The following is a 72,089-nucleotide window of genomic DNA, read 5'->3' on the forward strand; positions in this document are numbered from 1 at the left end:
ACTCTGCCCTGGAGTTTGTCTTTCCAAATTGTACCACCTCACACTTCTCCGGGTTGAACTCCATCTGCCACTTCTCAGCCCACTCTTGCATCCTATCAATGTCTCTCTGCAATCTTTGACAATCCTCTACACTATCTACAACACCACCAACCTTTATATCGTCTGCAAACTTGCCAACCCACCCTTCTACCCCCACATCCAGGTCGTTAATAAAAATCACGAAATGTAGAGGTCCCAGAACAGATCCCTGTGGGACACCACTAGTCACAATCGTCCAATCTGAATGTACTCCCTCCACCACCACCCGCTGCCTTCTGCAGGCAAGCCAATTCTGAATCCACCTGGCCAAACTTCCCAGGATCCCATGCCTTCTAACTTTCTGAATAAGCCTACCGTGTGGAACCTTGTCAAATGCCTTACTAAAATCCATATAGATCACATCCACTGCACTACCCTCATCTATATGCCTGGTCACCTCCTCAAAGAACTCTATCAGGCTTGTTAGACACAATCTGCCCTTCACAAAGCCATGCTGACTGTCCCTGATCAGACCATGATTCTCTAAATGCCTATAGATCCTATCTCTAAGAATCTTTTCCAACAGCTTTCTCACCACAGACATAAGGCTCACTGGTCTATAATTACCCGGACTATCCCTACTACTTCTTTTGAACAAGTGGACAACATTCGCCTCCCTCCAATCCTCCGGTACCATTCCCGTGGACAACGAGGACATAAAGGTCCTAGCCAGAGGCTCAGCAATCTCTTCCCTTGCCTCGTGGAGCAACCTGGGGAATATTCCATCAGGCCCCGGGGACTTATCTGTCCTGATGTATTTTAACAACTCCAGAGCCTCCTCTCCCTTAATATCAACATGCTTCAGAACATCAACCTCACTCATGTTGTCCTCACCATCATCAAGTTTCCTCTCATTGGTGAATACCGAAGAGAAATATTCATTGAGGACCTCGCTCACTTCCACAGCCTCCAGGCACATCTGCCCACCTTTATCTCTAATCGGTCCTACCTTCACTCCTGTCATCCTTTTGTTCTTCACATAATTGAAGAATGCCTTGGGGTTTTCCTTTACCCTACTCGCCAAGGCCTTCTCATGCCCCCTTCTTGCTGTTCTCAGCCCCTTCTTAAGCTCCTTTCTTGCTTCCCTATATTCCTCAATAGACCCAACTGATCCTTGCTTCCTAAACCTCATGTATGCTGCCTTCTTCCAGCTGACTAGATTTTCCACCTCACTTGTCACCCATGGTTCCTTCACCCTACCATTCTTTATCTTCCTCACCGGGACAAACTTATGTCTAGCATCCCGCAAGAGATCTCTAAACGTCGACCACATGTCCATAGTACATTTCCATGCAAAAACATCATCCCAATTCACACCCGCAAGTTCTAGCCTTATAGCTGCATAATTTGCCTTTCCCCAATTAAAAATTTTCCTGTCCTCTCTGATTCTATCCTTTTCCATGATAATGCTAAAGGCCAGGGAGCAGTGGTCACTGTCCCCCAGATGCTCATCCACTGAGAGATCTGTGACCTGACCCAGTTCATTACCTAGTACTAGATCTAGTATGGCATTCCCCCTGGTCGGACTGTCCACATACTGTGACAGGAATCCATCCTGGACACACTTAACAAACTCTGCCCCATCTAAACCCTTGGAACTAATCAGGTGCCAATCAATATTAGGGAAGTTAAAGTCACCCATGATAACAACCCTGTTATTTTTGCACCTTTCCAAAATCTGCCTCCCAATCTGCTCCTCTGTATCTCTGCTGCTACCAGGGGGCCTATAGAATACCCGCAATACAGTAACTGCTCCCTTCCTGTTCCTGACTTCCACCCATATTGACTCAAAAGAGGATCCTGCTGCATTACCCACCCTTTCTGTAGCTGTAATAGTATCCCTGACGAGTAATGCTGTAATAGTATCCCTGACCAGTAACCCTCCTCCCCTTTTTCCGCCCTCTCTATCCCTTTTAAAGCACTGAAATCCAGGAATATTGAGAATCCATTCCTGCCCTGGTGCCAGCCAAGTCTCTGTAATGGCCACTACATCATAATTCCATGTATGTATCCAAGCTCTCAGTTCATCACCTTTATTTCTGATGCTTCTTGCATTGAGGTCCACAGATTTCAGCCCTTCTACCTTACTATCTTTACACCGTTTATTCTGCTTCTCTTTCCTCAATGCCTCTCTGTATGTTAGATCCGGCTTTACTCCATGCACTTCTTTCACTGCTCTATTGCTCTGGGTCCCATACCCCTCGCAAATTAGTTTAAACCCTCCTGAACCATGCCAGCAAACCTACCTACAAGGATATTGCACCCCCTCGAGTTCAGGTGCAACCCATCCAATCTGTACAGGTCCCACCTTCCCCAGAAGAGATCCCAATGATCTAAAAATCTAAAACCCTGCTCCCTGCACCAACTCCTCAGCTACACATTCAACTGCCATCTCCTCCAATTCTTACCATCTCTGTCACGTAGCACTGGCAGCAATCCTGAGAACGCCACCCTTGAGGTCCTGTTCTTCAGCCTTCTGCCTAGCTCCTGAAACTCACACTTCAGGACCTTGTCCCTCTTCCTGCCTATGTCATTGGTCCCAACATGTATCACGACTTCTGGTTGCTTTGCCTCTCATACCAGGAGGTCAGAGACATCCCTCTGCACCACAGGGTCAGACTCAGTGCCGGAGGCCCTGCCACCGTGGCTCACACCTGGTCGGTCGTCCCCGCCAACAGTATCCATAGAAACCATAGAAACTACAGCACAGAAAACAGGCCCTTTGGCCCTTCTTGGCTGTGCCGAACCATTTTCTGCCTAGTCCCACTGACCTGCACACGGACCATATCCTTCCATACACCTCCCATCCATGTATCTGTCCAATTTATTCTTAAATGTTAAAAAAGAACCCGCATTTACCACCTCATCTGGTAGCTCATTCCATACTCCCACCACTCTCTGTGTGAAGAAGCCCCCCTAATGTTCCCTTTAAACTTTTCCCCCCTCACCCTTAACCCATGTCCTCTGGTTTTTTTCTCCCCTTGCCTCAGAGGAAAAAGCCTGCTTGCATTCACTCTATCTATACCCATCATAATTTTATATACCTCTATCAAATCTCCCCTCATTCTTCTATGCTCCAGGGAATAAAGTCCTAACCTATTCAACCTTTCTCTGTAACTGAGTTTCTCAAGTCCCGGCAACATCCTTGTAAACCTTCTCTGCACTCTTTTAACCTTATTTATATCCTTCCTGTAATTTGGTGACCAAAACTGAACACAATACTCCAAATTCGGCCTCACCAATGCCTTATACAACCTCATCATAACATTCCAGCTCTTCTACTCAATACTTTGATTAATAAAGGCCAATGTACCAAAAGCTCTCTTTACAACCCTATCTAACTGTGACGACACTTTCAGGGAATTTTGTATCTGTATTCCCAGATCCCTCTGTTCCACTGCACTTCTCAGTGCCTTACCATTAACCCTATATGTTCTACATTGGTTTGTCCTTCCAACGTGCAATACCTCACACTTGTCAGTATTAAACTCCATCTGCTATTTTTCAGCCCATTTTTCCAGCTGGTCCAAGTCCCTCTGCAGGCTCTGAAACCTTCCTCACTGTCTACTACACCTCCAATCTTTGTATCATCAGCAAACTTGCTGATCCAATTTACCACATTATCATCCAGATCATTGATATAGATGACGAATAACAATGGACCCAGCACTGATCTCTGTGGCACACCACTAGTCACAGGCCTCCACTCAGAGAAGCAATTCTCTACCACCACTCTTTGGCTTCTTCCATCGAGCCAATGTCTAATCCAATTTACCACCTCTCCATGTATACCTAGTGACTGAATTTTCTTAACTAACCTCCCATGCGGGACCTTGTCAAAGGCCTTACTGAAGTCCACGTAGACAATATCCACTGCCTTCCCTTCATCCACTTTCCTGGTAACCTCCTCGAAAAACTCCAACAGATTGGTCAAACATGACCTACCACGCACAAAGCCATGTTGACTCTCCCTAATAAGCCCCTGTCTATCCAAATGCCTGTAGATTCTGTCTCTTAGTACTCTCTCCAATAACTTACATACTACTGACGTTAAACTCACCGGCCTATAATTTCCCGGATTACTTTTCGATCCTTTTTTAAACAACGGAACAACATGAGCCACTCTCCAATCCTCTGGCACTTCACCCGTAGACAGCGACATTTTAAATATTTCTGCCAGGGCCCCCGCAATTTCAACACTAGTCTCCTTGAAGGTCCGAGGGAACACCCTGTCAGGTCCCGGGGATTTATCCACTTTAATTTTCCTCAAGACAGCAAGCAGCTCCTCCTTTTCAATCTGTACACTTTCCATGGTCTCACTACTTGATTCCCTCCAGGACGGTAAACTTATTATTTAATGAAACAAAATAGAGAAACCTCATGACAACACTAACAAGTTGGATCTGATCAAAATGCTAGTTTTGTGAATACACTGGGATGTTTTATAGCATTGTGTACATCACACTGCCATGTTTTCTAGATTTTACATTTCAGTTCGCACAATGTTTGCTATTCTGAAGAATGAAATTAATGGTTCTCTATGCACACCCATTTGTAAATACAGGAATTCATGTGTTGGATGATTTTGCCATCCAGTAGCTAGCACTGGAGTTGCTACATGCAGGACAGAACTAATGGGATAGAGAAGGTGAAATAATTGACACTGATACCACTGTAAAATGTTTTCACCTGCATGACGCAATTTTCGTGTTCACCTACTCTTGCACATTGAGAGAGTGGAATATCTCTTGGTTGATGAAAGTGGCAAAATTAGCATAAGATGAATGCCAAGTAAAATCTTCCTGAATTGGGGGAAAGCTGAACAACTCTGCAATCCCTTATGGTTGTCCCGCCTGTTTGGCCTCGGCTAAAGGGAATTAGATGAAAGTACAAACACAAGAGATTCTGCTGAACACACACAAAATGCTGGAGGAACTCAGAAGGTCAGGCAACATATATTGCAATATTTTGCTAATTATATTTGACCAGAAGCCTTGAAATTTCAGATGCTATTAAGATCTGCAAATGTCTTAATAGCCACAGGCAATGTAGTTCTTCCCCACATAACTGTTACAACAATGCACGCAGTATTTGGTGATTTTAGTTCTATCTTCTTCTGCAAAGCAATATCAGCTCAAGGTTTGATGAGATGATGAGACAACAAATATATCTCCTGCTGCGAATCCTCTCCCACTCCTCCTTTCCTTCTGCTTCATACTGCTTGCCCTCCTCTCCAACTCATCCATATATTCTTCAGTTACTTTCTTGTCTCAAAGGAGCTCTTAGCAGACCTCCTAATCGGGAAGCAATTTGCTCCTACATATTTCAAGTGGTAGACTCATTATAGATTATTCTATTTCTGCTTCGGTTATTCAAACATTTATAATTATATCAGCAACACCCCCCAGACAAAATAGCCAAGCAACTAACCAGTGAATGTTGGACAATTCTCTTACATAATATGGGTTCAAAGGTTCATCTTATTATCAAAGTACGTACACAGAATTTCTGCACATACTCATAGTAATGAAATGGGATTCCTTTGGGTTTCCTGGTTTCTACTCACATTACGGAGATGTTATGGTTGCCAGTGAATTGTTTATTTAAATTTCCCCTGGGTGGCAAAGAATCAGAGTAGAGAATAAGTTGGGGAATGGGGTCAGTGAGGTTGTTATGGGACTCAGTGCTACATTATAAGAGAATATGAGAATAAGTCAGTGTCAGGATTTTGCAGCATCCTTGCTCCACTCCCTGCTATCATCTGGTGTGCACGTCCCATTGGAAATAAGCTTCCCATTCTTTACCTGGTTCACAGTGCCCACAAACCGATGCCACACAACCTGGTGAAATCCCTCACCCCAAACAACAATCCACCTTCACCACCAACATAGTGTAGAATATCTCTTCTTTAGGTTTTCCTACAGCACTAGACTGCCTGACAGACCACCAGCTATCCATGTCTTGATTTTTTAAAGATACCGTCTCTATGTCTAGAAGCTGACTGACAAGCATTTGTCCAGAATCAAAGTGGTCAATGGAAGTAAAATTTTAAAAATCAAACTTCTTTGAAATATTGTGAATTAATAAATGAATGAGTCTATTAGAAAATTTGTTATTTAATAAATACTTCTAAATTATTACAAGCACTTTTTAAAGAGAATTGTGAGGAATACCTCTATTGATTCACTTCAATGAAAACATATTGAAAACTCAACATTACAGTACCAAGTGCATGAATATGCCAGGAAACTCATCAAATAGTTCACTAAATGTAATATATGACAACTATTAGGCTGCTAACTCATGCAGCTTATATTTTGTTTGGCCTAAGGCCCACAAAGGCCTTCAGAATGGATTATATTAATTTTACATTTGAGTGGCTATTATATTGCTGATTCTTGGAATTTTTATTTTGCAGGTTATTGTTATCTGTGCTCTGACATCTTCTCTCTTCATTTGCTCCATTATAAATAAACAACACCCTATTTAGTTCACGTAACGTCAAGCTGTGCTCTTTGACTTTTGTTTTAAAACTAGATGTTTTAAAAAATTATTACTTAACTTAATTATTTCTGTGATTAGTGTATTACTTGCTGTGGTTTTTCTAAAGAATTTATTTCTGTCAGATGGGCTTAAAGTACAAGACTTCTTCTGTCATCATTCTAGCCTCTGAGACAGAAGGTTAAGCCCCACTCCACAGGCTTGAATGCAAAATGTAGGTTGAGATTCCAGTCACTGCAGAGGGAATGTCAATGATGTCTCTCGGACAAAATGCAAAATCAATGACCCATCTGTCCTCTCACATGGATGTAGATGATCCCATGGCACAGTTCAAAGAAGACCAGTGGATTTCTCTTCTTTGCTGAAACAGATTTATCTCTCAAACTAATGAGCTGACCACTTATCTCATTGCTATTTCTGGGAGTTTGAATGTGTGTGAGTTGTGGGCTAGTTATCCCTATCAAAAAATGTTCAAAATTCAAAGTAAATTTATTATTAAAGTGCATATATGTCAGCATATATAACCCTGAGATTCACTTTCTTGCGGCATGATCAGTAAATCCATAATACAATAATAACCATAATGGAATCAATGAAAGACCGTACCAACTAGTGCGTTCAACCAGTCTGCAAAAGACAAGAAACGGTGCAAATACAAAAAGAAAATAATAATAAGAAGAAATAATAAATAAGCAATAAATATGAAGGGTCCTTGAAAGTGAGCCCATAGGCTGTGAGAACATTTCATTGATGGGGCAAGTGAAGCTATTTTCTTTGGATCAAGAGCCTAATGGTTGAGGGGTAGTAACTGTCCCTAAACCTGGCTGTGTGGGTTCTGAGGATCCTGCACCGTCTTCCTGATGGCGGCAGCAGGAAGAGAGCAAGACCTGGGTGATAGGGGTCTTGTTGATGGATGCTGGTTTCCTATGACAATGTTTCATGTAGATGTATTCAATGACAGTGCAGGCTTTACCCGTGATGACTGGGCCATATCCACTATTTTTTGCAGGATTTTCCATCCAAGAGCATTGGTGTTTCCATACCAGGCTGTGATGCAGCCAGTCGATATAATCTCTACCACACACCTATAGAAGCTTGTCGAAGTTTTAGATGTCATGCCAAATCTTTACAAACTCCTCTGAAAGGAAAGACGCTGCAGTGCTTTTATGTAATTGCACTCACGTGCTGGGCTCAGGATATGATAACACCGAGGAATTTAAAGTTGCTGACCCTCTCCACCTCTGGTCCTCTGATGAACTCTGGCTTACGGGCCTTAGGTTTCCTCCTCCTGAAGTCAATAATCAGCTCCGTTGTCTTGCTGACATTGAGTAAGAGGCTGGTGTCGTGGCACCACACAGCCAGATTTTGAACCTCCCTCCCATACGCTGATTCATCACCACCTTTGCTTCTCCATGGATTGTCACCTTGTCACAGTGGAGAAGTTTGTGTGGTCCTGAGATCCCGAGATCAATGCTGTCTGGAGCTACGCTCCTGGTAGGGTCACCCATGGCGGTATGATCGAGGGTGAGGTCCCTGACAAATAACAATCCAGCCAAGACCTCAACGGTGGAACAGACGGACGAAGTTACTTTGAAATCAACAGCTGTGAAGGCGGATGAAGGCTGCAACAAATCCATCAGCTCCCATTGTTGTGGTTTCCATGCCATTGGAATCAGTTGGTTGATTTGTAAAGTATCGTGTGCTTATTGGAGTGCAACATCAAGTGCACGTTAAACAAATACACGCACAGGCGTCTTCGCTCTGTGGGCCACTTCTTCAGAACGAAGACCATCATCCTTGACCTTGAGGGATAGCCACGACGACAACGGCGACCACCTTTGATATCTTAGAACCATATTAAAACATAGGACAGTACAGCAAATACAGGCCCTTTGGCCCAGGTTGTTATGCCGACCTTTTAACCTACTATCTAACCCTTCCCTCCCACACAGCCCACCATTTATCTGTCATCCATGCACCTCGCTAAGAGTCTCTTAAATACCCTAATATATCTGCCCCTACTGCCACCCATGACAATACATTCCAAACACTGAGCACTCCAATATCCTCCCTATAGTTTCCTCTAAACATCTTCCAGTTATTCCCTCCCCCCCCACCCCCACATTAGCCAGTACCACCCTGGGAAAAAAGACATAAAGAGATTATCTTTCCTTGGCACAGGAACATCAAAACAGTGAAATGCACTGTTTGCATCAATGACCAACACAGCCCAAGATGTGCCGGGGCAGCCAACAAGTGTCGCCACGCTTCCACTACCAACATAGCATGCCCACAGCTTACCGACCGTAACCAGTACTTCCTTTTAGAAAGTAGGAGTAAAGCAGAGGAAGGCCGCAGGGAGAATGTGAAATCTCCCCACATATAGCGGTAGGAATTGAACCTCAAGTTTCCAATCACTGGTACAGGGAAGTGTTTAACTAACCACTACGCCACCACTCAGCCAGGCACCGCCAGCATGCGTCACTGAAACTCTACCCCTTTTCATTCCCTACTGTCTCATTCACAACTTTTCTCAGCTGTCATAGACGTTAGCTCCATCTCTCTCCCTTCACTGTCACTACCTGGTCTGCTGACTGCTTCCAGCATTTGTTTTTGCCCATTGTTTTCCAGTTGTTCCCTCATGAGAAACCCCTTGGCCCTTGGAATTTTCAGCACTTGGTGAAATTTTCCCTTCACCTTCTCTGCTTCCAGGAGAGCATCTTTCTAGATACCTGCAGTTCCTGAAATGGTTTTATTAGATTCCTCTCAGAGTCCCTGAACTTCCCTAGAAGGAGCAAAGAGCTGGTCCCCGCCACCCTCTGACCAGACTCTGCTCTATAATACAGGAGTCTCACCTCTTGGTCCCCCAATCTCAGCCTCAGCACACAGATCTCAGGCTATGAGTTTAAGATCAAACCTTGACACCAGGTCTGCACTGTTGGAGGGCTGTGTTAGGGTGCTGGAGCGGGGACCTAATTGCAGAGCAAGAACTGAGCACACTGTGATATTTATAGAGTAACAAATCCAGAGGGGCAACAAAGTCAGTATTAAAGTTCAGGCGGAGATCAAAAAATCCAGAAAAATCCAAAACTCAGAATCAGGAAATAGGTAGAGTCAAAAACCAGAACAATCAAGATAAACAGGCGAAATCAGGTCAGCAAACAGGCAGGATTGATACTCAGAAGGACAGAGTGTAGATATGAATGCTGGAAAGGCTCAGGAAAACGCACTGGCACAATCTGGTAAAACACAGGTGAAAATACAGGACTGAAATACACTGAGCAATAAACAGGGGCAGATGATAGGTGGAGCAATACAGGTAATAATGGGAAACAGGTGAGGGGCGGAGTACTCAGTGATACAGGGGCTGGAGTAGACCAGAGGTGGGGACAGGAGCACATGGGGTATGAAAACAAACAAGAGAACATGGCAATACAAAACCACAGACTGATGACTGTGGGAAACACACAAAACGACAGAGTTCAGCTGGAGGTACTGCCAGGTTGATCCAAGGATAGGACATCAAACCGGTCACACCTGACCTCTCAAGACCACTTTTCTCTAGTCTCCCGGCCAGTGTCCCTCCCTTTCTCTATGTTTCCAGCAAAAGGAACTTGTTGGCAGACAATACTGAGCAGATTGGTCAGCATCTGTGCGGTAAGACGAGGTGATATTGAGTTGGATCAGCACCAGGGAAAGTCAGAGCAAAGCTCATTGCAGTGTAGAGGAATGGGGGTAGGCTGGAGTCAGTCATGGAAGAACAAACGGGCAGAAAGGGTGGAGGAGGTGACAATGAGGGAAAGGCAGTGGTTGTGTGGGAGAAAAATAAACTCAGTTTAGCAATGGCTGACTACATGGAGTTATTGAGCTAACACAGAAGCTCAGTACTGGGAACAGGAGGAGGCCATTCATCCTATTATTAATTCTGCTCCACCATTCTATGCAGCCGTTACGATCATCCAAAGTTCAGTTTTCTGCCCGAATCCCTTATTTCCTTTAGCCACTGATACCAAAATTGATTCCATTTAGACTACATACAATAATTCAACCTCAGCTGTCCTGAGGGATAATGTACTGGCTAACCTCTCTATTTGTGCCTGATCATCTTGTAGAGCTCTGTCATCTCCTTTCATAGCCCTTCACTCTAAACAGAAAAGTTCTACCTCATTCAATCTTTCCACATAAGACATTCTCTCATCTGGCAGCATCCTGCTAAATCTCCTCTGCACCCTCTCGAAAGCTTCCACATCCTTCCTATAATGAGGCAAAACACAATATTCCAAGCGTGGTCTAACCAGAAGTTTATAAAGCTGCAACATTACCTCATGGCTCTTGAATTCAATCCCCCGGCTAACAAAGACCAACACACTATATCCCTTCTTAATCATCCTGTCAACCTGCACAGTAACTTGAGGGATCTATGGACTTGGACTGCAGGTTCTCTTTGCTCCTCCACATTGCTAGGAATGCCATTAACTTTGTTTTCTGAAATCACATTCAAACTTCCAGATTGAACTCCATCTGCCACTTCTCCACCCAGCTCTGCATCTTGTCAATGTCCTGTTCTAACCTATGACAGTAGGTTGTCTAGAAGATGAGGTGTCTGCTGTCTTGAGTCAAATTAGGGTGGATAGCTCCCCAGGGCCTGACGAGGTTCATCCTCAAACCTTGTGGGAGACAAGTGCAGAAATTACAGGGGCCTTACCAGAGATATTTAAAATGCCCATAGCTTCGGGTGAGGTGCCAGAGGATTTGGAGCATAGTGAATTTAAATCCATTGCTTGAAAAGGGCTGTAACAATAAGTCTGGAAATTATAGGCCAGTGAACCTGACATCAGTATATAACCATATAAACATATAACAACTACAGCACAGAAACAGGCCATCTCAGCCCTTCTATTCCTTGCCGAACTCTTACTCTCACCTAGTCCCACCGACCTGCACTCAGCCCATAATCCTCCATTCCTTTCCTGTCCATATAGCCGTCCAATTTAACTTTAAATGACAACATCAAACCTGCCTTAACCACTTCTGCTGGAAGCTCATTCCACACAGCTACCGCTCTCTGAGTAAAGAAGTTTCCCCTCATGTTACCCCTAAAGTTTCACCTTTTAACTCTCAACTCATGTCCTCTTGTTTGAATCTCCCCCACTCTCAATGGAAAAAGCCTAACAACGTCAACTCTATCTATCCCCCTCATAATTTTAAATACCTCTATCAAGTCCCCCCTCAACCTTCTACGTTCCAAAGAATAAAGACCCAACTTGTTCAACCTTTCTCTGTGACTTAGGTGATGAAACCCAGGTAACGTTCCAGTAAATTTTCTCTGTACTCTCTCTATTTTGTTGACATCTTTCCTATAATTCGCTGACCAAAACTGTACACAATACTCCAAATTTGGCCTCGTCAATGCCTTGTACAATTTCAGCCTTACATCCCAATTCCTATACTCAATGCTCTTATTTATAAAGGCCAGCATACCAAAAGCTTTCTTCACCACCCTATCCACATGAGATTCCACCTTCAGGGAACTATGTACCATTATTCCTAGATCCCTCTGTTCTACTGCATTCTTCAATGCCCTACCATTTACCATGTATGTCCTATTTTGATCAGTCCTACCAAAATGTAGCACCTCACATTTATCAGCATTAAACTCCATCTGCCATCTTTCAGCCCACTCTTCTAACTGGCATAAATATCTCTGCAAGCTTTGAAAACATACTTCATTATCCACAACTCCACCTATCTTAGTATCATCTGCATACTTACTCATCCAATTTACCACCCCATCATCCAGATCATTAGTGTATATGACAAATAACATTGGACCCAGTACAGATCCCTGAGGCACACCACTAGTCAGCGGCCTCCAATCTGACAAACAGTTATCCACCACTACTCTCTGGCGTCTCCCATCCAGCCACTGCTGAATCCATTTTACTACTTCAATATTAATACCTAACAATTGAACCTTCCTAACCAACCTTCCGTGTGGGACCTTGACAAAGGCCTTACTGAAGTCCATATAGACAACATCCACTGCTTTACCCTGACGAAGGGTCTCGGCCTGAAATGTCGACTGCACCTCTTCCTAGAGATGCTGCCTGGCCTGCTGCATTCACCAGCAACTTTGATGTGTGTTGCTTGAATTTCCAGCATCTGCAGAATTCCTGTTGTTTTTGTTGTCTGCTTTACCCTTGTCAGTTTTCCTATAATTGCTAAGTTTACTCTTAGAACCCTTTTTAAACAATGGAACAACATGAGCAATATGCCAATCCTCCGGCACCATCCCCATTTCTAATGACATTTGAAATATTTCTGTCAGAGACCTTGCTATTTCCGCACTAACTTCCCTCAAGGTCCTAGGGAATATCCTGTCAGGACCCGGAAACTTATCCACTTTTATTTTCCTCTTCTTTAATCATCATAGTTTCCATAATTTCCCTATCTGTTTCCCTTATCTTACACAATTCAATATCTTTCTCCTTAGTGAATACCGAAGAAAAGAAGTTGTTCAGAATCTCCCCCATTTCTTTTGGCTCCACACATAGCTGTCCACTCTGATTCTCTAAGGGACCAATTTTATCCCTCACTATCCCTTTGCTATTAATATAAGGGTAGAAACCCTTTGGATTTATTTTCACCTTACTTGTCAAAGCAACCTCATATCTTCTTGTAGCTTTTCTAATTTCTTTCTTACGATTCTTTTTCCATTCTTTATATTCCTCGAGCACCTCATTTACTCCATGCTGCCTATATTTATTGTAGATATCTCTCTTTTTCCAAACCAAGTTTCCAATATCCCTTGAAAACCATGACTCTCTCAAACATTTAACCCTTCCTTTCAACCTAACAGGAACATAGTGATTCTGTACTCTCAAAATTTCACCTTTAAATGACCTCCATTTCTCTATTACATTCTTCCCATAAAACAAATTGTCCCAGTCCACTCCTTCTAAATCCTTTCATATTTCCTCAAAGTTAGCCTTTCTGCAATCAAAAATCTCAACCCTGGGTCCAGACCTATCCTTCTCCATAATTATATTGGAGCTAATAGCATCGTGATCACTGGACCCGAAGTGCTCCCCAAGACAAACTTCTGTCACCTGACCTATCTCATTCCCTAACAGGAGATCCAACACTGCCCCTTCTCTCATTGGTACCTCTATGTATTGCTACAAAAAACTATCCTGCACACATTTTAAAAACCCCAAACCATCCAGCCCTTTTACAGTATGGGCTTCCCAGTCTATGTGTGGAAAATTAAAATCTCCCACAATCACAACCTTGTGCTTACTACAAATATCTGCTATCTCCTTACAAATTTGCTCCTCCAATTCTTGCTCCCCATTTGTTGGTCTATAATACATCCCCATAAGAGTTACTACACCTTTCCCATTCCTCAATTCCACCCAAATAGCCTCCCTAGATGAACCCTCCAATTATCCTGCCAGAGCACAGCCATAATATTTTCTCTGACAAGCAATGCAACACCTTCCCCTCTTGTCCCTCCGATTCTATCACACCTGAAGCAATTAAATCCAGGAATATTTAGTTGCCCATCACACTCCACCTGTAACCATGTTTCACTAATAGTTACCACATCATACTTCCAGGTATCAATCCATGCTTTAAGCTCATCCACCTTTCTTATAACACTCATAGAATTAAAATAAATGCATTTGAGAAATTTTCCACCTCTTACTCTCTGTTTATCACTAACAGTGCAAACAACTGTACTATTTTCTTTTTCTTCCTTCTTCCCTACACCTGTTCCTACACTCTGGTTCCCCTCCCCCCTCGTATCTAGTTTAAATCCACCGGAGCCTCTCTAGCAAACCTACCTGCAAGAATATTTTTCCCCCTCCAGTTCAGATGTGGACCGTCCCGCCGGAACAGGTCCCACCTTCCCTGGAAAACTGCCCAATTATCTATAAATCTGAAGCCCTCCCTCCTGCACCATGTCTTCAGCCACATTTTGATCTGTGCTATCTTACTATTTCTAAACCCGCCTGCACGTGACACTGGTAGCAATCCTAAGATTGCTATCCTGGAGGTCCTGTCCTTTAACTTGCCACCTAAGTCCCTAAACTCACCCTTCAGGACCTCCACACTCTTCCTACCCACGTCACTGGTCCCTACATGGACCACAACATCCGGCTGCTCACCCTCCCTCTTGAGAATACCGAGAACTGGATCCGAGATATCGCGGACCTTGGCACTAGGGAGGCAACAGACCATCCGGGATTCTCGATCTCTTCCACAGAACCTCTTATCTGTCCCCCTAACTATCGAATCCCCTATCACTACTGCTCTCCTCTTTTCCCTCCTTCCCTTCTGAGTTGAGGGTCCCAGCTCGGTGCCAGGGACGCAACCACTGCAACTTGTCCCTGGTAGATCGTCCCCATCAACAGTATCCAGAACTATGTACTTGTTATTGGTGGGAACGGCCACAGGGGTGCTGTGCTCATTCTGTCCATTCCCCTTCCTGCTCTTGACGGTCACCCAGCTCCCTGTCTCCTGACTCTTAGGCATGACTATCTCCCTGTAACTCCTCTCTATTTCTGCCGCTGCCTCCCGAGTGATCCGAAGTTCGTCCAGCTCCAGCTCCGGTTCCCTAACTCGGTTTGTCAGGAGCTGCAGCTGGATGCACCTTTCGCAGGTGTAGTAATCAGGGATGATTGTGCTTGCCATGACTTCCCACATCCTGCAAACGGAGCACTCAACTGCCCTAACTGCTGCTTCCATTACCTACTCCTAAGGTAATTAGATTTATTAAAGGAACTTACCCGGCTTTACCTCACTTGGAGTGAAGCTCTTCCTCAGTCTCTGCTCGCCGAAGCCTCAGGAGCCAAAGCCTTCCTACTCTGTCTCCCTCTACTCCATCATCCGCTCCATTAATCTTCTCGCTTTTCAACACTCCCACTGCCTCACGGTCCGACTTACACGCGTTTGCGCAGTTGTGCCCTGTTCATCTGTCGAAGGTAATGGGCAAGATATTGGAAAGTATTCTAAGGGATCAGATATTTAAGTATTTTGATAGACAGGGATTGATTAGGCATAGTCTACATGGCTTTGTGCATGGTAGGTCATATCTAACCAATCATATAGAATTTTTTGAGGAAGTTACCATGAAAGTTGGTGAAGGAAAGGCCATGTATATTGTTTACGTGGACTTCAGCAAGGCCTTTGATAATGTCCCACATGGCAGCTTAGTCAAGAAGTTTCAGCCGTTTGCCGATCGGAATGAGGCAGTAAATAGGATTCAACATTGGCTTTGCAGAAGAAGATAGAGAGTGGTATCAGATGGTTGACTCTCTTTCTAGAGGCCTGTGACTGGTGGTATGCACTGGGATAGATGTTGGATCCATTGTTGTTTGTCATCTATATCAACGATCTGGATGTTAATGTGGAATGGCGGAGCTAATGCTGACTCCTTTGCTTACATCATTGGAAAGAGCTCTATTTCCATCTTTAATATCTCTATTTTTCCCTTTCAGGGTTCCTTTGAAGACCCTGACCTGGAGTAACATGCTGACTGCGGTTCTTTGCGTGAATGGGACCCGCTCTCAGGGTTCCATAGCTGGCCGTTGTTTGGCACACCAAAGGCTTGCCCTAAGAGTCCAACTCGAATTCAGAAGCCTAGGATCATGTGGCTCTGGAGACGGGTGGATCAAGGATTGGTGTCACGACAGGAGACCCGTGTGTCGACGGGAGAGTCGGGATATCCGCTGTGTGCCTGGAGACCCGGGATTTTTGTGATCTTCAGGCACAGAGCTCAAAAAAGCGACATAACAGACTTTTAACATCGTAAACCAGCGAGTTGTTTGTTATGTCTCCCCACTCACTGGGAAAATGGAGACACCTCTTTCTCCCTTTTCAGGGAGAGAGAGAACCTGTGGTATGTTGAATACCGGGTGAAACGCAAAGTCTTTGGGGTAACTGCAAGTCTGTGTCTTTGCTATTGCTTTGCTCACACTTGAGTGCTCAGTGGCGGTACCGATGCTCTTTTTGTCGGTGGGGGGAGGGAGGATTGGTGCTCGCTGTCGCTTACCTTTTGGGGGGGGAACTGGGGGGGACTTTGGCGTTCTAATGTTTAACTGTTGTTCATTCTTTGGGGCACTCCTTTGTTTTCATGGATGGTTGTGAAGAAAAAGCATTTCAGGATGTATAGTGTATACATTTCTCTGACATTAAATTGTACCTTTGAACCTACCTTTGGTAAACTAGATCAGCAAATTTGTGGTCAATACCAAGATTGGGATGTAGTGGACAGCAAGGAAGAGTGTCAAAGGTTGCAGAAGGATTGGACCAACTAGAAAAGTGGCCTGAAAAACATAAGATGGAATTTAAGCAGACAAGTATGAGGTGTTGCACTCTAGAAGGATAAACTAGCGTAGGACTTATACAATGAGTCAGACTGCACTGCAGCAGAACTGAAGAATCTGGGAATACAGATCCATAATTCCTTGAAAGTGGTGTCACAAGTTGACAATGTCATAAAAAGAGCTCTTAGCACATTGGACTCCATAATTCAAAGGAACAGAGTACAGGAGTTGTGTTGTTACATTGAAGTTGTATAAGGAGTATTGGAGTATTGTGCCCAGTTCTGCTCACCTACCTACAGGAAAGATTAATGATATTGAAAGAGTGCAGAGAAAAATTGCAATAACTTGAAGACCTGAGTTGTAGAGAATGGTTGAATAGGTTAGATATTTATTCCCTAGAGTGTAGGAGAATGGAGGAGGGGAGCAGGACTGGATAGAGATATACAAAATTATGAGGGGTATAAATAGGTCAAAAGCAAGCAGGCTTTTTCCACTGAAGTTGGATGAGACTAGATCTAGAGCTTATTGATTAAAGGTGAGAAGTGAAATGTTTAAGGGGAATATGAGGTGGAATTTCTTCGTTCAGAGGCTGGTGCCAGTGTGAAACAAGCTGCCAGCAGGAGTGATGGATGTGGGTTCAATTTCAATATTTAAGAGAAATTTGGATAAGTACATGACTGGGATCAGTATAGAGGGCTATGTTCTGGGTGCAGGTTGATGGCGCTTGGCACAGTAATAATTTGGCATGGTCTAGATGGGCCAAGGGGCCTGTTTCTGTGCTGTAGTGTTCTATGACTCTGATTTTATGACACTAACCACAATACCACCAACATTTGTGTCACCTGCAAACTTACTAACCCACCCTTCCACTTCCCATCCAAGTCATTTATAAAAATGACAAAGAGCAGGGCTTCTAGAACAGAGCCCTGTGGAACACCATTAGCCACCATCCTTCAGGCAGAATATGCTCCATCTACTATCATCCTCTATCTTCTGTGAGCAATTGAACTCTAAATCCATGTAGCCAGGTATCCATGGCTCCTGTGACTCATGACTTTCTGAATGAACCTACTATGGAGAACTATGTCAAATGCCTTAGTAAAACACATACATCCACTGCTCCAACTCCATCAACTTGTTTTATCACTTCCACCAAAATGTCAAACAACCTGCTCCTCACAAAGCCATGCTGACTATTCCCAATCAGGCTATGATTCTTCAAATTCTGATAACTCTTGTCTTTAAGAATCCTCTCCAGTAGTTTGCCCACCACTGTCTGTAATTCTCATATTTATCCCAATTACATTTCTGGGAGAAAAAAACTAATTGCAATCCTCCTTTTACGGGTGATAGGATAGCTGAAGGGGTGGGTACTGTTGATAAGCAGGTCATCTGCAGAAAGACTTGAACAATGTAGGAGAATGGGCAAAAAAGTGCCAGATGGAATATAATATATGTTTGCAAATGGTCAAGCACTTTGGTAGAAGGAATAAAGTTGCAGAAATTATATTCTAAACAAGGAACAATTTCAGGAATCAGGGAAGAAAAGGGACTTGAGAGTCCTCGTGCAGGATTCCCTAAAGGTTAACAAAGATTGAGCTGGTGGTAAGAAAGGCGAATGTAAAAGTTGGAGGTGACATCGGATGCACAGCAACTCTGGCAGGGTTTGCAAGATGCTTCACTACCAGATGAATCTCAACGCTTTCTGGGCCCACTTTGAAAGAGAGAACACAACTACCTGCTGCACCTGATAACCCTGTGATCTCTGTCTCAGAGGCCGATGTTAGGCTGTCTTTCAAGAGAGTGAACCCATGCAAGGCGGAAGGTCCCGATGGAGTACCTGGTAAGGCTCTGAAAACTTGTTCCAACCCACTAGCAGGAGTATTCAAGGACATTTTCAACCTCTCACTGCTATGGGCAGAAGCTCCCACTTGCTTCAAAAAGGCAACAATTATACCAGTGCCTAAGAAGAAATGCCTTAATGACTATTTCCTGGTAGCACTCACATCGACAGTGATGAAATGCTTTGAGAGGTTGGTCATGACTAGACTGAACTCCTGCCTTAGCAAGGACCTGGACCCATTGCAATTTGCCTATTGCCACAATAGGTCAACGGCAGACGCAATCTCAGTAGCTCCCACACAGCTTTAGACTACCTTGACAACACAAACACATGTCAGGATGCTGTTCATTGACTATAGTTCAGCATTTAATACCATCATTCCCACAATCCTGATTGTGAAGTTGCAGAACCTGGGCCTCTGTACCTCCCTCTGCAATTGGATCTTCGACTTCCTAACCGGAAGACCACAGTCTGTGTGGATTGGTGATAACATCTCCTCTTCGCTGATGATCAACACTGGCGCACCTCAGGGGTGTGTGCTTAGCCCACTGCTCTACTCTCTATATACACATGACTGTGTGGCTAGGCACAGCTCAAATACCATCTATAAATTTGCTGATGATACAACCATTGTTGGTAGAATCTCAGGTGGTGACAAGAGGGCGTACAGGAGTGAGATATGCCAACTAGTGGAACGGTGCCTCAGCAACAACCTGGCACTCAATGTCAGTAAGACGAAAGAGCTGTTTGTGGGCTTCAGGAAGAGTAAGACGAAGGAACACATACCAATCCTCATGGAGGGATCAGAGGTGGAGAGAGTGAGCAGCTTCAAGTTCCTGGGTGTCAAGATCTCTGAGGATCTAACCTGGTCCCAACATACTGATGTAGTTATAAAGAAGGCAAGACAGCGGCTGTACTTCATTAGGAGTCTGATGTGATTTGGCATGTCAACAAATACATTCATAAACTTCTATAGATGTACCGTGGAGAGCATTCTGAGACAGGCTGCATCACTGTCTGGTATTGGGCGGAAAGTGGGGTGGGGGGGGGGGTGGCTACTGCACAGGACCGAAAGAAGCTGCAGAGGGCTGTAAACCTAGTCCGCTCCATCTTGGGTACTAGCCTACAAAGTACCCAGGACACCTTCAGGGAGCGGTGTCTGAGAAAGGTAGCGTCCATTATTAAGGACCTCCAGCACCCAGGGCATGCCCTTTACTCGCTGCTACCATCAGGTAGGAGATACAGGAGCCTGAAGGCACACACTCAGCGATTCAGGAAAGGCTTCTTCCCCTCCGCCATCCGATTCCTAAATGGACGTTGAAGCTTTGGACACTACCTCACTTTTTAAAATATACAATATTTCTGTTTTTTGCATGTGTTTTAAATATATTCAATATAAGTATACTGTAATTGATTTATTTATTTTTTTATTTTATTTATTATTTTATTTTCTCTCCTATATTATGTATTGCATTGAACTGCTGCTGCTAAGTTAACGAATTTCATGTAATATGCTGATGATAATAAACTTGATTCTGATTCTGATTCTGATTCTCGGGATATTTCGAGTTCTCTGTAAACTCTAGACACTTTTGTGTGTGAAAATCCCTGGTGATCAGCAGTTTCTGAAATAGTCAAACTAACCCAACTGGCACTAACAGTCATTCCACAGGCAAAGTCACCGAGATCACATTTCTTTGCCATTCCAGTGTTTGGTCTGAACAACAACTGATTCTCTTGACCATTTCCTTTATGCACTGACTTGCTGTCACAGAATTGGGTGATATTTGCATTGAGAACAGGTGTACAGGTGTACCTAATAAACTGATGACTGAGTGTAAATGTATTCAATAGATTTAAAAAAGGAATATTTTCATTTATATGTCATTATTAATTTGCCTTTCAGAATGTTCCATAATGCTTTACATGCAATGTAGTAGTTGGAAATTATCATCACCTTTGTAATAGTAACTGCAGCAGACACATTTTGTACAGCAAATTCCAACAATTAGTAATGTGAGAAGAATGAACCAACTGGTCTTTTTATTAAGCAATACTGATTTTCAATTTTCTGATTTTGAAATGTGCCAACTCAGTGAAAAATTCAATCCTTGACAAATCCGGAGTTAGATTTGTCAACAAGTCCCCTCATTGCTATATTAATCCAGTCTCTACAACTCCTTCCCTGGCCTGTTTTACAAAGTTCTGCTGGGCAGCTGCTCCCTCCATCCTGCTTTACCCTTAACCTCAGCAGCAATTGCCGTGAGTCCACTTCTGTTATCACACTTCCTCCTTTGCTGATCACTCTGGAGTTCCCCCTCTGTTGCCCCAACCACCTCTCAGTTTCCAGTTTCCGGCTTTCTTTGCGCATGACAGCTTTGGTTTAACAAAACTCCTCAATAGCAAATCACAATGTGTTGCAAGAACCCTTCCAACCTGAAATCTCAACAATTCCTTTCCCTTCAGAGATGCTGCCTAACCTGCTGAGTTTAACCAGAGGATTGTTTATTGTCACTTAAGGCGGGAGGAGAGAGAGCAGCGCACCATACGCTCGCAGCCCTCCGGTGAAAAATGATATCGTATGCGTTAAATAGGGGCCGTGGACAATTCTGATTTGATGGAGACAGACATGAAAGCACAGAGGAACATCTGGAGAAATTTCTGGAATGCCAGTTTGCTGCTGTTGTTACTGCGTGTTCGGGAATCTTCCGGAGGGAAGGCCTCAAAATCCCCGGCTTTGTCTGCTGTTGGCAACCAAGATTGAGGTCGAATCGCTCGGACAGAGATGGCGCTCAGTACTCGGTGTCGGAGAGCTGATCGGAGGCTCGAAGTTTTCGGATGACTCAGAGTCGGATTGTGGTCGGCATGGCAGGGAGAGTTTTCCTTCCTTCTCCCATCTGCGTGAGATGTGGGACATTTGAGAGACCTTGAACTTTTTACTGTGCTCATGGACTTCTTCATCAAGTTATGGTATTGTTGCACTGTTGTAACTATATGTTATAATTATGTGGTTTTGTTAGTTTTTTCAGTCTTGGTCTGTCCTGTGTTTTGTGATATCACACTGGAGGAAATATTGTATCATTTCTTAATGACAATAAATGACAATAAAAGAGGACTGTGTGTCTTCATAATCTAAAAAAACTACTAGTGATTTGCATATTCAGGGAGCCATCCATCCACACTACAATGGAAGAGTGTGTTCTGAAAGTCTGGTGTTTTATAAACCAGCTGCCAGGATTTGAAAATTCAAAGAGATTCTGCTTGATGGGATGTTCTCCTATTCTAACCATGTAATTCTGCAAAAGTTGCCTTCAAAATATTAAGTTGCAGTATGTCAGATAATTATAGCCATTGAAACTGTAGTTAATTAAATATCAGTTCCTTATTATTTAAAAGGTGTAAGACATCACAGTACTGTTATGTGTTAGGAGAGAAGAAATAAATTCTTCAGAAGGCCCATTTTTGTTGAATAAAATTATTTTATAATTCTCAGTTTTGGACTCCAAGTGACTCAGTTCACAGTCACAACAGCTTCACTCCTCAAGTGAAGAGGGAACAATTTCAAAAGCATTTGCACTGATAAATAATAAAGAAATTATTTAGAAGCATAATCATTTCATTACGAAAGCAAACATCCTCACTGCAGCTTATCTGGAACAACCCTGGCATTGTGGGAGTGTCTTTACAAAAGGATTGTGTCAATTCAAGAGGGCAGCTCATCACCTTCTCAGGGGCAATTAAGGATGGGTGATTAATGCTGGCAAGCAAAACGCAGCTTCCAAAAAGTGAGTAATTAAAACACAATTCCATATAAGTAAAACGCAATAACAATTGTAATATTTTGCATAAGTAAGTATGTGCAGTTTAGAAAGAAATCTAATCCATTCAAAATATAAATGATCTGGTAATTGAGTCACTTAAAAGTTGTCTACAAACATAATAAGCAGAAACATAAACGTTTTGTGCTGTTCTGCTAGAACAGTTTCAGGGCTATTTCTCAGTCACTAGAGAACAATGCTAACCTCTGGTAAAGACTAACAAGCTCCTACATGGGAGTGAACAGATGGCTGCATGACTCCGCACTCCCAAGCACATGGCTACTAATCATTTTCTGAAGGACCTAATATACCTTCTGACACTTTTACAAAGTACTTTCTGGGATCGTTAACAACTTTAACTGGCTTATGGTGGGCTTTAACCATCCGCTTCAGACTGGCCTGAACTTTGGCACTTGAAGATTGATGGAAAAGAAAGCAAATCAAAAGCTTTTAATCTTTCCTTACTTACAATGGCAGGGGTATTAACCTAAACTACTCCAGCTCTCTCATTATAATTAGACCAAGAACTTGCAGTGGAATTCTTGTGTATCCATTTTACAAGGCTGCATTCATTTCAGTAGAGCAAGGACAATTCTGGGAATTTATATCAATTATCACAGAGTCTTAGTGGTTTGCACAATGCGTTACAGTACCAGTGACTCGGGTTAATTCCCCGCCACTGTCTGTAACGAGTTTGTACATTCTGCACATGGCCACGTGGGTTTACTCTCGGTGCTCCAGTTTCCTCCCAGAGTCCACAAGTGAACGGGTTAGAAGACTTACTGGTCATTGTAATTTGTCCAATGATTAGGCCAGGATTAAATCAGACATTGCTGGGTAGAGGGGCCTATTCCGTGCTGTATTTCAATAAAATAAAAAAGAAAATAAATCAGCGCGGATAAAAGCCTTTCAGCCCAACCAGTCCATGCTAAGCACTGTTCCTACCTAGCTAGTCCCAATTTCCTGCATCCAGCCCATCAGCAAAGCTCCAGCCCTTTATGTACCTATGAATGTAACTGCTTCTTGAATGATACAATTATACCTGCTTGAACCTCTACCACTGGCAGCTTGTTCCAAGTACACAAAATCCTCTACATTTAAATGCTCTCCCCCGGGTCCCTTTCAAAACTTCCCCCTCTCATCCTACATTATTCTCCCTAGTTTTGGATTCACCTACCCTGGGGAAAAGACCGTTACCACCTACGTTATCTATGCCTCTCATAATTTTAAACACTTCAATAAGGCCTCATTCTCCTATATGCCAAGGAATAAAGTCCTAGTCTGGCCAACCGCTAGTGCTGGCAACATCCTCATAAAGTATTTTCTGCCCTTTTTCCAGTTTAACGAAGTCTGAATATAACAGGGTAACCAAAACAGTTGCAGTACAACTTCACCATTGACTAATACAACTGCAACATGAAGTCCCAACTTCAATACACATTGCTCTGACTGATGTAGGGCAGCAGGCTAAATGTTTTTCTCACCGCCCTGACTACCTGTGATGCTGCTTTCAAGAGGTTATGCACTTGTACTTCTGGACCCTTCTGTTACATTATCTTCTCTCATCTGTTACCATTCAGAGTATTGCATGCCTGATGCTGTGTGACTTGCCAAAATGCATCTCTTCACACTTATTAGAAGCACAAGAGAGATTGCAGGTGCTGGGAATCTGGATCAACAAACACAAAATGCTGAAGGAACCCAGTGGGTGAAGCAGCAGCTACTGTGTGGAGAGAAATGGACAGTCAGTGTTTCAGGCCAAGACCCTGTATTAGGACTCATAAAACCATAAGACCATAAGATATAGGAGTAGAATTAAGCCATTTGTCCCATTGAGTCTCCTCTGTCATTTCATCACAGAACATAGTACATAGCACAGCACAGGAACCAGCCAAAAAGCAAATCAAAAATACCCAAACACTAAACCATCCTACCTATACCATGTCCATAGATTCTATCTTCCTTACATCCATGTGCCTATCCAATCGTCTCATAAAAGCCTCTAACGTATTTGCCTCTGCCAACATACCTGGAAGTGCATTCCAGGCATCCATGCCTCTCGCAGTAAAGAAGTTACCCCTCACATCCCATTTGAACCTAACCCATGTCACCTTCAATGTTTGCCCTCTGGTATTTGACATTTCTACCCTGGGTAACAGATACTCTCTGTCCACTCTATCTATGCCTTTTTATAATCTTGTAAACATCTATCAGATCTCCCTCAGCCTCCACCACTCCAGAGAAAACAACCCAAGTCTGTTCAGCCTCTCATGACAGCACATACCCTCTAAGGCAGGCAGCATCCTGGTAAACCTCTTCTGCACCCTCATCATCCTTCCTATAGTGGGATGACCAGACCGGCACGCAATACTCCAGATGTGGCCTAACCAGAGTGTTATAAAACTGCAACAAAACCTCTTGATTTTTGCACTCAGTGCCTCGACTAATAAAAGCAAACATTGTATAAGCCTTCTTAACCACCTTATCAACTTGTGCAGCCATTTTCAAGATCTTGGATCCCAAAATCTCTCTGCCCAGCAATGCTGACAAGGACCTTGCCCTTGACAGTGTACTCTCCCTTTACATTTGCCCTACTAAGAGGCAACACCTCACATTTATCTGGGTTGAGCTCCATCTTCCATTTCTCAGCCCATATCTGCAGCTGTTCTATATCGTGCTGTATACTTTGCCAGTCTTCTACACCATCCAGAACTCCACCAGTCTTGGTATCATCCGCAAATTTACTAACCAACCCATCTACACTTTGATCCAGGTCATTTATATATAAGGCCCCTGGACAGATCCCTGCAGAACTCCACTAATTACAGACCTCCAGCTCGATCAACCACTACCCTCTATCTTCTATGCACAAGTCAGTTTTGAAACCAAACAGCCAATTTGCCACGAACCCCATATATCTTAATCTTTTGGAAGAGTCTCCCATGAAGGACTTTGTCAAACACCTTAGTAAAATTCACGTGGACAACATCTGTTGCCCTACCCTCCTCTATCTCACTCATCACCTAATCAGAAAAAATCAAGCTGGTAAGGCACAACCTGTCGGGCATAAAGACATGCTAGCTCTCCCTAATTAGGCCATGGGCTTCCAAAAGCTCATATATCCTATCCCTAAAAATTTTCTTCAGCAGTTTTCCTACAACTGACATGAGACTCACTGACTGATGGTTCCCAGGATTTTCCCTTGTTCCCATCTTAAACAAAGGTACAACATTAGCCGCTTGCTAGTCCTCTGGGACCTCACCTGTGCCTAGGGAGGACAACAAAGGTTCCAGAAATCTCAACTCTTCCCTCCTTCAATAACCTGGGGTAAATCTCATCAGGCCTTGGGGACTTATTCACCTTAATAGTTAATAGGAGGGTCAACACTTCGTCCTCCTTGACCTACAAACACCCTAGACACTCAGCACTGATCTCCTGGTCCTCAATATCCTTTTCCTTGGTAAATACTGAAGCAAAGTACTCATTAAGTACCTCACTCACATACTCTACATGCAAGCATATACTCCCCCTTTATCTTTGAGTGGTTCCACCCTCTCCTGAGTTATCCTCGAACTCTTTATGTATGTATAGAATCCCTTGGGTTTCACCTTAATCCTACTTAGAAACATAGAAAATCTACAACACAATACAGGCCCTTTGGTCCACAATGCCGTGTTGAAGGTGCACTTGCTTAGAAATTACCTAAGGTTACCCATAACCTTCTATTTTTCTAAGCCCCATGTACCTATCCAGGAGTCTGTTAAAAGACCCTATCGTATCCACTTCCACTACCGTCGCCGGCAGCCCATTCCATGCACTCACCACTCTCTGTGTAAAAAAACTTACCCCTGACATCTCCTCTGTACCTACTTCCAAGCACCTTAAAACTGTGCCCTCTCATGCAAGTCATTTCAGCCCTGGGAAAAATCCTCTGACTATCCACATGATCAATGTGTCTCATCATCTTGTACACCTCTATCAGGTCACCTCATGTCCTCTGTCGCTCCAAGGAGAAAAGGCCGAGTTCACTCAACCTATTCTCATAAGGCATGCTCCCCAATCCAGGCAACATCCTTGTAAACCTCCTCTGCACCCTTTCTATAGTTTCCACATCCTTCCTATAGTGAAGCGACCAGAACTGAGCACAGTACTCTAAATGGGCCTGACAAGGGACCTATATAGCTGCAATATTACCCCTTGGCTCTTAAACTCAATCCCATGGTTTATGAAGGCCAATGCACCGTGTACCTTCTTAACCACACAGTCAACTTGCACAACAACTTTGAGTGTCCTATGGACTTGGACCCCAAGATCCCTCTGATTCACCACACTGCCCAGAGTCTTACCATTAATACCATATTCTGCCATCATATTTGACTTACCAAAATGAACCAGTTTGCACTTACCTGGATTGAACACCATCTGCCACTTCTCAGCCCAGTTTTGCATCCTATCAGTGTTCCGCTGTAACCTCTGACAGCCCTCCATACTATCCACAACACACCAACCTTTGTGTCATCAGCAAATTTACTAACCCATCCCTCCACTTCCTCATCCAGGTCATTTATAAAAATCACAAAGAGTAGGGGTCCCAGAACATATCCCTGAGGCACACCACTGATCACCAATTTCCATGCAGAATATGACCTGTCTACAACTATTCTTTGCCTTCTGTGAGCAAGCCAATTCTGGATCCACAAATCAAGATCTCCTTGGATCCCATACCTCCTTACTTTCTCAATAAGCCTCGCATAGGGTACCTTGTCAAATGCCTTGCTGAAATTCATATGCACTACATCTACTGCTCTACTTTCATCAATGTGTCTAGTCACATCCTCAAAAAATTCAATTTGGCTAGTAAGGCACGACCTGCCTTTGACAAAGCCATGCTGACTATTCCTAATCATATTATACCTCTCCAAATGTTCATAAATGCTGCCTCTCAGGATCTTCTCCATCAACTTACCAACCACTGAAGTAAGACTCACTGGCCTATAATTTCCTGGGTTATCTCTACTCCCTTTCATGAATAAGGTAACAACCTCTGTAACCCTCCAATCCTCTGGAACCTCTCCCATCCTCATTGATAATGCGAAGATCATTGCCAAAGGCTCAGCAATCTCCTCCCTCGCAGTAGCCCAGGGTACATCTCAACCATTCCCGGAGACTTATCCAACTTGATGCTTTCTAAAAGTTCCAGCACATCCTCTTCCTTAATGTCTATATGCTCAAGCTTTTCATTCTGCTGTAAGTCACCCCTACAATTGCCAAGGTCCTTTTCCGTAGTAAATATTGAAGCAAAGTATTCATTAAGCATCTCTTCTATCTCCTCCAGTTCCATACACACCTTTCCCTTGTCACACTGTATTGGTTCTATTCTCTCACGTCTTATCCTCTTGCTCTTCACGTACTTGAAGAATGCCTTGGGGTTTTCCTTAATCCTGCTCGCCAAGGCCTTCTCATGGCCCCTTCTGGCTCTCCCAATTTCATTCTAATACTCCTTCCTGCTAGACTTATAATCTTCCAGATCTCTATCATGACCTGTTTTTTTGAACCTTTCGTAAGCTTTTCTTTTCTTCTTGAATAGATTTTCAACAGCCTTTCTACACCACGGTTCCTGTACCCTACCATCCTTTCCCTGTCTCATTGGAACGTGCCTATGCAGAACACCACACAAATATCCCTTGAACATTTGCCACGTTTCTGCTGTACATTTCCCTGAGAACATCTGCTCCCAATTTATGCTTCCAAGTTCCTGCCTGATAGCCTCATGTTTCCCCTTACTCCAATTAAACGTTTTCCTAACTTGCCTGTTCGTATCCCTCTCCAATGCTATGGTAAATGAGACAGAATTGTGATCACTATCTCCAAAATGCTCTCCCACTGAAAGATCTGACACCTGACCAGGTTCATTTCCCAAAACCAGATCAAGTACAGCCTCTCCTCTTGTAGGCTTATCTACATATTGTGTCTGGAAATCTTCCTGAACACACCTAACAAATTCCACCTCATCTAAGCTCTTTGCTCTAGGGAGATGCTAATCAAAATTTGGGAAATTAAAATCTCCCATGACGACACCTTTCCAGAATCTGTCTCCCTATCTGTTCCTCTATGTGCCTGTTACTATTGGGTAGTCTATAAAAAATCACCCAGCAGAGATATTGACCCCCTTCCTGTTTCTGACCTCCACCCACAGAAACTCAGTGGACAATCCCTCCATGACTTCCTCCTTTTCTGCAGCCGTGACTGTATGTTTGATCAGCAGTGCCATACCCCCACCTCTTTTGCCTCCCTCCCTTGTCCTTCCTGAAACATCTATAGCCTGGCACTCTAAATAACCATTCCTGCCCCTGAACCATCCAACTCTCTGTAATAGCCACAACATCATAGTTCCAAGTACTGATCCACGCTCCAAGCTCATCCGCTTTGTTCATGACGCTACTTGCATTAAAATAGACATATCTCAAACCGTTGGTCTGAGCACGTCCCTTCTCTATCACCTGTCTATCCTCCCTCTTGCACTGGCTCCAAGCTTTCTCTTTTTATGAGCCAACCGCCTCTTCATCCATCTCTTCAGTTCAGTTCCCACCTCCCAGCAATCCTATTTGCCAAGGTCTTTCCATGAGCACTCTTGGCTTTCCTAATTCCAGTTTTCTAGTCATTTGTTGGGTTCTTTATACTCCTCATGTGCTTCATTTGATCCTAACTTCTGAAGCTTTACATATTTTTCCTTTTTCTTCTTGACTAAATTCATCACTTCTCTGGACATCCAAGGTTCTCTTATTTTTCCATCCCCGTCCTTCCTTCCACCGAGAACATACCATTCCTGTACTCTGTGCAATTGATATTTAAGCACCCTCCACGTCTGATGTGGACTTGCCAGAAAAAAGGTGCTTCCAATGAATGCTTCTTAGTTCCTGCCTAATGCCCTTGTAATTTGCCCTACACCAAATTAAAACTCATCCACAAGGACCATATGTATCCTTATCTATAGCTATCTGGAAACTTAAGGAGCTGTTCCCTCACTGTTCACCCGCTGAAAGGTCATGTCAGTTATTTGGCCAGGCTCATTCCCCAACACCAGATCGAGTACGGCCCCTCTTCTCATTGGACCATCCACATACTGAATTAAGAAGCCTTCCTGGATATATTTAACAAATTCTGCCCCATCTAAACCCCTTACACTAAGAAAGTCCCAGTTTATATTAGGGAAGTTGAAATCCCCATGACAACTACCCAATTATTATTTTACACATTTCCTTAATCTGATTACGTATCAGTTCCTCAACGTTCTGGTTCTATTAGTTAACCTGTAGTACAATCCTATCAGTGTGATTGCACTCTTCTTAGTCCTGAGTTCCCCCAAAATGGACTCCGTGTCTGACCCCTCCATTATGTCTCCCCTGAGTGCAGCTGTGATATTGTCCCTGATTAGTAGTGCAGCTTTTCCCACCTCTTTTACCTCATCCTCTATCTTTTCTAAAACTTCAAAAACCTGGTATATTAATCACCCATTCCTGCTCCTCTCTCAACCAAGTTTCTGTAATGGCTACAATATCATAGTTCCATGTACTGATCCATGCCCCAAGTTCATCACTCTTACCCATAATACTCCTAGCATTAAAATATACACACTTGAAACTATCCAACCCATCATATATGTTATTTAAATTTTGCCTTTCAGTATTTTCCCTGACAATTACCTTCAGGCCTGATCCTTCCCTTACTGACCTGGGACTCCACTTCTCAGCCCCCTGCAAAATTAGTTTAAACTCTCTGAGTAGCATCAGCAAACCACTCAGCCAGGATCTTTATTCCCCTCCAGTTCTGGTGCAATCTGTCCCTCCCCAGAAAAGGTTCTAATGATCGAAGAACTTGACACCATGTTCCCTGCACCATCTCCTCAGCCACTCATTCATCTCTGCTACCATTCCTACCTACACCAGCCCATGGCACAGGGAGTAATTCCAAGATTACAACCTTGGAGGTCCTTCTTTTCAGTCTCTTTCCTAACTCTATAGTATATATACACCACGTAGGACCTCTTTCTCTTTTCTGCCTATGTCATTGGTGCCAATATGCACTAGGACCTCTGGCTGTTCACCCTCCCCTTTGAGGATATCTTGCAGCTGCTCTGATACATTATGTACTATTGCACTCAGGAGCCAATACACCACCCTGGTGTCTCGGTTGCAGTCACAGGACTTCCTTTCTGTCCCCCTACTTATCAAGTACCTTATAACTACTGCAATGCCCAGCTTTACTCTTCCCTGTAAAGACTCGGATCAATTCTCAGTGCCAGCAGCCTGGCTGCTGCTGACATGATCTGATGGGTCATCCTCCCCCAACAGTATCCAAAGAGATATATTTGTTGCTGATCGATATTTCCTCTCAGCTCCAATCTCCTGTCTTCTCCTCACTGCCCTTCATGCCCTGACTAATCAAGAATCTATCAACCTTTGTCCCAATGACTTGGCCTCCATAGCTGTCTGTGGCAATGATTTAACACTCTCTAGCTAAAGAAGAACTTCAGCCAGAAATGTGAATGTTCACTTTCTTCCATAGCTGCTGCCTGACCGACTGAGTTCCTCCAACATTTTATGTGTGTTGAACTTTACACTAATCTGTATTGAAATCCATTTGCCATTCTCTGGTCTATTTAATGTAGACCATTAAGTAGGGAATTTTGTAGGGAATTTAGGGAATTCCTAAATTCTGTAAATTTAGGGTTTATGTAGGGAATTTTGATAATTTGCAATTCAGGTTATTCTTCTCCAGAACATTATTGGATATAATTTTCAGCTGTACTGAGGATATATCACATTGATTGCATCATATTTTCTGACCATAATAAAGTCAAAGCAATTTATTACATTTGAGTTATAGGTCTATGTAACAGGTGGGGCTGTATAAAAGATGAAGTTGGATCAGGTGCTGATAGGATCTGTGTCATACCTCGAACCGGCCACCAAAGGGAGGCAAAGGTGACAAGGCCGATCCATTCCTGCTCATCTGCCTGTTAGGCTAATTATTAGTTCTTTGCTATCACCTGTGTCTTGTTTGTAGCCCTGTATAAGTTACGTGACGCTGGTTTATTTGCTTTAATTTGGAATCAACTTTTGTAAGTGAATTTCTGTCTTGGTATCATCTTTTGTAAGTGAAGCTTGGTCTTGGTTTGTAAAAATACTTGGTTTCTGAAACTTTAGTTGAAGATTTTTGGATTTTGACTTTCCCTGTTAGTTCTTTGGACCCTCTGCCTGTACCTTATCTGCTAAAGAATCCAATAGAACTTTGTTGAATTTTTTCCTATAATTTTGAGTGATTTTTCTTTGTGTTGGGTTCACCACTATTCATTGTGAGGGAAGTTAAAACTGAACTTGCCTAGTAAGCTGTGTCAATCAGAGTGAGAAGGGGAATGTGTAGTTATCTGAGGGGATTGTTCAGCCATGCATCCCAGCAAGGTGTAGACAAACACAGGAATGTGATAGGCAGTGGAGAGGCTGTGTGTATGAACTGGGCTGATGGGCAGATGGAGTGTGACAGAGCACCACAGAAGCTGCTTTGCTTGGGTTGAAACTTGAGGTTACTTTCCTCAAGCACATCCAAAGGCAATTAAGTAACTAAATATGCTGTATCTATTTTATGAGACTCTGGCAAATATTGATTATAAAAGTTTTTTTTGCTTTGCTTGATAACCACCAGTGAGCTGCTCTTCTAGTTGACATGAATGTAAATTGATTTTCCATATCTCTAACTATTAAATTGATGGGAGAGTCAAAAGCCTGAAAGTGGGCATAGGATTGTGTTGTTATCATACTTACAATATCCATTGATTCCAATCCCTTGCTAATTGCCTATTTCCATTTCCTTTAACTTGATTCAGTTTAGTGGTATGGGAACTAAGTGCTTCAGAAAAGCTGAACAAAGATTTCCACCAGTTTAAACCACTGTAATAATTAAGGGTTACCTGGTATTGGGGAGGGATAGTGTTTTTGAACCCTGAAGTTGAAATAAAGGAGGAGCTGCATGGACCCATCGGTTAACGCTAAAACTCCATGGCATAAGAGGTTAGAGCCCCTGAAATAAAGGGGGGAAATGTATCAGAGCTTCTAGGAATTTGCAGCATACCAATCTGAGCAAGGAGTCAGCCCTAAAGTCAGAATCCCCTCCACACCAGTAACACAGCCTCGCCTGTCATGTCAAGCTAGAAGCTGCAGGAGAGGGGGAAGGTGATTTAGTAAAAGAACCATGGCCTTCTCATCAATGATATAAAGGTTTGCAGCCAAGGTGGATCAGGAGGGATAGGAGTAGAATAACCATGAGTCACCATAGGAAAAGCCTGGAGGGAAGTGCTTCCTACTATTTTATCCTGCTTAGCCAAGCAATGCAGAAATATCTTTCAAGGAGGCATAAGAGGTAAAGTACTTGCTACTAAAAACCATCATAGCAAACCACTTCAGTAACTGCATCAGAGATTCAGTCCTTGATTCATTATAGTTACTGCAGGTGGGTGAGCAAAGAAACATGTCAAAGAGGTCTTTGATTGGAGTACTGCACAAAGGAGTGTTCCCATGCAGGTCCGATGAAGAGTTTAAAAACGCAGTCTCTCTAAAAGAGGTACTGCCTAGCAGAGTGGTCATCGTCAGAGTAGTAAGGCTTTGGCGAGAACAGGCAGAGACAAGGTAAGTAGGTAGGTTTATTTCTTATTTCTTTTTTTTTTCTTTCTCTTGAGAGAATAGGGGATATGTTTACAGAGCTAGTGTTCTGTTCTGGGTGTCAGACATGGGATTTCCAGTTTCCCCGATGGCTACATCAAGATGCAGCTCCTTAAAGACTATTAGGGAACTGGAGCTGCAGTTCAATGACCCTCAGCTTGTTGGAGAAAGTGAAGCAGTGATAGACAGGAGCTACAGAGAGGTAGTCACCCCAAGGCTAGAAGAGACAGATAAATGGATGACTGTGAAGAGAGGGAAGGGAGAACGTCAGAGAGTGGAGGGCGCCCATAACCATCCTCCTCAACAATAAGTACTCCATTTAGAGTATTGTTGGTAGGGGCAACCTACCTGGGGGAAGCAACAGTGGCTGTGTTTCTGACACTGAGCCTGACCCTGTGGCTCAGAAGGGTAGGGGACTGAAGAGGATGGTAGCAATAATAGGGGACTCGAAAGTTAGGGGGACAGATTGGTGATTCTGTGGGTGCAAAAAGGAAACCTAGATGGTAGTTTGCCTCCCAAGTGCCAGGGTCCATGAAGTTTCTGAACATGTCCACAATATCTTGAAAAGGGAGGGTGAGCTCCAGAAATTGTGGTACATATTGGTACCAATGACATGGGTAGAAAATGTGAGGAGGTCTATTTGTTCTATAAATAGACAAAGATATGAAGAATAAACTTGCCTACTTACCTTGCCTCCACCTGTTCTTGCCAAAGCCCTGTTGAGCCAAAGCCTTACTACTCTGATCACTCTGCTAGATGGTACCTCTCTTTTATAGAGACTGAGTTTATAAAGCTCTTCACTAGACCTGTGTGGGAACACTTCTGTTGTGTCTGTGCAGTACTCAAATCGAAGACTGCTTTGATATCTATCTTTGCTAGCCCACCTGCACCACTATGATTAAAGTTATCAAAGTGCCCAATTGTTTTACATTTAACCTGACTTGAAATTCAATCAGTGAGTGCTGTATGCAGTAATAGCTGGCTAACATTAAACTCTCTCACTGGTTGGCTGTGAAGCCACAATCATCCATTACTTAAGTCCTCATGCTTAAACACCCTATTATTTCTAGGGTCTTCAGATCTGCAGACATAAGTATCGTGATAAAGATCAGTGGTTAGCATGACGCTATTATAGCTCGGAGTCAGAGTTCAAAGTTCAGTTCCTGCATCTTCTATAAAAAGTTTGTACCTTCTTCCCATGTGTGCATGGGTTTCCTCTTGGTGTCTGGTTTCCTCCTACAGTTCAAGGATTTACTGGTCAGTAGGATAATTACTTATCATAAATTATCCTGTGATTAGACTGGAGTTAAATAGTGGGTTGCAGGGTGATATAGCTCAGTGGGAAGGAGAAGCCTGCTTCACACTATTTCTAAAGAAATAAACTTCCGATTCTCTGGCATAATTATGGGTACTATGCCTCTTTCTATATGGAGAGAAGGAAGGTCATGTACTGACAATTAAAGTAATGCTACACATTGAGAACGTTTTTTGGTGAGGAATGCTGGTGAATAAAGAGGCAGCTGAATGTGACTGAACATGTGGAGATGTGTGGGAGAGCAAAAACTGCAGTGAATGCCTTGCCTTTAAGGTGACTTGAAAAATGGTTGGAGTCATACCCTATGCAAAAAATGGTGAATATTCGTACTGGAAATTGAGCATCTCAGCCCCAAGATTTGCTGCAAGAGTTCTGGTGTTCCAACCATCTTCAGTTGCTTCACCAATAGCTTATCTCTTATTGGTGAATAAACAAAATAAAAGAATCTTCATTTCCATTTGTTCCTCAGGAAAGGAAGCAGTCATGGTTTTACACAGCAAGCCCTCGTGAATGTTCAGGCACAGGTGATTCACATGATGTAAATGCCGGCAATAACCATTTCCCAATGAGTGAGAACGAACAACCTCTCCTTCATGGATTGGCATTCTTGTCCTTGACTAGAAATTCAGTCAGCCTTGCAAGAGCAAGCAAGAGGCCGAGTACCCTGTGGTGAATCACTCGTCACCTGACTCCACCCAGAATATTTGTAGAATCAAAGATTTGTGGATTTGTAGAAACTTAAGTCTCAAGTCAGAAGCAAGAAAAATTCGCTCCAATCTTTGAATGAGTGTAACTAAAGCAGTACACAAGAATCTCAACACCCAAACTAAGCTTATAGTATGGCATTAGTCATTCTAAGCTCAATTCACTCCCCTAATAACCCATCACTGCTGCTGGGTGCACAGTCCACAAAACACATAGCAGCCATGTCCCAAGGCATTTGAACCAGCTCCTCCCAAACCCATGGTCTGGAGGGTCAAGGGTAATAAATGAAAGTTTCCTTTGAGGTAACACATGAATCTGACTTGGAAATATTTGAGTTCTTTCATCGTCACTGGGGGGGGGGACATAAAATTTACATTCCATCAACACTTCCTACTACTGTTTAAGCAGGTTTCTCATCTTTATCATCTCAAGGACAAGGTAGAAATGCTGGCCTAGCTAAAAGGTAAAGAAGTTAATAGTTTAAACAAACAAGTTAAAATCACGGGCTCTTGTCTTGTGTTGTACCTTGTCAAAGGCCACCTGAAAATCCAGGTAAACAACATCCACTGACACACATTTTGTCTATTCTGCCTGTTATTTTCTCAAAGAATTCCAGCAGATTTGTCAGACAATATTTTCCCCTTGAGAAAACCATGTTGACTTTTATCACATGCCTCCAAGTACCCCAAAACCTCATCTTTAGTAATGGACTCCACCACTTTCCCAACCACTGGTGTTATGCTAACTGACCTATAATTTCCTTTTTTTTTTTGCCTCCCTCCCTTGTTAAAATAGTGGAGTGACAGGTGCAGTTTTCCAGTCCTCCAGAACTATTCCAGAATCTAGTCATTCTTGAATTATCACAATAATTCATTCACATCTCTTCATCTACCTTCTTCAGAATCCTGGGGAGCAGTCCATGTGGTCCACGTGACTTATCTACCTTCTGACCTCTCAGCTTCCCAAACACCATGGAGATGGAGGTGGAGTTAAGATGGCTCTAAACAGTGATTCCTTTGCTTGTATCTTCAGAAACAGCTCTATTTCCATCTTTAATATCTTTATTTTTCCCTTTCAGGGTTCTTTTGAACACCCTGACCTGAGTTGCATGCTGACTTCAGTTCTTTGCGGGAATGGGACCCGTTCTTGGGGTTTCAGGACCGGCTGTTATTCGGCATGCCAAGGGGTCAGCCTGAGAGGGGGCCTACTGTTTGGAAGCCTAAGATCTTGGGGCTCTGGAGACGGGCAGATCGAGGGTTGGTGTCACGGCAGGAAACTCGCGTGTCGTCAGGGAGGCCGGAAAATTTTTTGCTATGGGCCCCAAGACCCAAGATCTTTGCGATCTTCGGGCACAGAGCTCATAAAAAGCGACAAAACGGACTTTTTAAACATCACAAACCAGCGAATTGTATGTCTCCTGCTCGCTGTGAAAATGGGGGACATCTCCCTTATTAGAGAGAGAGAGAACCTGTGGGTTGCTGAATGCTGGATGAATTGCAATAGTCTTTGGGGTAACTGCAAGGTCTTTGTCTTTGGTATTGCTTAGCCCACACTGCTCAGTAGCAGGTGTGCTTTTTGTTTTGCTGGTAGGACATTTCTCTGTTTTCGTGGATGTTTGTGAAGAAAAAGCATTTCAGGATGTATACTGTATACATTTCTCTGACATTAAATTGTACCTTTGAACCCTTCTTAGTAATAGCAACAACACTCACTTCTACCCTGTGACACTCAAATTTGTGGCATACAGCTAGTATCTTCCTTAGTGAAGAGTGATGCAAAATACTTATTGAATTTGTCTGCCATTTCTTTGTTTCCCCTATTACTGTCTCTTAAGCATTGTTTTCCAGTGGTCCGATATGCACTCTCATCCATTTTGTTCTTTATATATGGTATTGTGCAAAAGTCTTGGGCATTCTAGCTAACTATGTGCCTAAGACTTTTGCACAGTACTGTAGCTGAAAATGCTTTTACTATCTTTTTTGCTTAGCTAGTGTAGTCCCCTGGTAAGCCTCAGGCTCACTCAGCTCGCTTTCGTCTAGGGGGAGCAGCCTCTGGCCCCGCCAAACTGGGTAATTAGTTTGTATGGGTGCTGTGTGATGTACCCCACCCCGCCAAATAACAGACAATACACCATATGCGATTAAATGATTACACTTTATAGATCATACTGGAACTATGTAATTAATAGAAATAAAATATAAAAGGAAAGTAAAAAGCGCCAAACTTATCAAAGTTCAACAACTTCAGTTGAACAGTTGGAGCTCAATTAACGGAGTCTTCTTTCCACCATTTGATCCTCTCCGACCCCCTCGACCCGCTGCCTGGGACCAACCACTGTGGTCGACCAGACGCTCCACACGAGTCTGTCTTCATCTCCTCTCTTCGCCGAAGACCCTGGGCCTTGAACACCTGCTCAGGGTCGGTCCCACCACCCAGGGTCACAGCATCACGTCTCCTCTCCCTGTCCCCATCGCGCCTTCTGCCTCTCAGCCCATGAAAAAAACAATAGCTTACAGACACACAAGAAAGGATAACATCTATCCCAATTGGTTCGTTCTCTCTCATATCAATAATATAACCCAAACAAGCAGAAAGAGAGAGAACTCCTTACATCGTACTTATTATTTACAGAAAAGCCATTTTAATTGTAACATAATAAAGAAGCCATTTTGTTAGCCTTCATAGTAACATAAAAGAAGAAACCCCTTACACTCTCCCCCCCACCAAATAAAGTCATGTCCTCATGACTGCTAAATAACTCACCAACCATTCCTGCGGACTCAAAAACCCAATCCAGGTACAAACAGTTACATGGCTCCCCAAACAGTAGACCTTACACCCTGTTCCACGGGCACTACCTTGGCCAACCTATCTGGGAGTTTCTGAAACCTCCGTATCCCCTTACCTAAACCCTTCAGGCTCAGGCACTACTGGGGATACCTCGGGTCTACTTGCCAACTCCTCTCTCAGTCTCTCACTCATGACCCCACTGCAACTCAGAGCCCCCTGTCCCATGCCCGGGGCCCCACTTCTTTTCCTTCCAGGTCCTGCAGTGACCCAGGCTGCCCACAGTTAGCCCTCCCCACTACACCTGACTCAGTGGGAGTGGGGCCTCAATCAAGGGGAAGTTAGCGAAGGCAGCATGTACCACACATCCAGCACATCATCCTTCGAATCCATATTCTTTCACATTCCCTCAATCGGTAGCTACTGTTTGACTTTCTCCAAACTGAAGCACTTAGCCTGGACTGCCTCTGCAGCCTCTTTAGCCTCCTGCAATCGAGACATCAGCTTCTTCTCCGACTCCTCCAACTCTCGCCCAGTCTCAGCAGTTCTGACTCACGCTTCCTGTCTATCTCCATCTGGGACACAATTACACCACCAGCTTCTTCCAATCTGTTCTGGATCGATTTCTTGAGTTTCTGCTGATCTTTTCGAAGGCTGGTCATTGTTTCGTCTCTCTGGATTAATTCATCAGTAAATGACCGCAGTTTTGGCTCGGAATTCCGTTTCCCCATCTCCACTTTGACAAGCGTGAACTCCGATTCTTCAATGTTTGTCCCGGGCTCTGGCACTCGCCTCACATCATCGTCCCCCAAGGCAAATCCAAACCCTAGGCGATCATCCACATACGCCAAAACTCCAAACACCTCCACATCCCCCATGGTCTTCTCCATGCCCCGTGGGAAGGTTGCAGGGCCTTCGGATATGCCCTGTGGCAACTTTTCGGACCAGAAGAATCCTAGGGGGCCTATAACGGCCATGTTCTCCTTGTCGGCCTTGCTCATCTGGATCTGGCAACATCCACTCCTCAGATCCAGCACATTAAACCACATCACACCATACAAACAGACCATAGCATCTTCAGCCCTCAGGGCCGTATTCTGGTCAATGACAGTGTGCCTGTTCAGAGTCCTATAATCCACACACACGCTACCTACATCTTCCACGGCTCCAGGGTCCAGTCGCCGCGACCTCTCTCTCACCGAGGTGCAGATGTGGCCATCGGGGAAACTGGAAATCCCACATCTGACACCCAGAACAAAACATTAGCTCTCACCAAGGTATCTTCAGCAGTCAACTCCCTTCCCTCGTGGTATTTCAGAGCATCTACTAAGAGGGTCTCACCCTCAGATACTTCCCCCAGGCTGTACCACAATCAGCTCTCGTTTAAATTCGGTACCGGCTCAAGGCTGCTACATACGTTCTTACAAGCAGCTCGAAACACTGGGTGCACAGACAACGGCCCCATGAACTCCAGTTTCACTGACCAATAATTGTCTTCTGGATAATCACAGCACCGGTACCCCAAATCCCCAGTGCCCTTAATGTTGTCAAGGGTAAATGCTTCAGAAACCGGTTGTAAAACGGACAGTACAACAACTTGACCTGCGCCCCGGGGTCAAGGATGGCTTTAGCATAGCTTCCATCTATCCGTAACGACACACGGGGGTGTGGTTCCTCTAAGCCTTCAGGAATAGGGTATTTTCCTTTCGGAAGTTCCTTGGTACATTGCTGGGAACGTGCTCCCCCAGGGACACCAAGCCGTTCCCCCAATGGACCTCTAATAACTTTCCCGACACCTCTCTGATCAATTGAACAACTGAGGGAGGGACTGATCCCCTTAAATGATTCCCCTGGCAATGCAAGCAATTTAGCTGCCCCTCTAGCCAGAGAAGATACACTGAAAGCTTTTCCCCAATCTCCTAACACAAGTATGGAAATCCCCCCAGGCACTGCCTTTTACTTCCAGTCGAACCAGACGCATTTTCCCCCGCTTTCAGATAACTGGCAGCTGTCACTACAGGATAATTGAACCTGACAGTTCTAGCACCGTCAACAGCCCGCCTACTCAAACTTTCAACCAATCCCTGCTGCTCTCCCTCAACCGAGCACTGCCACTCATCTAACAACTGAGAGATCTGCTCCACCCACATCTCACACACCTCCGCCCCTTTAGGGATGGACATTATCCCAAAAACCAGGCAGAGTCTGCCATAGCTGGAACATTTATTTCCAGACACTACCTCCGAATCAGACCACTCTTTCCTCTCTCTCCTAACAGTATTGATAGCCCATGGTCCCACCTCACTTGGGGCATCGATAGACACTGGTAGTCCCATCACCAACTCATCAGCGCTAGTCTGAACTCGAACAAAGACCTCTGAGGTACCAACAGCCACCCCACCCAACACGCATGCAGTAATAACCAGCAATTCCACAGAGACACACATTACTAACCGCAATCCCACAGAGACACAGTAGCACTGATTTAAACAAGGCAATCACGCAGCATCTCACTGAATCAAATCTTGGACGAAGACCCCAAATATAGCCCCCTGGTAAGCCTCAGGCTCGCTCAACTTGTTTTTTTCTAGGGGGAGCAGCCTTCGGCCCCGCCAGACTGGGTAATCAAGTTTGTGTGGATGCTGTGTGATGTACCCCACCCCACCAAATAACAGACAGTACACCATATGCAATTAAATGATTACACTTTATAGATCTTGCTAGAACTATGTAATTAATAGAGATAAAATATAAAAGGGAAGTAAAAAGCGCCAAACTTATCAAAGTTCAACAACTTCAGTTGAAGAGTTGGAGCTCAATTAACGGAGTCTTCTTTCCACCATTTGATCCTCTCCGACCCCCTCGACCCGCTGCCTGGGACCAACCACTGTGGTCGACCAGATGCTCCACACGAGTCTGTCTTCATCTCCTCTCTTCGCCGAAGACCCTGGGCCATGAACACCCGCTCAGGGTTGGTCCCACCACTCAGGGTCACAGCATCACGCCTCCTCTCTCTGTCCCCATCGCGCCTTCTGCCTCTCAGCCCGCGAGAAAAACAATAGCTTACAGACACACAAGAAAGGATAGTATCTATCCCAATTGGTTCGTTCCCTCCCTTAATAATATAATCCAAACAAGCAGAGAGGGAGAGCAAGACCTCCTTACATCGCAGTTATTATTACAGAAAAGCCATTTTATGAGCCTTCGCGGTAGCATAAAAGAAGAAACTCCTTACACTAGCTTACCTTCATATTTCAACTTTTCTCTCCTTATGACTTTTAGTTGCCTTCTGTTCATTTTTAAAAGCTTTGCAATTCTCCAGCTTCCCACTAATGTTTGCTATATTATATGCCTTCTCTTGTGCTTTTATGCTGTCTTTGACTTTCCTTGTCAGCTGTGGTTGCCTCTAGTGGGATAGCATCATTCTTGACAGGGTCGAGGGGTGGAATCACTATGCTTGACAGGTGAGACTTGTGGTTGTGAAACAATCTTGGGTTCTGAGGCCTCCTCTGGTGGTTAGTCTGCAATTGCAGGAAGTGGTTCTGACAGCTCGGGACACCTTTTGTCTGGACATATGGGTCTCCCGAGCAGTGCATGGCAGGCTTCACTGGATGGTGTGGATCATAATGTGTGAGTACAGTGTCTGATGTCACCATTTTATTTACATAGAAACCCTACAGCAAACTACAGGCCCAAAGGCCCACAAAGCTGTGCTGAACATGTCCATACCCTATGGGTAAGCCTAGGACTACCTAGGCTTACCCATAGCCCTCTATTTTTCTAAGCTCCATGTATCCTTCCAGGAGTCTCTTAAAAGACCCTATCGTTTCCACCTCCACCACTGCTGCCGGCAGCCCATTCCACGCACTCACCACACTTTGCGTTTTTTTTTATTGTCCCTGACATCTCCCTTTGTAGCTTCTTCCAAGCACCTTAAAGCTCAATCCTCTAATGCTAGCCATTTCAGCCCTGGGAAAAAGCCTCTGACCACCCACACGACCAATCCCTCTCATTATCTTGTACACTTATATCTGGTCACCTCTCATCCTCTGTCACTCCAAGGAGAAAAGGCTGAGTTCACTCAACCTATTCTGATAAGGCATGCTCCCCAATCCAGGCAACATCCTTGTAAATCTCCTCTGCACCCTTTCTATGGTTTCCACATCCTTTCTGCAGTGAAGCGACCAAAATTGAGCACGGTTCTCCAAGTGGGGTCTGACCAGGGTCCTATACAGCTGCAACATTACCTCTCCGCTCTTAATCTCAATCCAATGGTTGATGAAGGCCAATGCACCATATGCCTTAACCACAGAGTCAACCTGCGTAGCAGCTTTGAGTGTCCTATGGACTCAGACCCCAAGATCCCTCTGATCCTCCACACTGCCAAGAGCCTTACCATTAACACTATATTCTGCCGTCATATTTGACCTACCAAATGAACACCTTTTCTCCTTGGAGTGATGGAGAATGAGAGGTGACCTGATAGAGGTGTACAAGATAATGAGAGGCATCAATCATGTGGGTGGTCAGAGGCTTTTTCCCAGGGCTGAAATGGCTAGCATGAGAGGACATACCTTTAAGGTGCTTGGAAGTAGGTACAAAGGAGATGTCAGGGGCAACTTATCTGGATTGAACTCTGTCTGCCACTTCTCAGCCCAATTTTGCATCCTATCAATGTTCCACTGTAACCTCTAAAAGCCCTCCACTCTATCCACAACACCCCTACCTTTGTGTCATCAGCAAATTTACCAACCCATCACTCCAGTTCCTCATCCAGGTCATTTATAAAAATCAGGAAGAGTAGGGGTCCAAGAACAGATCCCTGAGGCACACCACTGGTCACTGACCTCCATGCAGAATATGACCCATCTACAACCACTCTTTGCCTTCTGTAGGCAAGCCAGTTCTGCATCCACAAAGCAATGTCCCCTTGGATTCCATGCCTCTGTACTTTCTCAATAAGCCTTGCATGGGGTACCTTATCAAATTCCTTGCTGAAATCCATATACACTACATCTACAGCTCTACCTTCATCAATGTGTTTAGTCACATCCTCAAAAAAATTCGATCAGGCTCATAAGGCACAACTTGACTTTGACAAAGCCATGCTGTCTATTCCTAATCATATTGTGCCTCTCCAAATGTTCATAAATCCTGCCTCTAAGGATCTTCTCTATCAAATTGCCAACCACTGAAGTAAGACTCACTGGCCTATTTCTACTCCCTTTCTTGAATAAGGGAACAACATCTGCAACCCTCCAATCCTCCAGAATCTCTCCTGTCCTCATTGATGATGCAAAGGTCATTGCCAGAGGCTCAGCAATCTCCTCCCTTGCTTCCCACAGTAGTCTGGGGTATATCCCGTCCGGTCCCTGTGACTTATCCAACTTGATGCTTTCCAAAAGCTCCAGCATATCCTCTTCCTTGATATCTACATGCTCATGCTTTTCAATCTGCTGCAAGTAATCCCTACAATCACCAAGATCCTTTTCCGTAGTGAATACTGAAGCAAAGTATTCATTAAGTACCTTTGCTGTCTCCTCCGGTTCCATACACACTTTTCCACTGTCACACTGTGTTGGTCCTATTCTCTCACATCTCATCCTCTTGATCTTCACCTTTTGGAAAGCCACCTCACACTGCTTTGTCCATTGCCATTTCTTCCCAATCTGTAGTAATGAGTTCTAGGTGTAGAGTAGAGAGGCCAGGTTTGGCAGGAAACTGTTGTAGTAATGGACAAATCCTAAAAAGAACAGTAACTGTGATATCCTTTGGCCTTGGGGCATCCATGACTGATTGAATTTTCTCAGCACAGTTTTATAATCCTTCTATGTCAACCAGAGCAAGTGATGCTTGGTTAAAGAATGCACACTTGTTGCACTGAGCTCTAAGCCCATAATCTTCTAATCTTAATAGTTTTGAGATTTTGGAGATGTTCCTTGTCATCCTTACCAGTAATGAAGATGTCATCCAGGTAACACTGAATACCTGGCTATCCTTGCAGCACCTGGTCCATAGCTTTCTGCCGGAGTGTAGCTATAGATCCTATTCCAAAAGTAAACCAATTATAGTGATAAAGCCCTTTGTGAGTGTTTATGGTAAGAAACGCCTTGGATTTTTCTTCCAACTCCAACTGTAGGTAGGCCTCAGCTAAGTCTACTTTGCCGAATTGTTTTCCTCCAGGAAGGTTTGCAAAGGTATCCTCTATGCTGGGCAGAGGGTACTGATCTATTTTCAGTACTGGGTTGATGGTGATATTAAAATCACCACAGATCCTGACAGATCATTCTTTCTTGGTCACTGAGATGACCAGCATTGCCCATTGGCTCTACTCAATCTTGGAAAGAATTCCTTCAGCCTCCATGCAATCCAGCTCACTGGCTACTTTACCATGGATGGTATAAGGCAGGGGTCCCCAAACTTTTTTGCACTGCGGACTGGTTTAATATTGACAATATTCTTGCGGACCGGCTGACCCAGGGGCAGGGGGGGCAGGGTTGCCAACAGACAAGATTAGCAGTCAAATACTTTGTGTTTACCCCGAGAAAGCCTACAATGACCATGAAGCCTTGCGCAGGCACCAGTGCGCATGCGTGTATGTGCCGGTATTTCTTTCTACAAATCATTTTTGGCAATTCTGTTCTGGGGGGGGGGGCACGGTGTTAATCATGACTGGAATATAGATGATAATTAGCTAATACACTCAATTTCGTTTCTAAAAGGGTTTATCTAACTAATTTAATATTAAACACACAGCGCATATTTTCCTCGCATGAATATAGTGATAAGTCAATTATCAGGGGAGCTTGAAGTAAGTGTTGAACGAACTTCCAGTAGAAGTGGTAGAGGCAGGTTTGATATTATCATTTAAAGAAAAATTGGATAGGTATATGGACAGGAAAGGAATGGAAGGTTATGGGCTGAGTGCAGTTCGGTGGGACTAGATGAGAGTAGCGTTTGGCACTGACTAAAAGGGCAGAGATGGCCTGTTTCCGTGCTGTAATTGTTATATGGTTATATAAGTAAGTCAATAGCATCATAACATTTTAAGTGATGTTAAACACACAGCACATTTTTTCCCCGTATGAACATATAAAATCATTGCAACACACCAATATCGCTGAATCAGTGGGAGCCCTGGGCTTGTTTTCCTGCAACAAGACGGTCCTATCGAGGGGTGATGGGAGACAGCAATACTCGAAGGGGGTTCTTTATGTCCAGTCTACTCGGCAGTTTAGTTTTCGTTGCATTCATTGCAGAGATATGTTGGAAATGGAAGCAACGTTTTCAGTGCTTTTGTGGCTATCTCAGGATATTTAGCCTTGACTTTGATCCAGAATGCTGGCAGAGATGTTATTTCAAACATAGTTTTCAGCCCGCCATCATCTGCAAGCTCCAGGAGTTGATCTCCTTCCCGCACTGACATGGATGACACGTGGGAAATGACCTCGCGTGCGTTCAAGCTCAACAGAGGGCGTGACAGGGAATGAGGAAAGGTGCAGCTGACTCTCATATTGTTTCCTTGCGGCCCGGTAGTACATGCTTTGCGGCCCGGTACTGGTCCGCAGCCCAGTGGTTGGGGACCACTGGTATAAGGAAGTGCATGGGCTTTGTAAAACTTGGGTGTGGTGTTTTCATTTAACACTATTTTGCCCTTAATATGTTGGAGTTTTCCAATGCCATCCTTGAACACTGTGTCACCATTCAATACTTCCCTTAACTTGCTTTCAGTTGACTCTATTGCAGGGGATGTGGCATGCAAATTGTGGATGGATCTCCAATCAAGTTGTAATTGTCTCAGCCAATCACGACCCCACAATGCTGGCCCTCCTGATTTTACCATACACAAGCCCAATGTGGTTTGTTGGTTGTTGTATTTCACTGTCATTCCACAGGTGTTATCCTTTTCTCTAGTATAAGTTCTTAGTTGGATATCTGCAGGCTTCAGTTCTGTATCTTTGAAATGTCATTCAAAGTCACTTTGTGGAATTACTGAAACAGCTGAACCAATGTCCAATTCCATTTTAATTTTTCCATTCACTTCTGGTGTAAACCATATTGTTTGTCTCCAGTTAGTTTCTAAATTGTAAATCTTAAGGGTTACCCAGTCTTGCTTCACACTCATCACTGACAGACTTTTCATCAACAGCATGCAGATTAGTGCTCATTTTGAAACTGCAACTTGACTTTTCATTTTTTCGTCTTCCCCATGCAGTCCAATTACTTTTGACTGCCCAACATGTTCTTTGTATTTGTACTAATTTCATACATTTTTCTACAAGTTTCATCTTTAATCCTACATTGGTCCTTTGCCTGTGAGCCCCTTCCACTATGGTAACACAATTTGTTCAACCAGGCTGGTTTCTGTTTTAACATTGAAATTTTGTTCACATTCACTTTCATTTCTGACTGCTATGAATTGTGTCCCTGTCTGCAGTTCCTACTAACCATATAACAATTACAGCACGGAAACAGGCCATCTTGGTCCTTCTAGTCCGTGCTGAACTCTTACTCCCACCTAGTCCTATTGACCTGCACTCAGCCCATAACCCTCCATTCCTTTCCTGTCCATATAGCTGTCCAATTTAACTTTACACGACAACATCGAACCTGCTTCAACCACTTCTGCTGGAAGCTCGTTCCACACAGCTACCACTCTCTGAGTAAAGAAGTTCCCCCTCATGTTACCCCTAAATTTTTGCCCTTTAACTCTCAGCTCCTGTCCTCTTGTTTGAATCTCCCCCACTCTCAGTGGAAAAAGCCTATCCACGTTAACTCTATCAATCCCCCTCATAATTTTAAATACCTCTATCAAGTCCTCACTCAACCTTCTACGCTCCAAAGAATAAAGACCCAAGTTGTTCAACCTTTCTCTGTAACTTAGGAGATGAAACCCAGGCAACATTCTAGTAAATCTCCTCTGTACTCTCTCAATTTTATTGACATCTCTCCTATAATTCAGTGACCAGAACCGCACACAATACTCCAAATTTGGCCTTACCAATGCCTTGTACAATTTCAACATTACATCCCAACTCCTATACTCAATGCTCTGATTTATAAAGACCAGCATACCGAAAGCTTTCTTCACCACCCTATCCACATGAGATTCCACCTTCAGGGAACTATGCACCATTATTCCTAGATCCCTCTGTTCTACTGCATACTTCAATGCCCTACCATTTACCATGTATGTCCTATTTTGATTAATCCTACCAAAATGTAGCACCTCACATTTATCAGCATTAAACTCCATCTGCCATCTTTCAGCCCACTCTTCTAACCAGCATAAATATCTCTGCAAGCTTTGAAAACATACTTCATTATCCACAACTCCACCTATCTTAGTATCATCTGCATACTTACTCATCCAATTTACCACCCCATCATCCATATCATTAATATATATGACAAACAACATTGGACCCAGTACAGATCCCTGAAGCACACCACTAGACACCGTCCTCCGATCTGACACACAGTTATCCACCACTACTCTCTGGCGTCTCCCATCCAGCCACTGCTGAATCCATTTCACTACTTATATTAATACCTAACGATTCAACCTTCCTAACCAACCTTCCGTGTGGGACCTTGTCAAAGGCCTTACTGAAGTCCATATAGACAACAACCACTGCTTTACTCTCATCAATTTTCCTCGTAACCTCGTCAAAAAATTCAATAAGATTTGTCAAACATGACCTTCCACGCACAAATCCATGTTGACTGTTCCTAATCAGACCCTGTCTATCCAGATAATTATATATACCATCTCTCAGAATACTTTCCATCAATTTACCCACCACTGACGTCAAAGTCACAGGCCGATAATTGCAAGGTTTGCTCTTAGAACCCTATTTAAGCAATGGAACAACATGAGTGATACGCCAATCCTCCGGCACCATCCCTGTTTCTAATGACATTTGAAATATTTCTATTGATACTGCTATCTCACTTGCTCTTTTAAATATATGTTGAGTTTCACTTAGCTGTTTCCGAATGCTTTCTTGTAAGATTCCACAAACTAAATGATTGATTGATTCCTAGGATGGCAGGACTTTCATATGATGAAAGACTGGATGAACTAGGCTTATACTCGTTGGAATTTAGAAGATTGAGGGGGGAATCTGATTGAAACGTATAAAATCCTAAAGGGATTGGACAGGCTAGATGCAGGAAGATTGTTCCCGATGTTGGGGAAGTCCAGAACGAGGGGTCACAGTTTGAGGATTAAGGGGAAGCCTTTTAGGACCGAGATTAGGAAAAACTTCTTCACACAGAGAGTGGTGAATCTGTGGAATTCTGTGCCACAGGAAACAGTTGAGGCCAGTCCATTGGCTATATTTAAGAGGGAGTTAGATATGGCCCTTGTGGCTAAAGGGATCAGTGGGTATGGAGGGAAGGCTGGTACAGGGTTCTGAGTTGGATGATCAGCCATGATCATACTGAATGGCGGTGCAGGCTTGAAGGGCCGAATGGCCTACTTCTGCACCTATTTTTTATGTTCCTATGTTTCTATATCTCAGTGTATTATTCACAGAGTATCATCACTGAACTGATAATGCTCAGATTAACTTCTTCAATTCAGCTATGTACACTGAAATGGACTCCACTTCCTTTTGATTCTGCTTATGAAACCTAAACTGTTCTGCAATCAACAACGGTTTCAATTCTAAATGTTCCCGCATTACTTTCACAATATCAGCAAAGTTCCTTTCAGCTAGTTTAGTTGGAGTAGTTAAACTTCTAAACAAACTGTATGTCTTTAAACCCAATGCACCCAGCAAAACTGGCAACACTTCTCATTGGTTATTTGATTTGCTTCAAAATACTGCTCAATTTGCTCACTATATGTGAGCTGTTACCTGCTGTGCAATTGAATGTGTCTATCATTCTGATAGCCAGCCGTTTCTGCTTTTTTATTTACAATTATTATCACCTGGTACTCACTGTTTATGAACCAATGAATTTGCTTATTTCCTACTTTTTTTAAACTCGACTGTCTTCTCTCACTCCCTTACAAAGAGACATGTGCTTTGTTGTTGCTTGCTGTGCTTTTGGAACTTGAACGTCACACTGTGCTTCAACAGGTAGGTTGTCGTCTTGGGTTCATCACCACTAATAAGTTTTGTCACTCCAAAACATAAAATTAATTGAATTAAAACATGGAGCCAGGAATGTGTGTCTTAGTTCCATTTTTACTTTTAAGCAAGGTGCATACTTATCACATGGTAGCATCTTAATGTATGTAATTCACGTAATTTTACATATTCACCCATAATGAATTATTTAAGCAAATAAAGAATGCTTATTCAAACATTATATCTACAATATTACTCAGGTATGACTGAAATATTAAATACACAACATTAAAGGTTATTGCATCTTAAAAATGCTAGTCTCACTGCTTGTTACTGGACTTTATTTTCTGCAATGTCTTTAAGGGCAATGCACATAACAATCAAGCAGCTTGTTTAAAGTCACCAAAAGGTCAAGGAAAGGATTCAATATTTACAAAGCTTATGTGGAATTAGCATAAATTGGACAGTAATTTCTGGGACCATGCTGCGCACAGGGTATTTCATCCTGAATGCCAATTGCTTAACAATTTGCATATAATGTAGACCATACAGCATTACTTTTGCAATAATCCAGCCCATAGTGAAACTTATTGGGCAGATCAATATTCCCCTTGACTTTGTGCAACCTTGCTAAATGGGAGAAAGTGAATAGGTAACTGACTTACAATATCCTCCCATTGAAGTCCCATAAGGGCATTGTAAGGTCCGGGGTATACCAAATATTTCCAACAAGTTAGAGCTGAAGATGCTCCTTAGACAAACAATCAATTATGTTAATTGTGGTATCGCAATAGCAGACATGCAACATAAGAGTAATTCTGCAGAAGGGAAGGCACTGATTTGGGTTACAATGGCACTGGTGATTGTTAAGCTGAAGTTTATGTATACTTGAGGCTTTAGAGGCCATCAATCTCTGACCATTCAAGTTCTATAATATCGAAACCTAGTATTAGGTGAGTATGGGTGGGAGAAGGAATTAGATAATTTTTCTCAACACACACATACACATACGAAACGTTGGGGGACCTCAGCAGGCCAGGCAGCACCTATGGAGAAGAGTGAACAGTTGACACTTGGGGATGAGACCCTTCACCAGGACGTAATATTTCTCTGGTTTCTGACAGCATCATCTATTATAATAAAAAATGCAAAGGGTTCTTGTCGAGTGTGGTGTCCGTGCTCTGATTCCTGGTCATATGCCCTGCTTTTCCAAAAACCTCACCAGCTTATTGTTTATACATTCCTTCTCTTTCTAGCGACTGGAATTGTGAATATCAAATCAAAACTGGGGTCGCTTCATCTGCGATACACTAGCGATTTGCATTACAGCACTCTACAAGAAATCTACAATTTACATCTGAATTCTGCTCCAGTTTGTTGTTACTGCTAACTCGACGTTGTCAGGCAGCAAACAGTTCTGAATAAAAATGCAGTGTGGCAACATGCTCCATGATTCTGGTTAAGTGTTCATCCTGACTAATCTTTATTGTTATTCTTATCCAAGTGTGAAACTACTACAGAGAAATGTCATTTGGTCATCAACTTTTAGTGAGCACTGTATAAGAAAGATTATTGGGTGACATGTAGCTACCCAAACAAAATACTAGGCATTCATGGGATGCACCTTTATCAGCATGATACACTGTGAAGAAGCAGTGAATATGACAGGTTAATGACCTGAAGCATGTGTCTTACTTACCAATGTGTGTAACAGAGTGATACAGTCTTGAAGGATCTATTAGTGTCAATGCTGCTTTCAGCCACTGTTGGGCTTTTGCTGATTTAGAAAAAGGCAATAAAATCTAATACCTTGTGTATGCACGGAGACCATAGTCCAATTAGGACCAGCCTAATAAACACTTGAAAAAATACTAATGATTCTGAAATGTCACCTACAACTGATTAGAGTCTCTTACTTCTAAATACAGCCTCCATCGTTCACATGAATGTTTCACTTCTGAAGAGTTTTCATCAGACATGAAGTTTAAAGATAAGTTTCAAAGAAGCATTCATAATTTATTAAAGATGAGGTAAATAATCCAAAGCACTCAAAGCTAATATAAATGTTTCAAAAAAAGAAATTACCAACCAAAAATACTTAAACAGTTTATCAATGCAATGCATTTTTAAAGGTAACTCATATGTAAGTACATATAAGTATTACTTTGAGTGAATACTAAAATATCACTGAAATATTAACAGTGTAACTATGTTATTTTACAAATAAACTCTTCTCGGGCTTCCAGCCGGGTACAGGTATTGATTTTAACTGACATTTCCATGACAAACTCTGCCACCTTCATCAGGGCTGATGCCTGGGTGTCTAGTCTAGTTGCATTTTGAGTATACCCCCGTTATCTGTCCCTCCTGATTGGTTAGGCCTCAGACATGGTGTCTATCAGAAACCCACTCTCATGGACTTGCATCTCAACAATAGCAGCCACCATCATGCTTCCCAACGTAGAGCAGTCCTTCTTACTTTAATTAACCATGCAAAAACTTTTTCTGACTCCGAGAGTCTCCAGGAGGAAATAAGACAGTTATGCTGCATTCCTACAGAATGGTTTCAAGGTGAAGGAAATCAAACAGGCACTTAAAAGCCCAATGGAAAAACCAAGAAACCTTACAATGAGGAAGAACCTGTCACTACCACCTGTCTTCCCTAGATTTCCACGGTTTCTGGAAGGATGTCCAGGATCCTGAAAAAATACCGGATTAATGCCATCCACAAACCCATAGGAAGCTCAAATCACAGCTTATGTGGGTCAAAGGTGACCCGGGACTCAGGACGGCTGTCACTTACAGGATTCCCTTTGAAAGCGGAGCTGCATATATCGCCCAGACAGGATGCACGGTGTAAACCTACATCAAGGAGGACAGGAAGTGTATCCATTTAGGTTACCCAGAGAAATTGGTGGTAGCAGAACATTGCATTCACAATGACCATAGGATTGACTTCGATGGCACAAAACTATTGTGCCACACCAGTGACTTTTGGGACTCCTGGTGAAGGAAGCCATTGAAATAAAACTAGATGAAAAGAATTTTAACAAAGTAAGAACTGGAATTTGATTGTAAGTAAGGTGGGACAGTGGAAACCTGATTGAATAAGGACTAACCAATCAGGAGGGATAGACAACGGGACTATAAATACCACCAGACCTGCTTGTTATTGAACGTCGGCTATAATCAATAACTGTATCCAGCTGGAAAACCAAGAAGAGTTTATTCGTCATATACAGTACACCCAGAAAGCAATAGATCCTATTTTATCTTACCTTCTCTGACAGATTGGTGATTACCAGTATTCTTAGGCAGCTCCTTGGGACTAAGCATGACTTTCCTTCAGTTTTGTGGTTCAGATTATGGTTAATGAAGCCAATATGGGACTGGGAAAGGGAGTAGAAGATGTCTGAGTTGGTGCATGATGGTGAGGTGTTTGTATGCACTCCCCATGACTGCACAAGCTTCCTTCTGTTTCCTCCCACACTCCAAGGACCTAGGGGTTAGTAGGTTAATTATTTACAAGTAGAATTGGGCAGAGCAGGCTCACTGGGGCCGGAAGGGCCTCTTACTCTGCTGTGTCTCCAGATTTAAAAAATACTTGTGATGAAAAGCCTCAGTATGATGAGGGAATGGAATTTCCTTCCATATCTCTACATCATGAGACAATGGCAGATGCAAGGGTACAATCCACCAAGGTAATCGTAACATAAGTTATAAAAACAGACAATGCTAGAAATACCCAAATCAGGCAGCATTCATGGATACAGAGGCAGAGTTAATGTTTCCAATTAATGACCTTACATTAATTCTAGAGGTTTCTTTGGCATTTCCATTTTTCATTTAATACATTGCACATCCATAGCATTTTGCTCTTGATGCATAGATCTTGAAACATGCAATTGAACATGTAAACTGTCAGCCAAAAGATTGTTAACAATCAATGGAGTTATAAAGCATCAGATGGTTGGGCAGATTTGGTGGCATGCTGCAATTCAGTTTCACAGATAATGGCAATATGTTTCATATTGTGCAATGGTACCCTCTATAGAATCATATTACAGAGCATGAAACCTGTCTTTTGCTGTGAGCAACTCACGCGGATGATCACAAGCAGCTTGATAAGGTGGTGGACCATTTATCAAACTCACACACAGGAAACCTTTAAATTGGAAAATGTCCCAAGTGCATTAATATTCCTGCCTATATCTTTGCACATTTTTGCTTCCACCTCCACATATCATTACTCTCCCACTCGTGGTGGCTGATGAAGAATATTCCTGTATCTTTCCACAAAGACTATCTATTCATACTGATCAGTTGCACACAATCAACTGTGTGATGTGTATTTTACTGTTTGCTTTCTTTGATGACTATGTACTGGAATAAATAACAAAACATGTCAGAAGCATCCATGCAGACAGAAACAATTGTCAAGCTTTCAGGTCAATGACATTTCATAAGAAGTGAAAAAGGTAAAATAGATTTTAACGTAGAAGAAGCAGAACAGTCGAGAGAACAATAGGGAAGATCGATAGTGGTGTAGAAAGCAGAAGAGATTAAATTTTAAAAAGAGTGAAAGCACAGATAATAGAAGATGGTTTCATAGGACAAGAAAAGGGACAAAAAGTTAGTCTGGAGGAAGAACTATTACCTGAACTTACTGTGGAACTGAATGCGGAAGGCTGAAATGTGGCCTGGAACTAGATGTTATTTCCTAAGCTTAGGTGAAATTTATAGGTAAGTTTGGAAGACTAAGAGTACAGTATTAGAATCAGAATCAAGTTTATTATCACTGACACACGTCATGAAATTTGTTGTTTTGTGTAGCTGTACAAATAAATAGACATGGAGAAGATGTTTCCTATATGGGTATGCAGAGGATGTTTTCTATAGTGGGTGAGTTCTAGAACCAGAGGCCATAGCCCCAGAATAGAAGGATATCCCTTAATGAGGAGGAATTTCTTTCACCAGGGGGTTATGAATCTGTGGAAATCATGAAAACAGATAGAGCCCAAGTAACTGGGTATATGTAATGCCGAGGTTGATAGGTTCTTTGATTGGTAAGGCTGTCAAAGGTTATCAGGAGAAGGCAGCATGGTAGCCACAGTGACACAGCAGTTAGCACAACACAACACTATTACAGTGGAGTTCAGAGTTCAATTCCAGTGCCAAAAGTGTTTGTACATTTCTCCCCATGACTGCATGGGATTCTTCCAGGTGCTCCAGTTCTCTCCCACAGTCCAAAGTCATTCTGGTTAGTAGGTTACTTGGTCGTTGTAATTGTCCTGTGGTTCAGCTAGGGTTAAATAGGTGGGTTGCTGAGAGGCATGGCTCATTGGGCTGGAAGGATTGAAAGGGATAATAAATCAGACATGATAGAATGGCGAAGCAGATGTGATGGGCTGATTGGCCTAATTCTGCTCCTATGTCTTAAATTACTATAATTACAAAATCAAATAAATAATGCTAAAAATGAATAATGAGGTAGTGTTCATGGACTTTTTGGAAATCTGATGGCAGAGGAGAAGAAGCTGTTCTTAAAACATTGAGTATGGGTTTTCTGGCTCCTGTACTTCCTCCCTGATGGTAGCAATGCAAAGAGGCTATATCCCAGATAGTGAGGGACTTTAATGATGGATGTCGCCTTCTTGAGGAAATTCCTCTTGACAATTTCCTCGATGGTGGGGATTGTCTGGCCAAGTCTATAACCCCCTACAACAGGGGTTCCCAGTCTGGAGACCCCAGACCCTTCAGTTAATGGCAGGGCTCACTGGCATAACAAATTGTGAACTCCTGCTCTGCAGCCTCCAATCCTGTGCATTGGAGCCTCCATAACAGGCTATCATGTGACCAGTTCAGAATGCTGTCCTACACCTGCAGAAATTTGCAACTGTCTTTGGAGACGTATCAAACCTCTCTAAACACCTAATGAAGTAGAGCTGCTGGTGTCCTGTCTTTTGTGATGGACAGAGCAAAGGTCCTTGACAAAGGTCATCCCCAATCAGTGCCAGATCTCACCAATGTAGAGAAGGCCCTACCGGGAGCTCCAGGTACAATAGATGACCCAATAGACTCACAAGCAAAGTGTCACCAATAATGAAGCTTCCATTCCACCATCGTTGATCCTTCCCCCACCCTCAGCTCCACAATTTCCCACACACCTACTCAAACCCCATTCTCCTGCCCTCACCCCATTCGTGTTTTCCATAACCTGTATTTCATTTTCTGTAACTTCTGCCAATTCCTACAGGATCCAACCACTAAACACATATTTCCTTCTATCTCCCCTACCCACGTCCCATAGGGATCGCCCTCTACGTGACAACTAGTCGCTCCCTCCAGGCACTTATCCTTACAAACATATCAAGTTACCCCTACACCTCCTCCCTCGGCATCACTTTCAGGTGAGGCAACACATCTCCTGCAATTTCAGTGAAAAACAGAATCAAATAGATGTTATTGACATCAAAGTTGCTGGTGAACACAGCAGGCCAGGCAGCATCTCTAGGAAGAGGTACAGTCGACGTTTCAGGCCGAGACCCTTTGTCAGGGGTCCACAAGGTCATAGCAACCACAGTACCCAGTTGAAGGCAGCACCAACATGGTACCAAGTGCAGTATTCAATGACAACTCCATCACATATCTTCAGAGGCCATGATACTTCTTGCACTGCACAATGCTTTGGGATTTTTTCGTTCTTGAATGTCAATTCTCAGCCACCTACTCTAGGCATACCTGGTTCACATTGCCAGACAGCTACATGGCACAAGGAGTCTGTTGAGAGACTTTCAGTTGGATGTCACAGGAGAGCAAATGTTACTGACTCCCTCCTTCCTGCATCTTGCTGTCCGTGTTTTTATTATTACATCATTTGTAACTGGTCTATGGTCTCTGAGAGATGTGAAGGTCCCATTAAGGACTATAACTCTCAACTACACAGCTGCTTGACAAAATGCCAGCAGAAGAGAAAAGTTCAGTTGGAGATTATCTTGGGAACTGCCACTTAACCATTCTTAGGAGCTTTTGAAAAAAAATGTTCCTGTGCTTGCACAGGGCAACATGGGAACTTTCAATAGATTGAAATAAGACCATAAGACATAGGAACAGAATTAGGTAATTTGGTCTATTGAGTCTACCCTGCCATTTGATCATGGTTGATTTATTATCCCTCTCAACCCCATTCACCTGCCTTCTTCCCATAACATTTAATGCCCTTACTAATCAAGAACGGATCAGATTCTGCTTTAAATATACACAATGATTGCCCTCCATAATCATCAATAAATTTGACAGATTCAACATCCTCTGGGTAAAGGAATTTCTCCACATCTCTGTTCTAAAAGGACGTTCTTCTGTGTTGAGCCTCTGCCCTCTCCTCCTAGACTCCGCACTGATAGGAAACATTCAATCCATGTCCGCTCTATATAGACCTTTCAATATTCGAAAGGTCTCAATGAGTTTTTCCCCCCACCCCTTATTCTTCTAAACTCCAGCAAGTACAGGCCCAGGACCATGAAATTCTCCTTATATTTTTACCCTTTCACTCCTGGATCATTCTTATGAACCTAATATATAACTATATATAACAAAACTATATATGAACTATAAATGTACCTCTAACAAAATGAGTGCATAAGTTCTGATCTATTATTGTACCAATCACTGATGTTAATTGAATACTTTCTTCATTAATAGATGTTCTGATATAGGAGGGAAGGGTTAGATTAATTGTGGACCAGGTTTACGTGGGTTGGTGCAACATCATGGGCCAAAGGGCTACATATGTGAGAAGATAAGATACGTGAGACGAGGAATTATTCTTGTAAGTGATAGGGCTGAAATACTGTGTATATGATGGGATTGTGTGAGGAAGTGATCTGAAATGAAGACACATGAAAAACCTTGAATAGGCACTTTGATCTGGTGCCATCAAAGACCGTTGAGAGATGCAAGTTTTGCAGATGCAGTGAATACCAGTGTTGAATGTGGTCAGGTTGAAGTCATTGGCAAAAAAGGTGCAATTTCCAGCAACACATGAAAAATGCTGGAGAAAATCCGCAGGTCAGGCATCATCTATGAAGGAGAATAAGTGGATGACAATTCTGACTGACGTCCTTCATCAGAATACAATACGTCACAGTACAGGTTAAGCTAGTGTCAGAATACAATACGTCACAGTACAGGTTATGTTAGTGTCACAGATCTTAGGGGCATTCATTGATCAGAGGACATAGCAATGCTGGAATTGATCTGACTTCATTTGGTGGATCATAAGAAGAATGGTCTTTGTTCTGTAGCATGCAGGTTAGTATATCCAAGTGAAACACTCTGGTTTCCTTGGCTGTGTAAGTCTAAGGAAGACAATCTCCAGCCTTGTCAAACTTGTGAGATTGTCACGCGAGCCCACCCCCGAACTCCCTGTTTGCGTGAGTGCTGTGCAACCTAATACCCTGTTACAAATTAATGCCACATAATAACAGACCGTACACTGCATATGATTAAAGGAATGATATTTATGAATCTTAACTAAAGGGTTAGTAAAGAACAACAAAAAGAAAAGGGCCCATTCTAATTAAACAGTCAAATATGCTCAGGTTGGAGCTCACCTTGAACTTCTCTGTCACTCACGCGCTGGGCCCTTGGTCAACGTGAAAGCACACACCACCTTCCAAACGTCACTCGCAATCCATCTCAAACAAACAGGTCAACCACCAGATTGTATGCTCCGATCGGTTCTCCCCAGTGTCTTCTCTCTTCTTCTCCTCTTGAACAAAAGCCCAAGACCAACCTTATTGTCCCTCACCAAGAAAACCTCCCGTTAATTGGATGGCACACATTCCACATCATCCCTTATCTTCAGCAATAACCCATACAGGCTGAAAGCAGAACAAACAGCTCTTCACAGAATTGCTAAATGAAATACCTACAGCACAACAGTAAAGATGTGAACCAGGGCACTACAGAAGAATTATGCAATGCTATCATAAGCATAATACTAGGGGAACTACACCAACCACACGCTGCCCTGGATTGGACCCTTAATTTATTTGAATGAAAGGCCTCAAATTTTGTATTAGTGAAATAAAGGTATCTCCTTGAAAAAGAATTTGCAAATACTAGGAATCTGAAATAATATGAAATTGTGCCCTTAACAGCAGAAACCAATGAAGAGCATCCCTGGAGAGACGCTTACCTAGGTGCTCATCTTTATGGCTTCTCCAGAATGTTCTTTGTATTGCTTTGATTTCATTATAGTGACACGAACGTGTCATGCTTCACGTTTGCAGGACTGGACCCAAGTGTGGAGCAACAGCAGAATCTCTCTGTCACGGTGGTCGCTGACACTGACTCAACCCAAGTGCGGAGCAACAGCAGAATCCCTGTGAAGAAACAGAAACACGAGGTTAGACGTAGAGCATTGGCGGCACAACCAAGTGACACCATGAGGTAAATCATTCCACCAAACACACAGTAGGATTCCGCTTACAGAGCACAATGTGAAATATGTGAGCTCTCAGAGCATGGGACTAAGTAGGTGGAAGACAATACAATACATGGAGAGCTCTGAGCTTTGAGGGTGAGGCCAAAGCCCTACATGGGTGCAGTCAATTATGTTCTGAAGCTTGGGCAAACCAACAATCCTATCAAGTCCATCTGCCTGCTCTGCTTCAGCCTTTTTTTGTTGAACGGAATGTAAGACAAACCTCTTCTTCGGCGGTATGAAGAATCAGTAAGCTCAGTCAAACTGCAATGGATAGTAAACAGCAAAATGCGGGTATGGAAGCTGAATGTAGCAATCACATCTACCTAGACAGTTTGGCAGTCCCAGACAGGAGTTCACACCACACAAGGTCACAGACGTCCATGACTTTCATGGGTAATCAATTAACCTTCAGGGACTTTGCTTCCCAGAGAGATGGAGTTGGTGGAATAGGGTCCCTGCAGGCTCTGCAAGAAATACAGTCTTTAGTAGTGAGCCCTTCTATTGATCTTCCCTTGGATTCTTCATCCTTGGTGTGACCCATCCAGTGACTATGGTTCAGCTGCCTGTCTTCAAGAAAAAACAATAGAAGTACTATCCACACTCACATTGTAAGGAGTTTCCAAGTTCTGAAATAGCTGTGGAGCTCAGTGGAAATCTCAGTTGTGATTTGGAGCAGGTTTTAGATTGTGTAGGCAGCCCGATGAGTGTTCCACTACCAAATGCAGGAATCGCAAGGGAGATTGTTTAAGTTGCACAGCTACAGCAGAAATGGGAATCAGAACATTTGGTTGGTTTGCGAATGAAGAGTGATGATGAGATTAGGGGGAGAAAATCACAGATTTTACACATGAGCACTAAAAACTGGCAGTACACGACAACTGATCTATTCTGTTGCATATCTGGCCCCAGAAAAATTCACCTACAAAAATGAGATTTAAATGCCTGATCAGCATTCTGGAACAATATAAGACAACCTGGAGAGAATCACTGTGGCATTTCACTCCTGGGAAGGTCAATATTCATCACGCATTTTTTAATTATACAGTGACTGGTTTCGAGGCCCATGATCTAAACAAATAAGCCTAGTTTCATTATAAGTTGTTGCTGGATTCCTGTTTTCGTAGTTAATTCTGATAGCACTACACCGACCTTACAGCATTTAGTATGATTATGTTATTAGAAAGTCATTTAAATAAGGGTAAACTGACTCATATGAATCCCAGTTAACCTCAATTTCTATGGTAATTGAGGAGCTGCAATTTTACTCACTCCAGCACCAGACAACTGAGATATCCATGCATTGATTGTGAGACATCACAACATTCATGTGCACTTTAACCACCGACCTTCACTGCAAAAGCATGGGTGAGAAAAAGAGCAAGATAACGCTGATTAAGATCAGATTTTCAATTGAAAGAATTCTCTATGAGCAATAACAAACTGGAAGCTGAAGCATAAAAACAACAGTTACTCATCCTAATTTAGTAGCAAAAGGTATTGCATTTTATGTCTGTGGACACCTCTTTAATTAGTCCAAAAATATCACATTACCATGTCATTAACTTCTGTTTGCAAACCTCCTGAAAGTCACTATTAGCTGAAGGTCAAGTTCATCTGAGTGACAAATTATACTGAATAAATTGTCTATGCACCCTGATAGCTAGTTTGAAGTTAGACATTATGTTTTGACAATAGCAAAGAAAATTGTGAACTACAATTCCTGCCAAATCTTACCATCATACCAAGTCTATATATGCAGACGTAATTGAGATGGAAGAATGCTTGTGACTATAACATATGTGGTAATAAGCTTACTTTCCACTCATAATATGAGAAGATAGGGAGTGGACATAACCAGTCAGGAGTTCGACAGCAGCAATCAATCAACTGAATCTATTCAAGTGTGGAGTTTAGTTTTATTCTGTTACAAATGACTCACAAGAGGCCTGCTAAGGAATACAGTACTTAGATTATGAATGATATCTTCTTCATTATAATACACTTCTAGACTGTTATTTTCATTAACCTTTCATGTACCTGCATTATCATAAACCTCTGAATCTAGTTGGCTGAATACTTTTACAATGAAAAGCTGTTTTAATTACTCTTACAGTTAAGGCATTAAGTGACCCCGACCAGCACTCTCAGTAGATGCCGTGCCAGTATTCCCTGAAGATCACACCAACCCTCATCCAAAGATTGCAAACAGTCGACTTAGAATCTTATTTTTGTTTTCAGGAACTGTCTATGCATAAATTGATATTTTAATTCTAATTTGATTTGAAGTAATTCACAGGTAATTCATTGTGGAGGGTTTGAACCTATGGAATGATCGTCCTGAAGTATATGGGAAACCAGGTGATTTCTATTGTCCTTGGTGGGGATGTGTGCAGCAAGTGTGTCCAGCTGCAGTTCCTCATTGACCACATTGCACAGCAGGAGCTGCACATGAGCTCAGTAGGAAGTGTCCACAGTGCTGACGACATTGTGGATAGCAGCTTTAGTGAAATGGTCACCCCCAGAGATAATGGCCGCTCATGTAGAGGTGTGGAGAACAGTAGGCACAGGGAAGTAGTACAGGAGTTCCCTGTGGCTATTCCTACCTCTAACACATATGTCATATTGGATACTGTGGGGGGGGGGGGGGGGGGGGAAATGACCCTTCAGGGGAAAGCCGTAGTGGCCAAGGTTGTGTCATCACAGTTGACTCTGCTACACAAGAGGGAAGGAAAAAGATGCAAGAAGCAATAGTAATTGGGGATTTGACAGTAAGAGGAGCAGGTAGGCATTTCTGTGGCACAAACCAGACTCTCAAATGGTATCTTGCCCCTGCGATCTCTCAGAATGGCGGCAGGACCATCTAAGGCCAGTGGTTGTGGTATGTTGCAGCACCAATGACATAGGCAGAGAGTCCTGCAACACGAATTTAGGGATCAGGTAGCAGATTAACAAGCAAGACCTTGAAAACCATAATCTCTGGATTACTTCTAGTGCCAAACGCTGGGAATAGGGTGCTGGGTTGGATCACTGGGGCTAGGTGGGATGTGTACAAGCATAAGAGATTCCATCCAAACTGAAGCAGGTCCAATATCCTTGCGGCAAGATTAGTTGCTGCTGTTGAGGGCAGTCTACAGTGATTTAGCAGGATGAAACGTACTGTGTGAGGGATGTACAGTCTGATATAGAGACTATCAAAACAAGCTAGACAGCATAGAAGCAGGCCATTCAGCCCAAGTTGTTCATGCCAACCAAGATGTCTACCTGAGCTAGTCCTTTTCGCCTGCATTTGGCCTTTATTCCTCTGAACCAGGGGTTCCCAACATTTTTTATGTCATGGACCAATACCATTAAGCAAAGTGTCCATGGATCCCATATTGGGCACCCCTGCTCTAAACCTTTCCTATTCATCTACCTGTCTAAATGTCTTTAAATTTAATTGTACCCACCTCTACCACTTCCTGTGGCAACGATTTGCACTTACCAACCATACTATTTGTGACAAAGTTGGCTCTCATACTGCCTTTAAGCTTTTACTCACTCAATTAAAACCTATCCCCTCTATCTTTAGACTCCCCTATCCTGGGAAAAGGTTTGTGACCATTCTCCTAATCTATGCCCTTTACAATGTCACCTGTTTTCCTCTTATTTTCCAGGGGAAGAAAATCCCAGCCTATCTAAGTTTTCCTTATGATTCAAGTGATATAGAACCATAGAACCATAGAAACTACAGCACAGAAACAGGCCTTTTGGCCCTTCTTGGCCGTGCTGAACCATTTTCTGCCTAGTCCCACTAACCTGCACACGGACCATATCCCTCCATACACCTCCCATCCATGTATCTGTCCAATTTATTCTTAAATGTTAAAAAAGAACCTGCATTTACCACCTCGTCTGGCAGCTCATTCCATACTCCCACCACTCTCTGTGTGAAGAAGTTTCATTAACATCCTTGTAAATCTCTTCTGCACCCTTTTCAACTTAATGGCAGCCTTCATATAGCTAGGCAAAGGGGACTGCAAACAATTCTCCAGATGTGGTCTCACCAGTGCCTTGTACAACTGTTTCATGACATCCCAACTCTTGTACTCAATGGATAAAAGCAAGTTTACCAAACATCCTCATCACCACCACTGTCTACCCGTGTCACCACTTTCAGAGAAGTACATACTTGTATCCTTAAGTCTTTCTGTTCTGCAACACTCTCAATTGACCTGCCATTGACTGCATAAGTCCTGCCTTGGTTTTTCCTACCAAAATGCGGCACTTCACATGAGCCCAAATTAAATTCTATCTGCCATTACTTGGCCCACTGTCCTTGAAGAAATATTAAGACATTCCAGTTGGCATAGTACACCTGGGCATAGTAAGGTATGTGGGAGATTGCACAAGTTGATTGCATCAAATTTAATTTAAGAAGTTTGATGTGTATAGCATCAATGTTGATTCACACATGGGATTACAATATTGCAGATATTGTTGAAGGTAAATGAAAGTAAATTGGTAAATTGGTTTTTAATAGTCATATGTAGAGTGAAAAACTTTCTTTTGCATGCCAGGCATACAGATTATTTCATTACAACAGTGCAATGAGGTAGGATAAAAGAAAGCAATAACAGAATACAGGACATACATAATTCACAACCACCAACATTGAGTTGGGGTTCACTTAAGAGACTGGTCCGATGTGATGATATAATTACATGAAGTACTGTTACCATGCTTTGTTTTCAGAGTTTTGATTACAATAAATAAATTGTTATGGTTTTTCTTAAATATAAAATGCCTCATGCCTTTTTATTTGTGAAGACCTATATTGGTGACCCCAAAGTTCCAAGATGATTCCAGAGTTATTCAACGTGTCAACCAACACAGCCACTTGGAAATTGCCAGAATTTGGGGAGCAAAATGCCATTGTCCGGTTTTTACAAGCCGAGGCCCAATTTGTGCTGCAAGAAATCACGGCAAACCACACTAAATTCTACTACGTGGTGGCATCGCTCAGCAGTTCCATAGCATTGAGAGTGGTGATTCTATTAGAGCAACTGTCTGAACACAATAAATTTCCATCACTGAAAACTCTCCTTTTGCAGACATTTGGACTATTGGAGTCTGAGTGCTCTCCTTGCCCCACCTCAATGATGTAAGTGATGGCCAAAATAAAAGACCCTTGGTCTACACAGCATCAGTGCCATCTGGCTTACCTATTAGTGTTCACAATGGATATACAACATATCAAGGGGAAAAATAGTAAGCTGAATTGAATTAACTTTATTTCTTACATCCTTCACATACGTGAGGAGTAAAAATCTACAATACATCTCTGTCTGAATGTGCAATGTGCAATTTATAGTAATTTCTAATAAATAGTATGTACAACAGGACAGTCAACTTAACATAGAAATACAATTATATCAGTGTGAGTTAATCAGTCTGATGGTCTGGTGGAAGAAGCTGCCCGGAGCCTGTTGGTCCTGGCTTTTATGCTGCGGTACCGTTTCCCAGATGGTAGCAGCTGGAACAGTTTGTGATTGGGGTGACTCTGATCCCCAGTGATCCTCCTGGCCCTCTTTACGCACCTGTCTCTGTAAATGTCCTGAATAGCAGGAAGTTCACATCTATGGATGCACTGGGCTGTCCGCACCACTCTTTGCAGAGTCCTGTGACTGAGGGAAGTACAGTTCCCATACCAGGCAGGATGATCTCAATTGCGCCCCTATAGAAAGTTCTTAGGATTTGGGAACTCATGCCAAACTTCTTCAACCATCTGAGGTGAAAGAGGCGCTGCTGTGCTTTTTACACCACACATTCAGTACGTACAGACCAAGTGAGATCCTCGGTGATGTGTGTGCCGAGGAACTTACAGCTGCTTACCCTCTCAACCCCAGATCCATTGATGTCAATAAGGGTTAGCCTGCCTCCATTCCACCTGTAGTCCACAACCAGCCCCTTTGCTTTTGCAACATTGAGGGAGAGGTTGTTTTCTTGACACCACTGTGTCAGGGTGATGACTTGTTGACTTCCTCTCTGTAGGCTGCCTCTTTATTATTTGAGAGTAGGCCAATCAATGTAGTGTCATCAACAAGATTAATTACAGATTGGAGCTGTGGGTGGCGACATAGTCATGGGTATACAGAGAGTAAAGAGAAGGAGGGGGCTCAGGACACAGCTCCTGTGTCAAGGGTCAGAGGGGCAGAGGTGAGAGAGCCCACTGTTACCACCTGCTGGTGACCTAACAAGAAGTCCAGGATCCAGCTGCACAAGGCAGGGTGAAGGCCGAGGTCTCTGATCTTCTTGTCAAGCCTGGAAGGAATTATGGTGTTGAATGCTGAACTGTAGTCCACGAAAAGCATTCTCACATCAGCATCCCTCTTTTCCAGGTTGGTAAATTGGTGTGTAGAGCTGTGGCTATTCCCTCTCATGGCCAGCCATTGAGGCCTTACACATAGTGGTTGACTATACTGCCATGGCAACTGACCCAGCTACTGACCCAGAGGTCCAGGCTTACCAAACATCAGTCACAGGCCTGCAGTTCACTGACATTAACTTTGGGAAAGCTGGCAACTCTCTCCATGTCTCTACAATGTCTCAGCTTGTTGCCCTCACCCCATAGTGCTCACAGACTGGAGACAGACTGTTTTTGACTCCATCCATGACCTCTTGCATCCAGGCTGGAAGGCCTCACAGAAACTGGTTGCACTAAGAGCTGTATGGCACAGCCTTAGAAAAGACATCCGTGATTGGACTGCAGCCTGTGTGGAATGCCAGGGGGCAAAAACTAATCTTCATGTCCAGGTGCCATTGGCCCCTTTTGAGGTCCCTGAGCAATGGTTTGACCATGTCAATGTGGGCCTTGTTGGTCCTCTTCACCCCTCCCATGGTTTTACACACTGCCTTACCATGGTGGACTGTACCACCAGGTGGCTAGAGATCCATCTAGCATCAACAACAGCTGCAGATGTAGGTTGGGTGTTCATCAGCACCTGGATTGCTCAGTTTGGCACCCCATCTGAAATTTCCTCTGACTGCGGTCCCCAGTTCATATCCGACCTCTGGGCTGCGATTGCCTAGAACCTTTGCATTAGGCTACATCATACCACGATGTATCACCTGCAGTCCAATGGCCTATGTGAGTGGTTTCACTGTTTCCTTAAAGGCTGCTCTGAGGGCTTCCCTGATGGGTGAGTGTTGGCATGATTGTCTCCTGTGCGTCCTGCTCGTGCTCTGAACCGCTCCAAAAGAGGACCTGCAGTTGTCCGCGGCTGAGTTGGTATATGGACAGCCGTTATGAATGCCAGGTGATTTTATTCCAGATGCAACAACCAACTCAACAGCATTCCACCTTCGTCAGTAAATTCAATTCCTTTGCACCTATTCCTACCTGCCATCATGGCGTACAGTACTCTAGGGTTTCTGCTGACCTACATTTATTTTTGTTGATGGACACCAACATTTGGAAAAGAGAGAAAAGACTTCCATCATTGATAAGTTGCATAAACCTGAATGTATTTCAGTAGATCACCTTAAACCAGCCCACCAAGATTTGGAGGATCCCACTACCAATCCCCTGCCATCACGACATGACCATGACCATGTCAACACACCTTGGGATATGCCGAAGGCACCTGCTGTTCCTCCACCCATGGGACTCAAGAGCTGAGCTGGGTAGCTTGGCCGAGCTCCGGACAGGCTGACAATGCTGGTTTTTGTGAATCCTGGGGTGCCTGTGTAGGGTAATGTAATTGGTGGAAATGTACATGATTTACAGCCACCAACACTGAGTTGGGGTTCAATTTAAGAGGCTAGTCTAATGTGATGACGTATTTACATGAAGTACTGTTACCGTATGTTGTGTTCGGTGTTTTGATTACAATAAATGAGTTGTTATGGTTTTTCTTACACATAAAATACTTCATGCTGTTTTATGTGAGAAAACCTACAGGAGGAGGAGGAGAAGGAGAAGAAGGGAGCGGAGAGGAGAAGAAGGAGGGAAAGAGAGGGCAAAGAGGAGAAGGAAGAAGAGAAGAGGAAAAGGAGGAGTAGGAAGTGCAGGAGAGGTGGAAAAGAAAGAGGAGTAGGAGGAGGAGGAGAAGGAAAAGAAGGTGAAGGAGGAGGAGGAATAGAAGGAGAAGGAGGAGGAAGAGAAGAAGGTGGAAGAGGGAGAGAAGGAAAGGGAAGAAGGGGAGGCGGAGGAGGAGAGGAGGAAAAGGAGAGCAAGAATGAGATGGAGAGGAGGAAAAGTAGGAGGGGGAGCAGAGTTAGGAAGAGGAGAAGCAGGGCAAGGAAGAGGACAGAAGGAAAAAAAGGACAAGGAGAGGAGGAAAAAAGGAGGAGGAGGTGGAGAAGAAAAGGAGGAGAAGGAAGAGGAGGTGAAAAGAAGGAAAAGAAGGGGAGGAGGGGAAACAGGAGGAAAAGAAGAATGTGGAGAGGAGAAGAAGAGGAGGAGGAGAAGCAGGGTGAGGAGCAGGAGAAAAGAAAAAGGAGGAGGAGGATAAGAGGAGAATGAGAAGGAAAAGAAGGAGGAGAAATTGGAGGAGGAGGAGAGGGAAGAGGAAGAGAAGGAAGACGAGAGGAGGAAAAGAAGACAAATGAGAGGAGGAAGAGGAGGAGGTGGAGGAGCTGAGGAGAAGGTGGAAGAGGATGAGGTGAAGAAGGAGAAGAGGAGGAAGAATGGAGGAGCAGGAGGAGGAGAAGAGGAGAAATAGGTGGAAATAAGGAAAAGAAAGGAGGACAAGGAGGAGGAGGAAGAGTAGAGGAGCAGGAGGAGGAGAGGAAGAGAAGAAGGAGGACAAAGAGAAGAATGAGTAGGAAAAGCAGGAGAGCTAGAGAAGAAAGGAGTAGGAGAGGAGAAGAAGAAGAAGGGGAGGAGGAAGAGAAGGAAGAGGAAGAGGAGGAAGAGGAGGAGAGGAGGAGAAGAGGAAAAGAAGCAGGAAGAGGAGGAGAAGAAGGAGGAAGATGAGAGGAGGAACAGAACGAGGTGGGGAGGAGGAGAGGAAGTGGATGAGGAGCACAGCAGGGTGAGGAGGAGGAGAAGGGGAGGAGGTGAGGAGGAAAAGGAGAGGAAAATAAGGAAATGAGAAGAATGAGAAAGAGGAAGAGGAGGAGGGGAGGAGCAGGAGGATGAGAAGGAGGAGGTCAAGGGGAGGGGAGAGGAGGGGGATGGGAGTGGAGGAGATGGAGAAAGAGGAAAGGAGAAGGATGAGGAGAGGAGGAAAAGGAGAAGGTGGTGAGGAGGAGAAGGAGAGGAGGCTGAAGAGAAGAGGAGGAAGATGAGGGGGAGAAGGGGTGAGGAGGAGGAGAAGAAGTAAAGAAGGACGAGGAGGAGAAGAGGAAAAGGAGGAGGAGATGATGAAAAGAAGGAGGAGAGGGAGTAGGGGAGGTGGAAAAGAAAGAGAAGTAGTAGGAGGAGGAGGGGAAGAAAAATGATAGGAGGAAAAGGAGGAGAAGGGGAGAAGCAGGAGAAGAAAGAAGGAGGAGAGAAGAGGAAGGAAGAGGAGAGGGGAGAGGATGAAAAGAAGGAGGTGAAGAGGAGGAGAAGGAGGTGGTGCAAGAGGAGAGGGGAGGATAAGGAGGAGAAACAGGGAGAGAAGGAGACAAGGAGGAGGAGCAGAGGAATAGAAGAAGGATGAGTAGGAAGAGCAGGAGAAGTGCAAAAGAAAGAGTCGGAGTAGGAGGAGGAATAGTATAAGGAGGAGGAGAAGAAAGAAGAAAGGAGCAAAATAAGATGAAGAAAGAGAGGAGCAGGAGAAGAAGGAGGAAGAGGAGGAAGACATTAAACAATCTTGAATCTTTGATAGTAGCAACACAGGTAAATAGGGTAATAAAGAAGATATTTAGTATACTAGCTTTCATTAACTAGGGAAAACTCAATATGAGGCCACATCTGCAATATCAGGTACACAAGATATTCTGTAGATACTGAAAATATTGAGAAACACACACAGAATGCCAGAGGAACTCAACAAGTCAGGCAACATCTATGAAAGGAAATAACAGTCAACATTCTGGGCTGAAACCATTCTTCAGAATGCCAAAAGAAGGGGGCAGAAGCCAATATAAGAAGGTGGAGGGAGGGGAATGAGTACATTCTGGCAGGTGAGGGGGTTGGTGGGAATGATTTAAGGTGATAGGTGGAGGAGGAAAAGGGTTGAAGAAAAAGGAATTTAATACCATATTCATGGAAGAACCATGGAATAAAGGGAAGGAGGAGGGGAGCCAGAGCAAGGTGATGAGAAGATAAGCAGTGAGTGCGTGACCAAAATGAGGACTGGAGAAAATGCCAAGGTAGATGAGGGGAGTAATTACTGCAAGCAAGAAAAATTGATGTTCCCGGCATCACGTTGAAGCCCACCCAACCCAGAATATGAGATGAAGCTCCTCCTATCTGAACCTAGCATCATTGTAGTAGTATAGGATGCCATGGGCAGGCAAGTCAGAACGCGAACTGGGAGATGAATTGAACTAGGTAGCCACTGGATGGTTCTGCCTTTTGAAGTGTAGTTTTGGGAGGTGGTGTGGAGATACATCTCTACCAACAGAATTGTAAGGCGCTCCTTCCCCCTGCAAGCTGCAGATCACCCTTGGTCAAGGTGTAGCACCTGCTTACCTCCTCTCCGCTCCCCCCCCACCCCCCTCAGTCAGGGTCAGGTGAAGCTATAGGAGCAGGAGGTGGATAGTTGTAGGAGCAGCTGGTGCATATCACAAGCCCTGGTTTTGCGACAACTGATGCCAGGCAGACAGTCTCTGAGGGGTATTGATAATGGCTGGGGACATCAGTCTTGCAAAGTCACTGCCCATGATCATCTACGTCATATGACACAGCCCATAATGATGATGAGTCTGGGTTTCCACGGTACAGAAAGGACATTATTGCTCTGGAGAAGGTGCAGAAGAGAATCACGAGGATGTTATATGAGATGGATGGTATTAGTTATGAGGTGAGATTAAATAGACTGGATGTGTTTTCCATGGAGCAGAGGAGACTATGGGTGGATCTGATCGAGGTATACAGAACTATGCAGACCATTGATAGGCTAAACAGTAGGCATCTTTTCACTATAACCAAGTGACCAAACCAAACAGCATAGGTTTTTGTTAAGGGGTAAGGGTTGAGAAGGGTCATAAGGATGAATTTTTTTCAACTTAGAATGTCGTAGTATGTAAAACATTTCCTTAGCATGGTGAAGGCTGAAACTCTTGTAACATTTAAGAAATATCAGGATTTACACTTGAATCATCAACCCATAGAACGCTATGGACCAAATGCAGATAAATATGTAAGTATAGATATATATGTAATGACTGACATGGGCAGAAAGGGTTGAAGAGCCTGATTCTGTGCTCTATGGCAGTCCAGTTAAATCAGGGGAGAGTCATTCTACTGGTCTTGACACTGGTTAATGCTGGTCTTATCAATCTTACTGATCTACTTTGATAAATCATCATCTACCTCACTATGATCTTGCACCTTATTGTTTACCTGTACTGCACTTTCTCTGTAGCTGTTACACTTTATTCTGCATCATTATTGCTTTACCTTGTACCACCATAATGCTCTGTGTATTAACAGATCTTCAAGACAAGCATATTATTGTCACATGTACTGTATCTCAGTTCATGTCAGAATCAGAATCAGGTTTATTATCACGACCTGCATTGCAAAATACACTGGAATTTAGTAGGATGAGAGGGGATCTGATTGAAACATACAAGATTATTAAGGGATTGAATACACTAGAGGCAGGAAACATGTTTCCGATGTTGGGGGAGTCCAGAACCAGAGGCCACAATTTGAGAATAAGGGGTAGGCCATTTAGAACAGAGTTGGGGAAAAAATTTTCACCCAGAGAGTTGTGGATCTGTGGAATGCTCTGCCTCAGAAGGCAGTGGAAGCCAATTCTCTGGATGCTTTCAAGAAAGAATTAGATAGAGCTCTTAATGATAGCAGAGTCAAGGGATATGGGGAGGATGCAGGAACGAGGTACTGATTGTGGATGATCAGCCATGATCACAGTGAATGGTGGTGCTAGCTCAAAGGGCTGAATGGCCTACTCCTGCACCTATTGTCTATTGTCTGAAACTTGTTCACTTATCAGCAACAGTTCAATGCAGTACATTATATATAAGAAGAAAAACACAATAATAATGAAAATTAAATAAATCAATTATAGTATATGTATAATTGAATAGATAAAAAAGTGTGCAAAACAGAAGTAATATATATTACAAAGTGTTCACAGGTTCAATGTGCATTCAGAAAACTGATGGCAGAGGGGAAGAAGCTGTTCTTGAATCACTGAGTGTGTGCCTTCAGGCTTCTGTACCTCTTACCTGATGTTAACAGTGAGAAATGGGCATGCCCTGGGTGCTGGGGGTCCTTATAATGGACACTGCCTTTCAGAGACACCACTACTTGAAGATGTCCTGGGTATTTTGTAGGCTAGTACTGAAGATGGAGCCAACTAAGTTTACAAACCTCTGCACCTTCTTTCAATCATGAGCAGTAGTTCACCCCCACCCCCTCCATACCAGACAGTGATGTAGCCTGTCAGAATGCTCTCCACAGTACATCTATAGATGCTTTTTGAGTGTTTTTGTTGACATGCCAAATCTTTTCAAACTCCTAATGAAGCATAGTCACTGTCTTGCCTTCTTTATAACTGCATCGATATGTTGGGACCAGGTTAGGTCCTCAGAGATCTTGACACCCGGGAACTTGGAACTGCTCGCTCTCTCCACTTCTGATCCCTCTATGAGGATTGGCATGTGTTCCTTCATCTTACCCTTCCTGAAGTCCACAATTAGCTCTTTCGTCTTACTGACGTTGAGTGCCAGGTTGTTGCTGCGACCACCCCCCCCCCCACTAGCTGGCATATCTCACTCCTGTACGCCCTCGCGTCTCCATCTGAGACTCTACCAACAATGGTTGTATTGTCTGCAAATTTATTGAGCTATGCCTAGCTAATAATAAATCAATTCCAATATTGTTTCCTATGCCACTGAGAGTAAGGAACCTTGTAATATTTTCTGTAAATTTGTATGCAGAGATTAAAAAGATGCACTCCAGAGTTAACATTGAAATTCAGTGAAGTCCAGCCTCAATCAGGAATGCAAGGATTCTTGTAGAACTGACTTTGCTCCCTGACATTCAGCTGAACCAGTTGACCAGTGTAAGATACACAACAGACAGCTAATAGCAGAGGCTGGAGAGAAGAACAATCAAAGTTCATTTATTCAAATCAATCAAATGTGATGATTCCCATTATCAGACATTACTGGTGAAGGGATCACTTTTGACTTATGGAGTCTGACTTGTTCAAGCTATTTTAAACAGAGTGCAAAATCAGATCTGTGAGTAGATGCTATATCTGACCACAATGCCTTGTTCTTCTCACAGACATTTCTGATTCAGAGATTGCCATTTAAAAT

This window comes from Mobula birostris, chromosome 4 (assembly GCF_030028105.1).
Source record: "Mobula birostris isolate sMobBir1 chromosome 4, sMobBir1.hap1, whole genome shotgun sequence".
NCBI classification, from domain to species: Eukaryota; Metazoa; Chordata; class Chondrichthyes; order Myliobatiformes; family Myliobatidae; genus Mobula; species Mobula birostris.